We start from the raw sequence: 72,089 nt of genomic DNA, 5'->3' as shown, positions 1-72,089 counted from the left end.
AGAACTCGAGTAAAGAAGAAAGGATATGAAGATCAATATACAGGTTGTGCGTTGCTAGCCTTGCCTCTGACTCCGACGTCTCGCCGGGTGGCCGGCGGCTGCTCTGCTGTTGCAAATACAGAGTTTGGATGGTTGGAGTCATAACTCGGAAGACCAAGGTGTAGGTCGCGGACACGCGGACGTCGCTTGGACTTCGTTTTCAGGCTCGATCGGGATTCGGCAGCAGAAGCATTTAGACCAGCCCAGCAAAGTCCATGGCCGAATACCGAGGGGTACTACACTTTAGACCAAATCTACAAGGTGGTTCCTAGCCCACCCTGTCCACCCTGTAGCTCCGCCAGTGCATATGGCGTACATCTATTTGAGCTTGTTGTAGATGTTAATCTATTTTTTTCTAAAAACATAGTCAAAACTAGAGAAACCTGATTTAGAATAAAACTAAAATAAACTAGTATAATTTAGAAACGGGTCAAGTATGAGCTAGACACGATCTGGTGCAGTATTAATATTGCCTAGCGCCTAGACAGAGCTAAGCATCGCCTTTTTCAAGAGAGGCTTAGTACAGTACGGTACAGCAGCGCAGGAACCCTATCCCTGCGAACTACGAAGTCAGAGCTCCAAAATTCTGGTTCTGGCAGTGTGAGATTCTTCGATGGGATCATGGGAACAAACAAGCGCAGGAAAGCCAAATTAAATGGCCATCTGAGGCATCACGCATCGAATTTTCCAATCAAGCTTGTCGTTTGTATCAGGAATAAAAAGGTCCAGGCTACAGGCCTATTATTGGAGCATCGTCTCCGAGACTCCGACGGATTATTCAATGGTTTAGATATAGGTCATCATTTGGTTACCTATGCGCCCAACTGATTAAGCGACAAAAGCGCATCGGATTGAGCAGCACGAAGTGATATTCCTCGCCCTCGCCTGATGGTGACTGGAGGACGATGCAGGTTGAGTGGTGGTTGCGAGCTGTGACACAATAACCCCAGTCGTCAGATGGGAGATGGCTTGAGCATTTTGAAAGGAGAAAAGGTCGTTCGCATTTGCATCACAGTTCGCATTTGTGATTTCTTTTTGTGGTGAAAGCTGACCAAACACCTTTCTCAAAAAAAAGAAAGAAAGAAAGCTGATCAAACACCAGGTTAGGTCAGGTTTGGTTCGAACAAAAAAAAATAATTGAGTCAAAATCTTTGGTCCAAGCCCGACTTACACACGGATGGATCGAGTTGGGTTTAGCTATTATCAGGTTTTCTCACTTTAGGTCATTTTTTCGAATTGGATCGGCTCACGGGTCGCAAATTATGGCCTAGATCACACTAGCGAGTCGGGTAGGTTTTATTGGACACATCGGGTTAGGTGGCCCATTAGCAGGTCTAGGCGAAAGTGTTGAGCATGAGTAACCAAACTGATAAGGGCCTTGAGGGAGCTAGTTTTCTCAGAGCCACTAAAGATTATAGCTAGGACATTCTTATGCCATTAAATCTTAATTTTTTTAGTTCAACATTCCATCCCTTCCACGCTACTTCCATTGGTCAGCTGTTAAGGTGGTTAAGAAAAGATGATTTTGCGTCTTCACTATGCATTAGAATAAAATTTGGCCAAATTCCCCTAGCTAGCTATTGTGTAGCATATTTAGACGAATATATAAGTGGTTTAGTGTTTTCTATACATTTATTAAGGTTAACATTTAGGTTGAGATTTTCATAGATTGCTTAGTGGATGGCCACACACATATTGGCGAACAAAAATCAATGGTGTTGCAGTCTTCTGTTAGAAAATTAGGCATTTTCATGGCCAATTTAATCCAGAAATATAACATCAACAGGTTCGTGACGACATATATGTACATGTGTATATCTCTAACGAACGCTACAGCATACAGACATGACATACAGATGGATACAGTAAGAACGCATAGTGCGGTAATCACAGAGATAAGAATGTACCCAGCGGAGGGTCCCATGCTGAGGGCATCGGAGGCTCCATTCGCACTAGTCGACATAGTGCGTTGTTCGAAGTCGTGGACCACAGTCGATGTAGGACGGTGTTCACAGTGCAGTCCCACGAACGGATCACCAGGAAGAAAACAGACGGGTTCTGCGAGAAAGAAGATGTGGAACGAGCAGTCGTGGAATCGCTCCCCAAAAACCTAATCGCCGCACACCCCGTGCAAGGTCGCAGGCGAACGAGGGTTCCAGAGGCACCTGCTCTCCCGCTTCTCCGTGCGCGCAGAGGTACAGGACGGGGAAGCCAAAGGGCTGCTGAGATGTGGTCTCTCTTGGAAAGCGAAGCGAAAGATCTGGACTGACGGAGGACTACGGATTTATGGCTATGACGGGAAGAGAGAAAGGCAGAGAAGAATCCCAGGAGACGGAGAGCGGAAGAAACGGTAACTAGCGCAATCAGTTCGCCTCCACCATAAAGGAGAGAAACTTTCGTGATTATGTGGATTAAGTGGCAAAATCTGGCCACGCCCGCCCGCTCGCTCGCCGCTCACCTCACCTCGCCGCTCACCTCGCCTCGCCACGCCACGCCCATGGCCTTGGCCTTGGCCCGTCCTGGCCCGGCCGACGGCGACAGTGGCGGCTGAAAGGTCCTAATATGGCTAGAGGGGGGTGAATAGCCTATTTAAAAATCTACAAATTAACTAGAGCAATTTGATTAGTATGACAAATAGCGTAATGCAAACTTGCTCTAGCTCTACAAGGGTTGCAAGCCACCTATCCAACAATTCTAGTTGCAATGATTATTTAGGCACACAAACTTGCTACTCCAAAGAGCTCAACTAGATGAATGTAAATAATAAAGCAAGCTCTCAATTCTAATTACACTAAAGAGCTTGTATCAACTAGTTTGCAAGAATGTAAACAAGTAAGTAGGGTGATTATACCGCCGTGTAGGGAATGAACCAATCACAAGATAAAGATCAAGCCAATCACCGGGAGAATATAAATGACAAGAGACAACCAATTTTTCTCCCGAGGTTCACGTGCTTGCCAACACGCTAGTCCCCGTTGTGTCGACCAACACTTGGTGGTTCGGCGGCTAAGAGGTGTTTCACAAACCTCGTCCACACGATAGGACACCGCAAGAACCGACCCACAAGTGAGGTAACTCAATGACACGAGCAGTTTACTAGAGTTACCTTTCGACACTCCGCCGGGAAAGGTACAACTCCCCTCACAATCATCGAAGGCGGCCACGAACAATCACCAACTCGTGCCGATCCTTCACCGCTGCTCCAACCATCTAGGTGGTGGCAACCACCAAGAGAAACAAGCGAAATCCACAGCGCAACACGAATACCAAGTGCCTCTAGATGCAATCACTCAAGCAATGCACTTGGATTCTCTCCCAATCTCACAATGATGATGGATCAATGATGGAGATGAGTGGGAGGACTTTGGCTAAGCTCACAAGGTTGCTATGTCAATGAAAATGTGCAAGAGTTGTCCCTTGAGCCGGCCATGGGGCTATAAATAGAGCCCCCATCAAATAGAGCCGTTGTACCCCTTCATTGGGCAAAACACGCTCTGACCGGACGCTCCGGTCATACCGACCGGACGCTGGCCCTCAGCGTCCGGTCGCCCGATGGACGCCACGCGTCACCAGCTTCAAACGCTGTTCGTCAGATTTCAACGGCTACAAAGCTGACCGGACGCTCCGGTCAAAACTGACCGGACGCTGAAGCCCCAGCGTCCGATCATTTCCAGTAAGCTCCCCGAGGCATGTTTTTTTGACCGGACGCGTCCGGTCCACCTTGACCGGACGCAGATCAGCGTCCGGTGCTCAACCCTAGCGACTGTGCCGTCTGACAGCTCGACCGGACGCAGCCTTTCAGCGTTCAGTCGCTGAGTGACCCAGCGTCCGGTCAGTAGACCGACGCCAGCATCATTTCGACCAACTCCATTTCAACTCTAACTTCTTCACCCTTGCTCAAATATGCCAACCACCAAGAATTTTGCATCCGGCGCAATAGAAAATAGACATTTCATTTTCCCGAAAGCGCCGAATCCCGCCGAGCAAGCTCGGCGGGAGGGAGAGAGGGACCCAAACCCATCTCAACCCTACAAACACCTTGTGCACATGTGTTAGCATATTTTCACAAATATTATCAAGGGTGTTAGCACTCCACTAGATCCTAAATGCATATGCAATGAGTTAGAGCATCTAGTGGCACTTTGATAACCGCATTCCGATACGAGTTTCACTCCTCTTAATAGTACGGCTATCTATCCTAAATGTGATCACACTCACTAAGTGTCTTGATCACTAAAACAAAATGGCTCCTACATTTTATACCTTTGCCTTGAGCCTTTTGTTTTTCTCTTTCTTCTTTTCCAAGTTCAAGCATTTGATCATCACCTTGCTATCACCATTGTCATGATCTTCGTCATTGCTTCATCACTTGGAGTAGTGCTACTTATCTCATAATCACTTTGATAAACTAGGTTAGCACTTAGGGTTTCATCAATTAACCAAAACCAAACTAGAGCTTTCAGCGGCGCGCGCGCGTGTCACTCCTTTGTCGTTTTCTCAGCTTCTCAATTAAGATGGATAATTTTCAACCATATAAGGTGAGTAAATGTTCAGTCAAAATCCCATACGGTGTTAAACCATACAACACTTAATGTTACGTATCATAGAGTTTTATTTGATTTATTAAATATTATACGGGCCAAGCCCATAATATATCCAATAAATTCCCGCCAAACTCTACGGTTTATAACAAAGTAGTCTCAGAACTATATTTGTTTTATATACCAGTATTTCGATGGAGACTGTTAAGTTGAACATCCATCTAGAGCAATAGTTTCACCCAGTCACAAATGACCAATGGACTAAGCCTTGAATTGATAGTTTTGTGTGAGGTGAATGTCACTAAAGTCCTTAGCTGATACTAGGCTGCAAAAGGCATCTCCTCTATTTGAAGCATATAAGTCATACTCCAGTGTCTTTCATGAGTATTTAGAGATCACCCAAATCTCATAGACTGTGACCAGCAGTCTGACTCATATAGGTGTGTTCATCAAAAGATGTTCTATAGGACAACTTTGCTTTAGCAAGCCACTTGGAACACATTAAGGTAAAAATCAACCTGCCTTACAGAAAGGAAATATATGCATCAGAAATAAGTTTTACTAAGGATCTTTCCTCACAATTTACTACTAGCTTGTTTTATCATCCTACTTCACGGGATCTCTGATCACATAGAACAGGTTATCATTATAGTAAATTTTATGTGGGTCTCAAACACATCTCTCTCGATGCACTTTCTATCACATTGCATGACAGACCCTTAGTGAATTGATCTGCCTGATTGTTAGACGTGTGAACATAGTCCAACGCTATTACTCTAGAGTTTCTTAATTTTCTGATAGATTTTAGTCGTCTCTTAACATGCATTGTAGACTTCATGTTATCCTTAGAACTGTTAAGCTTCGTAATCACAGTCTGGTTATCGCAGTTCATAGAAATAGCCGGTATGGGTTTTTTCAACAACCGGTAAATCCATAAGGAGATCATGAAGCCACTCGGCCTCAGAGCCAGCGGTGTCTAATGCTGTGAGTTCTGCTTCCATTGTAGACTTTGTTAAGATAGTCTGCCTGTAAGACTTTTAGGAAACAACACCACCTCCAAGCAAAACACACATATCCACTTGTGACATAAAGCTCATCAGCATCAGAGATCCAATTGGCATCTCAATAGCCTTCCAACACCTTTTGGTGTCCGGTATAACGAATACCATAGCTCATAGTGCCCTTTAGATAGCGCATCACTCTCTCAAGAGCACGTCAGTGATCATCTCCTGGGTTTGACACAAACCGGCTCAGCTTGCGCACAACAAATGAGATGTTAGGCCTTGTTGCACTAGCAAGATACATGAGCGAACCAATGATCTGGGAATATCTCAACTGATCCCTTGCTATTCTTTGATTTTTCCTTAATAGCACACTTGGGTCATAAGGTGTAAGAGCAGGTGCACAATCACTAAACCCAAAGCGACTCAGCACCTTTTCCATATAGTGGGATTATAATAGAGTTACCCCACCATCACCTTCTCTCAGAAACTTGATATTAAGAATAACATCAGCCTCTCTCAAATCTTTCATCTCAAAATTATTAAATAAAAATTCCTTCACCTCCTCAATCACTTTGAGGCTGGATCCAAAGATCAGTATGTCATCAACATATAAGCATAAAATAACTCCTTTACCCCTACCATACCAATAGTACACACATTTATCAGCTTAATTTACAACAAAGCCAGCAGATGTTAGAGTTCTGTCGAACTTCTCATGCCACTGCTTAGGAGCTTGTTTTAGACCATATAATGACTTTAATAATTTACGCACCTTGCCTTCTTGACCATTTGCTACAAACCCATCCGGCTGATCCATATAGATCTCCTCTAATTCTCCGTTTAGAAAAGCTGTCTTAACGTCCATTTGATGAACGATAAGACCATAAGAGGCTACCAGGGAAAGCAAAACTCGAATTATGGTCAATCGGGCAACCGGTGAATAAGTATCAAAGAAATCCTCACCTTCCTTTTGAGTATAACCCTTGGCCACAAGTCTTGCCTTGTACCTCTCGATAGTACCATCAGGCCTAACCTTTTTCTTGAACACCTATTTGCACCCTATAGGCTTGCACCCATAAGGACAATCAATAATTTCCCAAGTTCCATTAGACATAACAGAATCCATCTCACTCCGTACTGCTTCCTTCTATAAGTCAGCATCGGGAGAGAAATATGCCTCTTCAATGGTCGTTGGTGTGTCATCCACAAGGTACACAATATAGTCATCACTAAAAGATTTTGCAGTCCTCTGTCTCTTACTTTTTCTAGTGACTATAGTGTCATCCTCCTCAGGATTTTGCATATAGAGTTCCTCAATTTGTTCTATCGGAGTAAAATTTTCATGCTCATGGGGAATTATAAATTCATAACTAGTCGTGCTAGGTGTATTTTTCATGGGAAACTCATTCTCAAAAAATGTAGCGTCGCTAGATTCTATGATTGTATCAACAGCCATCTCAGGAACACTAGAATTTATAATTAAAAATCTATAACCCACGCTATGAATAGCATAACCAAGAAAACACAATCAACAGTCTTTGGTCCAAGCTTTTGTTTTTTGTTTATTGGCATATTCACCTTTACCAAACAACCCCAAGTTTGTAGGTAAGAGAGATTTAATCTCTTCTTCTTCCATTCCTCGAATGGTGTAATTTCTTTGTTCTTTGTGGGCACTCTATTCAGGACATGACACGCTGTCAATATAGCCTCACCCCATCATTCCTTAGATAGTCATGCAGTCTCTAACATGGCATTAACCAAATTAGTTAGAGTGTGGTTCTTTCTCTCTGCAATCCTATTAGACTGTGGTGAGTATGGTGGCGTCCTCTCATGAATAATTCCATGCATTGCGCAAAATTCAGAAAATTCATTTGAGAAATATTCTCTCCCGCGATTGGACCGCAAACGTTTGATTTTTTTCTCAAGTTGATTTTCTACCTCAGTTTTATAGACTTTAAAATAATGCAATGCTTCATCTTTAATTTTCAATAAATACACAGCAAAATCTAGTACAATCATCTATAAATGTCATGAAGTATCGTCTACCATCTTTAGTCAATTTGCCATTCATTTTGTATAAATCAAAATGAACGAGTTCTAATGGTGCCAAGTTCCTCGCCTCAGCATTCTTGTGAGGCTTGCACGGTTGCTTTGATTGCACACACACCTGGCACTTAAAATCTTTAACTAAGTTAAATTTTGGGATTAAATTTAGATTTCCAAGCCGGATGAGACAGCCAAAATTAATGTGATAAAGTCATGAATGCCATATATTCGACTCATCTAAAACATTAACATTGTTCACTACTTTATTACACACATCATGAAGCAAAGATAAGCGGAACAAGCCTCCGCAATCATAACCTTTTCCAATAAATATTCCATGTCTCGACACGACACACTTATTGAACTCAAGCACAATTTTAAAGCCATCGCGACACATTTGAGAACCACTAACAAGATTCTTTTTGATGGAGGGGACATGCTGCATGTTCTTTAATAGCACCGTATTTCCCAAAGTAAACTTCAGAACGACCGTATGAAAGCTCTAGTTTGGTTTTGGTTAATTAATGAAACTCTAAGTGCTAACCTAGTTTATCCAAGTGATGAAGCAATGGTGAAGATCATGATGATGGTGATGTCATGGTGATGATCAAATGCTTGAACTTGGAAAAGAAGAAAGAGAAAAACAAAAGGCTCAAGGCTAAGGTATAAATAGTAGGAATCATTTTGTTTTAGTGATCGAGACACTTAGTGAGTGCGATCACATTTAGGATCGATAGCCGTACTATTAAGAGGGGTGAAACTCGTATCAAAATGCGGTTATCAAAGTGCCACTAGATGCTCTAACTCATTGCATATGCATTTAGGATCTAGTGGAGTGCTAACATCCTTGAAAATGTTTGTGAAAATATGCTAACACACATGTGCACAAGGTGATACACTTGATGGTTGGCACATTTGAGCAAGGGTAAGAAACTTCACCGGTGGAGTGTCTGCCCGTAGAGTGCGGATAGTCCGACGGTGCCATCGACGCCCTATATAGGAAAGATGGATGTCACCGTAAGTGACCGAACACTGGTCTCGGTTGGACCGGCGCGTCCGGTCAATAGCAGCAGAGGGCGCGCTACTTTGGTCTCATGACCAGATGCTGGCACAAACACTGACCGGATGCTCAGGGCCTGAGTCCGATCAGTCTGACGTATGATGACGTTGTATGACCGGACGCTGGGTGTGTCCGGTCGAGCATGACCGGACGTGTCCGATCATGAAAAGTTGTCTCTGGATGCTTACTGGAAATGACTGGATGCTGGGGTTCAGCGTCCGGTCACTTTGAGCTGCTGCATCCGGTCATCACTTGACCGTTGAGATCGGGCGATCAATATTTGAAGAGAGGGGACATGTGGCACGCATCGCGTGACCGAACGCTGAGGTCCAGCGTCCGGTCATTTTGACCAGAGCGTCCGGTCACCCCATGTTGTGCCCAGTGAAGGGGTACAACAGTTCTATTTCGAGGGGGCTTCTATTTAAGTCCCATGGCTGGCTCAAGCTCACTCTCTTGGCCATTTGCATTGACATAGCAACCTTGTGAGCTTAGCAAAAGCCCTCACACTCATCTCCATCATTGATCCATCATCATTGTGAGATTGGGAGAGAATCCAAATGCATTATTTAAGTGATTGCATCTAGAGGCACTTGGTATTTGTGTTTCGCTATGGGATTCACTTGTTTCTCTTGGTGGTTGCCACCACCTAGACGGCTTGGAGCAGCGGAGGAGGATTGACACGAGTTGGTGATTGTTCATGGCCATCTCCAGCGATTGTGAGGGGATTTGTACCTTCCCCGGTGGAGTGTCGAAAGGTAACTCTAGTAGATTGCTTGTGTCATTGAGTTACCTCATTTGTGGGTAGGTTCTTGCGGTGTCCAATTGTGTGGACGAGGTTCGTGCAACACATCTTAGTCGCCGAACCACCAAGTATTGGTCGACACAACGGGGACGTAGTGTGTTGGCAAGCACGTGAACCTCGAGAGAAAATTGGTTGTCTCTTGCCCTTTGGTATTCTCCTAGTGATTAATAAAGTATTCATCTTGTGATTGGTTCACTCCTCTACGCGGCGGTATAATCACCTCACTTACTCATTTATATTTCCGCAAACTAGCTATAACAAGCTCTTTAGTGTGGCTAGAATTAAGAGCTTGCTTTGTGGATTAAGTTCATCTAGTGGAGCTCTTTAGTGTAGCAATTGTAAGAGCTCTTAGTGAGTAGTGACCTTATAAATTGTGTGCCTAGTGATCATAACAACTAGAATTATTGGATAGGTGGCTTGTAACCCTTGTAGAGCTAGAGCAAGTTTGCATTTCGTTATTTGTTATACTAATCAAATTGCTCTAGTCGGTTTGTAGATTTTTAAATAGGCTATTCACCCCCCTCTAGTCATATTAGGACCTTTCATCGTACCAACACCAAGAACACACGCATGCGAACCATTTCTCATCAGTAAGGCTCCAGTCCTGCCGGCCTGATAGGAAGTAAACAAAGAAACATCAGCACACACATAAATATTAGCACCACTGTCCATCCACCACTCAGGTGAAAGACAAACTGAAAGAACAAAATGTAAAGAACCACCATACCCAGATGTTCCTCCTCCAGTCTCACTAATCACCACATTTGTTGATTTCTTTTCTTGCTTATATTTGCGGTCTGGGCACGCACTTGTCCAATGCTCATCACTCCCGCAAACAAAGCAACCTTCACCTTTCTTATTATTTTTCTTCTTAAACTGAGCAGTCTGCTTAGGCTTTGTATTGTTGTTCTCTTGCATGTTCTTCTTCTTTTTATTACGGGATGCAAATGAGTTTTTCTTCTGCACCATATTGGTAGCGGAAGACTCCTTTTCCACGGTTGTCTTTTGCTCTCGTCCTCTCCTCAACATTAAGAGATCTAATAAGCTCAGCCATGCTATACTCTTGTCTCTTGTGTTTTAGAGAAGTAGCAAAATTCCTCCAAGAAGGTGGTAGCTTAGCGAATATACTGCTGGTCACAAACTTGTCAGGCAATAGGCATGGAAAGTGTTCTAGTTCCTTTGCTAGCGCCTGTATCTTATGAGCCTGTTCCACTACAGAACAGTTTTCAACCATTTTGTAGTTATACAACTGCTCCATAAGGTACAACTCACTGCCAGCATCAGAAACTTTAAACTTTGCCTCAAAAGCATCCCATAACTCTTTGCCTGATGTGCAAGATATGTAGTTTTTCTCATACTTAGGATGAAGTGCACTAATCACGGCGCCTTGAAACAGGTTATCAGCAGCCAAGAACTTTTGCTCCTCCTCAGAAGTAAACTGTTCAGGCTTCCCCTTTGCGGCGTGATAACAGTTCATCGTAGTCAACCATAATACTATCTTGGCACATCATATCATGAAATTCTTGCCATCAAAATTATTTAGCTTCAAAGCAGCACTAAAACCAATTCGTGATGACATATATGTGCATGTGTATATTTCTAACGAATGCTACAGTATGCAGACATAACATACAGATGGATACAGTAAGAACGCATAGTGCGGTAATCACAGAGATAAGATTGTACCCAGCTGAGGGTCCCATGCCGAGGGCATCGGAGGCTCCATTCGCACTAGTCGACATAGTGCGTTGTTCGGAGTCGTGGACCACAGTCGATGCATGACGATGTTCGCAGTGCAATCCCATGAACGGATCACCAGGAAGAAGACAGATGGGTTCCGCGAGGAAGAAGATGTGGAACGAGCAGTCGCGGAATCGCTCCCCAAAACCTAATCACTGCACACCCCGTGCAAGGTCGCGGCGGATGAGGGTTCCGGAGGCACCTGCTCTCCCGCTTCTCCGTGTGCGCAGAGGTACGGGACAGGGAAGCCAAAGGGCTGCTGAGATGTGGTCTCTCTTGAAAAGCGAAGCGAAAGATTTGGACTGACGGAGGACTGTGGATTTATGGCTGCGACGGGGAATCACAGGAGACGGAGAGCGGAAGAGACGGTAACTGGCATAATCAGTTCGCCTCCACCATAAAGGAGAGAACGCCCATGGCCTCGGCCTCGGCCTCGGCCGCGCCCACGCCCACGGCCCGGCCCCGCCAGCGGCGGCGCGCGCGTGTGGCAGTACTTTGTCCTTTTCTTAGCTTCTCAATTAAGATGGATAATTTTCAACCATATAAGTTGAGTAAACATTCAGTCAAAATCTCATACGGTGTTAAACCATACAACGCTTAATGTTACGTACCATAGAGTTTTATTTGATTTACTAAATATTATACGGGCCAAGCCCATAATATATCCAACATCTTCCAGATGTGCCTGAGCGCAGGGACGGATCTAGCGAGGGAGGAGCCCTACTAAAGCTCCTTCAAGAATTTTTGCTATGACTACTTTGAGAAGGAGGGTCTAGATGTTGAAGATGATGACTTTAGCCCCCCTGAACTTTTATCCTGGATCCGTCCCTGCCTGAGCGTGCTCTCGCCTAGCCACCCCACCATGCCCTCGCCGCAAGAAGCATTGTCGCGCGTGCTTTGGCGATGCGAACGTGCTTGCCTAGCTCGACCTCACCTGAATGCCGGTGTGTGCTAACGTTGCCCCTGAAGCGCCTCCTCTGCGTCACCAAGCTTTACCTTGTGTGAGCTACCCGCCATGGATTCAGTGGGTGTGAGCGAGAGTAAACATGGTAGTGATTGAGCTCGTGGGGAGGATAAGTTTACAATGGATATTTCATTCGTCTAAATAGGGGGGAATGCTATTTCAAAATATGACAGTGCCTCTCCCTATGTCCTGTAAAAAAACTAAACTGAATCTAACACAAGAAAGGCATTAAGGTACAAAATTAAAATTTAAGTAAAGTACTTCATCTATTTTAAATTATAAGACATTTTGTATTTTCTATATACGTAGCTTTTATTATACACTTAGATATACACTATATCTAGATACATTGTAAAAGCAATGTATTTAAAAACTCAAAACGTCTTATACTTTGGAATGGATGGTGTAATATATATACAAGTGAATTGGTTTTTAGCAGCGTACAAGAAAGCCCTGTAAAAAATTTAGTAGCACCGAGAAAATTGACTTTGCTATTCTACTTAGAAGAACAAGCCAAGCACCACGCCCTTCGTATGCTAATCCCTTTTTCGTTTTTGGCATTGGCGGGGCACTTGTCATGCTAACGTGGCGATTCCTCTGTCTGCGTCATTGTTAAACTTCAGGCGTATTTTGAGTAATACTTACAACATTAAAACTGTGCAGAAAAAGAAAACGAAGAATCCATAATTGTTCAGCACAGAAAAGCAAAGGGAACGAAGAATCTCAAATTGTTTCAGCAATAGAAAACATTTTGCATTACCAAATAGCAAAATTTAAATTTAAATATTAAAACAAACTGCGGTGAACGTGGATCAAACAAGTGACCTTCAGGACGCTCTCCCAACTGAGCTATACCCGCGCTAATGGCAAAAATATTGTATAGCATGAAAGCACTATATTACATGACAGATGGAGTACGACATTAAAACTGTGCAGCCGAATGTCATGATGTTATGCAGAAAAAGAAAACGAAGAATCCGGAATTGTTCAGCAACAGAAAAGCAAGGCAAACGAAGAATCTGAAATCGGCAACAGAAAACATTTTGCTTTTCCAAATAGCAAAATTCAAATTTATAAATATTAAAACAAACTGCGGTGAACGTGGATCGAACACGTGACCTTCAGATCTTCTACGGTAACTAAACAGAATGCAACACAAGAAAAGCACCGAAGGCAGTGTATATGGCCTCTGAGTGAGGCCTTGGCCCAAGTGTATTGTTGCAAGTGCAGTGGAATAAAGGAAAGGAAAACCCTTCCCATTTTCGGCCCAGCCACAGGCACATTTGGTGTGAAGTGAACTCTCGTCCGCATGCCAGGAACGGGAAGGCGCCCTTCCCGCCTTAGGTACAACGACGCCACGACGGTCGGCCAATGAACGAGACCGCGGTTGGCGTGCGCGCGGCTGCCGGCCCCGCCGCTAGCGAAGCCCTTGTTTTAGACCTGTCCACACCGCGGCCAGCTCCCCGTCGGCCCGGCCTCCACAGTTTGAGGTTGCCGTCTTGCAAACTCTAGTGGCAGATCCATATCCGGCGAGACGAGACGGCCGGCACGACGCACGATCGATATGTCAGGTACTGTAATAAGAACAGCTCCAGTGTGCGCGCTCGCTAAGGAGCTGCAAGGAGGAGACTGATGTGGGAGATCTGCATTTCAACGGAGCAAAGCCGCAAAGGTGAGAATTGCTAGAACCGGCTTGTTTAGAACCGGTGCAAGAATAATAATAAAAAAAGACCTAAAAGCTCAGATGCAATTTAAAAAATTACCGAGTTTCTATACCAAGTCGAGAACCAATAATAAGGAACCTAAATAAAGAAGGGAAAAACAGGAGGTTGGGGCTTTATGGCCGAAGATCACTAATAAGGCCATGCTATCTTGGCTGGTGCAGCACAAAGATTGGCTCTGTCCATAATGATGCCTTCGCAGAGGCCCAAGTGTACATGAAAGCTCTCATGGCAGCGTCATACAGTCCACCAGACCAATTCATTCTAGAGAATGCATGCACTGAAGTCTAACTCATTTGACTAGCCTGTTTGGACGATGAGTGTTGTTCAGGGGGGCCAAATTAAGAGTTAATAAGTCTGAATTTTATTTCAGTCAATGCTTTTCAGGTCTTGTAACTCCTGTGCTCACGATCTAGCTCGTATGGGCTCAGGTTGGGAGGATCAAACATACATGTGGCTTCAACCGTTACCGCTTCCATCTCATGTAGTACAAAGCTATTTCGCCAAACCATTGATGAATTAACAGAATACGATAAAAAAAGTTTAATGAGCTAGCCCGATGGATATTTACAGTGAGCTTTATGTTTTGGATAGTGGCTTATCAAGTCGGCCCACTAAGATCTACATGGCTAATTATGAAGTTTATTTATAGGAGGCACTATCGCACGGACATCCGGCCCTAGCAGCGTGTCCGGACACAGCTCCACACCCGTATGATACGATCAACATGAGCCCATCTAATACGAGCGACTCGCCCTAGCCTTTCCACAGTGTGCGGTTTGTCTTCTCAAAGCGCGCCCGTCCACAAGCGCGGTGCGTGCCGCCCCCCGGCCTGCCCCGTCCGCAGCCCCCGACACGCCGCGCGCCCCGTCTCCCAACCCCAGCACGCCCCTTCCACAGGCCCTCCGGCTCGCCGCGCCCCATCCCTAACGCTCGGGTCGTGCTCCCATGACTCTCTGAACGTATCTTGTGACGTGAAAAAACTTGAATGCAACATACGTTTGAAGGAGATGAAACATTTGGAAGATACACATGCAACATATGTGTGAAACATATGCAACATCCAGATTAAACACTTGCAACTTGCAACATGAAAACACTTACTGCAACATAAGACTAAAACAACTGGAACATTTGAACATACTGTTGCAGCATATTTGTGAAACATATGCAACATTCCGATTATGTTGCTTACAACATACGTCTGGAACAAATAAAATAATTTGAACAAACACTTGAAACATGTCTCTGAAACACTTGCAACATGTGCAAACATTCCGGATTTACTTTTCCAACATCCATATAAAACAATTGCAACATACATGTGAAGCGTTTGAAACACATGAAGGATGCATTTTACAATATAGGGGAGGGGAGGCCTAGGACGGTCAATTCCGGCCATCGGTGTGGGAGCCGCACTCATAGGTGCCCTAGGCTCGGCCGGGGACGATCCAAGGCGCCCCGACATGTGCGCCCAGTAGCCATCAGCAGGGGCGGCGGTAGCGACTTAGCGAGGCATCCCGGCGGTGTTGGGGGTTCAAGAAGAGGCCGGGGAGGCGCTCTGCTATCAGCGGACATGAGATAGAGAACGAGAGATGTGGAGAGCAGAGGCAGCGCGCGGGATGGCGACGCAACAAGGGATGGCCGCGGTGGGCGGGCCGTGCAATGTCGCGGGTGAGGCGCGCGTCGTAGGCGGGAGCGAGCAACACGGATGAAAACGGCGAGGCGAAGTGTGGCGCATGGCGTCCGGACGGACCGACGCCCGCGCGGGAGCATTATCGTTATTTATATCTTGGAGCTTGTTTAGCCGATGCAAACAGCCCCACCCTGTTCGCTTGTTGGTTTTAGCCGGGCTTATTCAACTAGCCAACATTGTTTTTCTCTCACAACAAACTAGCACTAGTCAACTCAAACCAGCCCAGAAACCAACCAGCGAACATGCTGAGCTTGTGACGTGCCAACTGTCAAGACTTGCACCCCGTAAGTTCACCTCGCTGGCTTGTTTGGTGGTAGTGGAGACATGATCTCTGGTCTGTATCTCAAGATAGGATCAAACCGGAAATACTGATCCAATATTCTTTTTTTTTTAAAAAAAAGTTGCCGGCACATGCTAGCACATACTGCATATATATCCGGGTAACAAGATACATTCGGCTCCCTTTAATTTAAACTACCTTAACTTTTGTTTGTATATTATCTCTAAAGAAGTACAAACCATATGTAGTATGTGCTAGCATACTACATTTGTGTATGTGCATAATTCTGTACGGATCCATAGCCTCAAGAGTTCAGAAATCCAATCGCCTTGCCCCCTTTAGCTTTTCTCTGAGCTAATACAGCCCCTTCTCGGTCCTTGTTTTTGCACCGATTTGCTTATGGAAATCAAGTTGGCCAAGTGCCATGTTGCTGTCGATGTTTCACCACCGATAACCTGCCACGGGGGTACCCGAGGCAGTTTGTTCGAGCTTCAGCGTATGCAGAACTCGACGGTAAACGCAAGAGACAGTCGATTTATCCTTGTTCGGACCCTCGATCGTGATCGAGTAATAGCCCTACGTCCAGTCGGCGTTAGCCTTTATGTTGGATTGATTGTCAGGTGTTCTCTCTAACTCCCTAGGAACCCCACCCTCCTTTATATAGTCAGGAGGCTAGAGTCCTAATCGATTTATAATGTAGAGTCATAGTAGGAGTACAGGGTACTACTACTACTAGGATTACATGGGAGGAATCCTAATCAAACTAGATCTCCTCTCTTCCTTGCGGTGTATCCCGTGGGTCCCGCATCGACAAGCCCCCGAGCACTTCATGGTTGAACTCCGGAAGCCTTGTCTTGTTCCTCCAGGTCTTGCCGAGCAGGAACAAGCATCGTCCGAGTACTTTCTTGAGTGAAACCATGTAGCGCTTCATGGGATCTTCGAGTGGTGTGTGTTTTTTGAAGAAAAAGTACTCCCATCTTGGTGTAGCCCCCGAGCCTCTTGCTATTTGGAACAAGGAGCTGGAGGGTCTTATCTTGAAATTGCTCTGATTCTTCGTCGAAGGGCTCCTGAGTATATACCCGGGTTCTTTATCAAAAAGAACTCGGATATAGCTCGGTCCGGGTTCTTTTTGTCGTGAGGCCTTGAAGTGATCTGTCTTGAAGAAGTCTTCTTGGTGACGTGCGTTTTTTTCGAAGAAAAAAGTGCACTCACTGAGTGTAGCCCCTGAGTCTCTTGCTATTTGGAACAAAAAGTTAGAGGGTCTTGAATCTTATGTTGTGTGAAAACTCCTGTCTTGAAGAAGTCTTCTGAGTGATGTGCGCTTTTTGGAAGAAAAAGTGCACTCACTGAGTGTAGCCCCCGAGCCTCTTGCTATTTGAAACAAAAAGTTGGATGATCTTGAATCTGAGTTGTTCAAAGAACTGAAAACCTCTTCTGAGGATATGTAGGATCTTGTAGACATTCTCAAGGTGTATCCAAGTAACCCGCGAACTGCAATAGGTTATTCATATATCATTGCAAGTCAACACAGTTGCGCCACCGAGTACTTTCCATAATTAGCTTGCGTGCTTGATGTCTTCTTGCATGCTGCTGTATGTCATGCATTTTCCTTTGTTTCGCTTGAGTAATGAAAGTACATATAAATATGCACGTGCATCCTCATATTTGTGATCATCTTGCTGACGCAAAATCTTCTCGTTCGACCATGATCCGATCCGAGTAAGGCAACCTAGATAATCCGTCAAAAGGCTTCGAGTGAGCAGTCCCCTCACCGGAGACCCCGTATCACCCCACCTTAGAATTTCTAAATCACCGCAACAAGGTCGACCTTAGCTGTCGAGTAGTTAATCACCCCAACTGAATAGTTGATCACCGCGGCCAAGTAGTCGGACGTCCTGGCGACTTGTAGAGCAGCAACCGAGTAAGACAGCGCGGGGCGTGTGCCTCACCCAACGAAGTAGTGGCCAAGTAAGGCAGTCAGCGGTGGGCGAGCTCCTTATTTGATGACGTGGTCCAGAAAATAGTTCCCTGCAAAGTAATCATACGAAAGTATGTAATAATTGATACATAAGATATCAAGTTGGAAGTATGTCACAGTATTATAAAATGCATATTAATTTTTTTTGCGTCTTGCTCTTACTAGGCTATGTAATTTTCTTAGGTAGGTAGCCTATTACGTTTAAACACCTCTCGCACCTTTCCGGCGAGTAGGCTTCACGGATTAAGGCCTCAGCAAGCCGGTAAATTAACAACTGTTAAGAGAAGACATTATAAAATGCATATTAAATTCTTTCGCGTCTTGCTCTTACTATGCTATGTAATTTCCCTAGGTAGGTAGCCTGTTACGTTTAAACACCTCTCGCACCTTTCCGACGAGTAGGCTTCACGGATTAAGGCCTCAGCAACCCAGGTAAATTAACAACCGTTAAGAGAAGACATTATAAAATGCATATTAAATTTTTTCACGTCTTGCTCTTACAAGGCCATGTAATTTCCCTAGGTAGATAGCCTGTTACGTTTAAACACCTCTCGCACCTTTCCGGCGAGTAGGCTTCACGGATTAAGGCCTCAGCAACCCAGGTAAATCAACTGTAGTAGAGCCGCGGAGGCATATGGATAATATCAAACCATGACTTAGCTTGATTGACGGCCGCGTGGTAGAATCAGCGCGCGATCCTGACATTTTGCGCTCAGGAGACCCCAGTGGTTGTAGCCCCCGAGCATCAGCTTGCGAGTACTTGGACATGAGCTGTCGAGTAGTTGGTCACCGCAGCCAAAGTAGTCGGAAACTGTGACGAGTAGTCAGACAACTGGCTTGCTTCCGGCTTGGGTTGCAGCCGGACAACTGGCTTGCCCCTGGCTCGGACAGCTTGACGTAGTCGTACCATGACCCGACTTCTTGAGGGAACTCTGAATGTACTTCGAGTTGTATTCTTGATAGGCCGAGGCCGCGTTCTGGAGCCCTGTCGGAAAAAAAACTCGGACTATTCTCGAAAGAACTCTGAATGCTTTTCGAGTTGAATTCTTGATAGGTTGATGCCGCGTTCTGGAGCCCCGCCAGAAAAGAACTCGGATTATTCTCGAGAGAACTCTGAATGTTCTCCGAGTTGAATTCTTGATAGGTTGAGGCCGCGTTCTGGAGCCCCATCGGAAAAGAACTCGGACTATTCTCGAGAGAACTCTGAATGGTCGCGTTGTGAAGTCCTAACGGAAAAGAACTTGGACCAGCGTGGAAAACGGTTGGTCGTGAAATCCGAGTCGGATCAGACATCACAAGCCGCGCGAGTTTCCCGGCGATTTGATCTGCCGTAGTTGCCGAAATAGCGAGGTCTTCATAGTGATCCGAATCTTCGAGGAGACGGCCTTGAAGCTTGTCGTTGTCGTCCGCCTCGCAGATCCATGAACCGAAGATGAAGGTTGATCCTGTCGAGAAGATCATGTTGACGAGGTCCGTCGAGCTCTCGGATGCAAATTCGCCGAAAGCCCCTACCGGCGCGCCAGCTGTCGATGTTTCACCACCGATAGCCTGTCACGGGGGTACCCGGGGCAGTTTGTTCGGGCTTCAGCGTATGCAGAACTCGACGGTAAACGCAAGAGACAGTCGATTTATCCTGGTTCGGACCCTCGATCGTGATCGAGTAATAGCACTACGTCCAGTCGGCGTTAGCCTTTATGTTGGATTGATTGTCAGGTGTTCTCTCTAACTTCCTAGGAACCCCGCCCTCCTTTATATAGTCGGGAGGCCAGAGTCCTAGTCGGTTTATAATATAGAGTCATAGGATTACATGATAATATTACTATTATGATTACATGGAAGGAATCCTAATCAAACTAGATCTCTTCTCTTCTTTGCGGTGTATCCCGTGAGTCCCACATCGGACAGTCGCTTTGTTGTGTCATAAAGCACGAACACTTAATTTGGATTGCATATCGATGGTTGTGTGTATATATATATAACTGCTCGTATTAGCTTGCTGCAGGTGGGACCTGCGTGGCGCATACAGAGAATGTCGCACGGCGTTTTCTATGCGACACCGTCTCATATAATTTTTTCCTCACTGCTTCCGCCTTCAGTGCCAACTAAGCATGCATAGATTTGCTCTCCGACTAATTCGATCCAAGTGGTTGGCATATTGTAATCATACACATGCATAGACACAGCACTCAGCACATCACTACAGCGCATGCAACAACAGAGTTACAGAGACTTAGCTTTTGGATGTGGATGTCTGGACTGCTGCTTCCGGTGGCCTTCGCCGCATAAAAGAACTTGAGATTCATATGCATCATTATCATTAGTATATTGTTCACAAATCCCATCTCGCACTTCGTTTCCTCCTGTCCGGAGCAAAAGACCACTGCAGTGTGCAGATAGGTTCGTACGAATTGGACAGGCACGCACACAGGACTGCTTTTGCTTCGTCAGATGACTTCCAAGCAAAAGGAAAAGGCAGGAATCTTGGAGTACATGGCTTTACAATCATACCAATCAGCAAAGGCCTACGTAGAAATCAACATGTACACGGAAATCATGTTTTTTTTTGGTATAAGAAGAATAAAAAAATAATGTCGTCGGGTGTTTGGAAGAGAAGGTGAGACGAAAAGGCCTGATCAAAGCTTGGAGATAGGTTATCTCAAAGCATACGTGCCCACCCAAGCACCAGCGAACACGATTAGCTAGATACTTCGTTCCGACAAGAAAGCTAATATCTACACACGAGCTACACCCTTTTTCTGACCCCTCATACTTTGAACAACATCATTGTACTGTTTTTTTTTCAGGATTTGATAATACGCCATGCATCAGGTTCAGCCAAACCTAAAATGTTTTCCAGTAAACAAAAATAAAACAAAAATCCCTATTTTAGAAGGCTTGGGCGCCGCCTCCAAAGATGCAAAGCTCTTCGTCTTGTTCATAATACAAAATAGATTCTGGACTCCATCGCCATGCGGCAAGAGGATGGCCACATGCTACCTTATACCAGTTGTGTCCCAAGGAGCCTGAAATGGCTCACCATCTTCTATCTACTTGTAGGTTCTCCAAAGGGCATATGGGGACAAATTGCATAGTGGACATTTTGCCTGTAAATTCATCCTAGAACCTAGTCACATACCACAACAGTGCTCAACTGGTGGACCTCTTTGGCATGGAAAGAGAGGTGCTAAAGAAGGCCATCTGTTTTCTCATTCGTCTAATGGAAGCAACATAATAGATACCTATTTAAGTTGACTCAATCTCTGGTCAATTTACTGTTAATCATTTATTGCACTAGCATTTATTATTGGTCTTGGAACTGATATGATTTTAGGTTGGTTCAAGTCCAATTAAATCCAACAAAATATACGTACCTTATTATCATTGACATGAGCTCCACACAACAAATTGTATGTCCTGTTGCAATGCACGTGTATAATTGATACTCCCTCCGTTCTAAATATAAGACATTTTGACTTTTTTATATACGTTACTTTTATTATATATCTAGACATAGTGTATATATAAGTGCATAGTAAAAGGCCATGTATCTAGAAAAGCTAAAACGTATTATATATAATCTGAAATGGTGGCGTAGCAACTAAAAACCAGAAAAGAAAAGAAATCCCAAGAAAAGAAAAGAAATCCCTTGCATATCAGACAATGGCATCCCACACATTGGCCCATCGTCCTTCCTTTACCTCTGCTTCAGTCGCATTGAAAGAGTAAGTTTTGGAGAATAGCAAGAATAAGTCTTGTTGGTCATTTACCATGCATGTGTACACATTACTAGAAACTTTGTGCACAGCATGCGCGTCTACCATCTAAATTGGGGATCTTGGTTGAATGTTGGATAATAACACTTGTAACTATTACTCTAATTGTAAGCACCCTCCTTGCAACAGTGACATTAAAAATTGTTAATAATGGGGAACATCAATAGAGAAAAAAGAGAAGAGGGCATTCTGATCTACCATCCATACACATTGAAAGCATAGAATATAGGAGGTAGATAAATGAACAAAGGTAAGAGCAGAATGATTTCAATCTTTTATGAAGCATAGCAAAATCAGCAAGCAAAAACACCACACATAATAAGTTGTAAGCTTCTATATTGTCTCATATAAAACATTTCTTTATCAAAAATTCGTAATTGGTTATGCATATTCTATACTTGAAAACCTAACTAAGAAGGACCACAACCAAATTTAAGAGAGCATATTGTCATAATACTAAAGTAAGAAAGTTTAAACCAAATTTGTGAGAATACATACTTGCTAAGATGAGAACGAGCCATCCTTCTCATGGACACCTCATTTGGAAATTGGAAGGTGTAATAATGAAGTACTGTTATTTTCTTAGGGTGTGTTTAATTTTTTTTTGGAAACGAGGGTGTGTTTAATTTGTTTGTTAATGGAGCTTGCATCGTATATCCCGACTGAGAGGTTGCAGGCCAATTTCAGAAAAAGAAGTGTTTTGTGAGGTTGTATGAGTGGATGAAAAAAACTGAGATACTGTTTGGTTACCTGTATGAGTGGACACAACCTGCCTTGCTTGTGAGATTGATGTCCCATGCAATTGCATCTATTTGTGCAAGTGCTACTGCACATGTAGCCGACCAAATATACTGCTCAGACAATTTTATATAGCTCCACTCATGCAGGCTGGATGGAGCAGTGCAACCAAACAGACCCTCGTGGGTTGTATTTCAAAAGCCTACGAGAGGGATGTCTAGGATATTAATCAACTATGTGAAATTTCTGAAAAGGGATGACAATGCTTATTGATCCACGACGACTAAAATATAGCAAACATGCTTACAAATTAAGGACACATTATGCTTTCCCAATATAACAATAAAGAATATAATAGTGCCCAAGTCATAATAGACACTAAAATAGGTGAATATTACATTGGGAGTAGAATGGTCAGAGCAAGACACAAATGGGTAAAGGTTATATCAAAGTAGGACTATCACCCCTAAAGAACCAATTGATCCATTTTAAATTTTATATTGGCCCTTTTATTCATTGTTTGTAGGAAATCATGTGATTATGCTTATTGATGGGAAACTATGTTGTGATCAAGGGATCATATAGATCAGAGCATTGCATCTCCGATCAAAACGTTTAGTAGTCAAGACCTCAAGATACTCAAGTATACCAACCCAATCTATTAATCATATAGTGCAAAGAAATCAACATAACTGCATGAAAACCATTTTAATTTTAAATTAGAGAGAAATGAAATTGATTTTTTGGAAGGCAATGTGAAAAGGACTAAACAAAGCAAGGAGATATGTTATCTCAAAGCATATATGCATGCCCCACCCATGTAGCTATGTACAAAGCAAGATAATTATTCCAACAAGAAATCTATATTACATAGGAAATATACCCTTTATTGTTCCCATATACTTTAAGCAATGGTATATTTTTTTCATAACTTGATTTACACCATTCAGGTTCACCCTGACCTAACTGTTCATGGATGATTCTCAAACTGCATTTTTCTTTGATAGAATTAATTACTTAATCTAGCAAATACAAGAAACAAAGTGGACAAAAATCAAATGTATTTTTTTGTGCAAATTGTAGTGCCAACATAGACGTTCACCACACACGTACCTTTATGAATGTGAGCTGACAGATCTCATGGTTGATGGAGTGACCAGGACTGATGAAATATAAGCAAAGTGGACAATCATGATGTTTTAGGAGAGGCAAGAGAGGTGCAAAACCTCTGCCTAGGTTAGATACTGAAAATAAGGCTTCTGTTTATTTCCCCAATACTAACTTGTGTCCACATAAGCTATTTCCCCAATAATAACTTGTGTCCACATAAGCTATTAAGCAATCTTGCAGGTTTAGAATGATGTATATCAATCTTACAGTGCAAAGATCAACACGCAATACATGAAAACCATGTTTGTTTGGGAAAGGTAAATTGATCTTTGAAAGAAAATATGAAAGGGAAAGGACACCCAAAGTGAGAAGTGCTATCTCAAAGCATACGTGCATGACCACCCACACAAGTAGGCACATGGTGAGATACTTCGTTTCGACAAGAAAGACGACATTGACACAACCTTATACCATTTTCAGGACTTCTAACGTAGACCATTCAAATCCATCGGAGCCTAAATGGTATTTAGGCTCCATTCCAAAGTGTAAGTTGTTCTGTCTTTTCTAGGTCCAAAACTTTATCTATACACCTAGATATATATCATGTATATATACATAGAAAAACTATGCATATAGAAAAAAAAACAGAACGACTTATAATTTGGGATGGAGTGAGTATTAACCATTGCCACCACATTGCACTTCCTTGAGGAACTATCTTTAATTTTGCACAATCAATAAAGAAAGAAAGCAAACAAAAAATATTACTACTATCCATTACTTTTGGCAGATGAAGCACAAACAAAATAGAGAATCAGAATGATGAGCCAAGAGACCTGCAAAAGCCTCCACCTAGGGTCGATCCTAGCAAGGGCATGGAAATACCATTTGTAAAAGGTAAAAAAGAATAAAACAATAGCAATAATTTCCTAGAATTATAAACTGTGTCGACCCAAATAAGCAATGATCGACAACATACCAGTGCACATATCTTTAAAAGATCATGTTAGTCAATTATCCGTTCCCTTCAGAATTTGTGGTATACTTTCTGAGCATCAGATTATTGACATTAGTAGCAACCACCTCTTAAGTGGTATCCTATTTTTTATTCATAATACGCACATTATGAATCAATGGAGTAAACCTCGAGAGCACCCAATTCCTAAGCACAAATAAAAAATAACAACAAAAATCTCCTTTCCTTCCCATTTTGTTTGCTCAATAAGATTTGAAGGATTTACAAAACATCACCCGGAGCATAAGTGATGCATCAACCGTCCACCACAATTAAAATTTGAGATGAGAAAATAAAATTGTAAATAAGGCCGAAAGATCCTTTGTTCATGGTGGTCTTGCTTTTGTACCTTTTGGATCATGCTGACCTTGGCTATAGAAAAATAGTGAAAGCAAGCAAACACAAACTAATGGAGGACCCTGCCTGTAAAGAGCAGAAACAAAGCATAGATATAGATTCTTCCTTGCAGATTGTCTGACTAAACTGTGACCACATCGATGATCTATCTGCATCTCCGCCCGAAACAGCACTCGTAGTGGCCAGCAGATTTCACTGGAACGGGCAAATCTTTGCTGCTCCTGATAGATTAATCATATTGTAGTTGGCCCGAGAGCAAGAAACTGCCAAGGACCAATTGATTGACCTAGTGGACAGACTTTAGATTCTTACTTGCCTTTAGTTCACTACTATTACGGACTTGTTATATGGCTGCACTGGATAACTTGTTGGATGTTCCTAGTATACCGCAATGTCTGACTTACAGGTGGGGCCCTGGTTCCTTGTTATGGGTGACTTCCTTCTGGTACAATGATGCATGTATGACCAGAAACATGGGAAAGAACAGTTCAAGTGTCTGCCTCTAAAAAAAGAGATCAGTTGGTGCTTGATCGCAATTGGAACCAAATTAAAGGGTGCTTCGCCAAGACCATGATGATGGCGTGTATCAGCCTCCCATCTTCCAAAAGCTCATACGTTCTTGCTTTCCTGCACGCCCTTCATGCCTTCCTTTTTTTTTATTTCAGAGATATTTCTCTGCTTCATGAATCTTTATATAGTCCTATGGCGTTATGCCAACACAGCATGCATCAAATTCGGAAGTAGATTTTGTTGCTTTTCAAAACCATGAGCCGCCCAACCTTCAAAGCAAATCGAGAGCGATGTAAAACTACCTGCCAGTCTATTGTTGACCAATATCGCTTTAATATGCAATCCGTTGTTTCAAAAAAAGATTTGTATAGTCTGAAAAGCATGGAGTTTCAAAGTTTTCGGTATATGCTGTTCAGGTGAATGTCTCACGCAATTTCTTCCTGGCCTTGCCTTTCACATTGTGCATTTTTTTAAATGGTGAAATATATTTTTCGACCTCCAAGGTGTATATCAATTTATTTTTTAAACCGAGTAATAGACATTATCCCAACTATCGAAACCGGACAAATTTAATCTTTTGACTGGTTTCAAAGGTGATATTCTATTATCCAAAAATAATTAAAAATTGGTTTGATCTTTAAAATGTATAATTAATTTATTTTAAATCAGAAGAAATATGAAACTAGTTCTAAGTTTCTTATAAAATTATTATTTATCTGTTGGTGCTCTATTTAGAATCATTTAGATAAAATTTTTAACTAAAGCACGACTACAAGCAATGCAAAATAGGAACAAAATAAACTTGTTCCAAATAACTACATACGTATCATAAACTAGTAGATACAATGTTTAGAAAAAATTGGTTCTAGTTTCATATTTGATTTAAATAACTTAATTCTATTTTTTTATAGATCAAACAATATTTTTTTTATTTTTATAACATTGAAAGCCACCTATGAAATCAGCTAGAGGACCAAACTTGTTCTATTTTGACAATTGAAGGGTGTTTGTTGCCCCATTTCATAATTTAAGATTGAAAATTAGACTGACATGCAATTTGGAGACAAAGAAATATACTTTTATCATTTTAAAATGCCTTACAAGGTATGTAGAAGGGTCTAGTAGCTCTGTGCTTCCTACAGTTGCATGCCGCATGCTTTGAACTTTTATTTGTCAACATTGTCATCCACGAGCTCCACAAGCGCATAACCACATGATCAAGTCACAAGTATACACACATGGTAACCACACACCAAGAACAAACTCACTCGGAATTCACACCTAGAAAGGCAATTATGATAAATTGATAATTTAATTACGAGACAAAATAATAGGTGGATCACTAGCTACGAGTTCTAACACTACCCAATGCTGCACAACTATGTGACTATGTCCATGAGGCCGCCCACATCTTTATCGCTCTTCTATTGTACACATGAAGCGGGGTAGGGCACTCACCTTGTCCACTTCTATGCCTCCGATTAAACTTGAGGGTTTCTCAAGCGGCCACCATGGTCTTCGGCTACATGAAACAGATTAACGACAGTATCGTGAGTACAAGGGTACTTAGAGGGTTTATTCTAACATAAATATATTTGGGATGCAAAGGAGAAACTTTATGGGTTATTTGTCTAAACTGCATAAAAACATGGCATATATATCTTAAGGCTGACATGCTATGCTCTACTTGATAATTATATACTAGTCAAAGATTAAGTAAACATTATAAAGTTGAAGAACCATATGAACTGATCCATATTTGTCTCTCTACTCTAAAGCTAGACGTCGTAACAATGGTGATCATCCCACGAATGATCACCAAAGTAAAAACTCTGGTACCCATACAGGAAGCAAGATCAAACCTCCATACATGTGCCTAGATAAAGGTTGATTCATCTTCCTAACCTTTCTCAAGTGTGGCCAAACTACCCATGAATGAATGGTAAGCTGAAGCACTAACCCTCCTAGCTACCCCCACACTCCACCTTGCACCGAACTCATATGGTTATCCAGTCTATACAAGATACTAGGGTTACCACGCCCATAATATGGCATGTGGTCTATACAAGGTTACTCCATCTCACTACAACAGATGTCATGGTCCTTAGACACTCAAGCAAGCTATACCACTCAAGATCATCCCGCACTCGCGGTGGTCCTGCCCCTCGCCGAGCTATCCTAATCAAGTTTAAGTCTTGTTGTCGACGGATGTACCGGCTACCAATAGAAAAATTATAATGTTAAATTTTAGAATAAATTTAGAAAAATATGAGCTACCGTGTCAAGGACTCAAACTCAAGTAAATATGTTTCACCATAAGGTATTAAGGTACCTAATCAGCTAAGCTCACTTAGTTCAGTTTACAAAGTCAAATTAGCTAGTATTCCCTCCATTCCATAGGACACCACTAATTGGTGAATGTCCATTATAATTAAATCAAGCGAACGATTCTCCAACAGCTGCGGTCTTTCCTTTTCAAGAAAATAATCATTCTCACCTGCTTTCTTTTAGGGATGGTCTCCTTCACTTTTTGGGCGGAGGGCGCTCATGTCTCTTTCTCTTTTCATGTGCTCTGGCACGTGCGCAGCAGTTTCCTTTTCGTGCTCCAAGCGCACCCATATTTTCTTTTTCTTTTTTTTGAAAAGCGCACGCATAACTTACACTAACTGAGTTAACAACATAATTTCGAGGAATAAGTTAAGTGTGCTAAGTTATACAACATTACTTTTTCTTCTTTCACGAGCTGACTCCGCGCGCAATTTAAATTTTGAGAACAACTACGAGAATAACATTCTCTTTATGTTTTATCAGTATTTTTTTTTGTTTTAGAAACTAATATTTTGGGAACATGGAAAAAGGGTAAAAAAAAGGGTGGGGAGCAAAATAAAAGTAACTTTTACACCCTATGCTACACAACAAATTTCATAAGAAAACTTGCATAACAAGATACATAATAACTTTCATAATTTGTGTATCTATGACAGTTAGCATCTCTGTAACTATGATATTCGGCATATCTCTGTGTCTTCGATTAGAAGATCTACAAAATATTCAATATTTAAAATAATAAATAAAAAAATAAAGTTGACAACAAGAAACACATAAGTTAATAGCAAAACTAAGATGATTATCTAACATAGTGTGATAAACATGAAACTAAGTACAGTAAATTAATCAAGTTAGGTAGCATACATATAAAAACACAAGTTAGATACATAATAAATTTAGCATGCAACACAACTGATAGCATAAATTTGAAAAAAAAAAGTTATACAACACAACTTCGAAAGAAAAGGTTATCCAACACAACTTCAAAAGAAAAAGTTATGCAACACAACTTGTACATAAAAAGTTATACAATACACCTGATGTACATAAGTATTCACAACAACTTATACATATATGTTAGTTCATAAAACTTATGTAGATAAGTTACACTTACAACACAAGTTATGCGGAATATTATGTAGTGAACGTGTCCTACTTATGAACTAGTATATGAGAAGTACATATGGAACTATAAGTATGGATTATGTTATATAGAAAACTTATACTTGTCCTAATTGTGAGACAAATTGTGACCATAACTTATGAAAATAACTCATGGCATAACTTGAGAAGATATAAGTTATTCACCACAACTTATGCACATAAGTTAGTCCGTAAAACTTATGTAGATAAGTTATACTGCACAACTTATATTAGTAAGTTATACAACATAAGTTATGCGTGTTATTATCTAATTGATATTCAGCATCTCTGCAAAGTAAGCACAGGTAGCCTTAATTTGAATTGATTTCATTTCCTCAAAGCATAGAAACAAATCAATTCATTTATGAAAACCGTAGAATAGCACGAAAAGAAACTAGAAATACACATAACATGAAAAATGAAGAATTATTTGGCAAAAATCAACACATCAACCTATCAGGTCAAATGTATCAATTGTCACCATCATAATTAATGGTTCATTTAGTACCAAGCCTGATAGAGCATCCAACCACCAACACAAACCATACTCAAAGAAATACACATTCATCAGTTTGTTTGAATCATAATCAAATTGTTTAAGTGGGGAAAACAGAAAGAATTTTATAATGACAGATGACGATGCATGTTCCCACTACTTGAAGCAGTTAGAAGGAGCCCTGCAGTAATACCAATCCATACAAAAGCAACTTAGCTAACAAGCTACCAAACTGTTAATTTTTTTTTTAAAAAGCACCAACCACAAGTTTGAACCAACGAATATCACAACTGGAAAGGAAAACGAATTACCAATGCTCACATGAAATAAATAATCTACACACATAGGCATCTAGATAACAAAGACGAAATCGATCGCAAGCCTACGACTAACTAGCTCTCCAACCCCAACCAACCAAACATCACCTGATCTGCATGAGATTTTTCCAAAATGGATGTCGTGGGGCACCGGGGCCACAGATCTAGGTTGCTGCCTACTCACCTGCATGTTGCACTTGACGAGGTTGAGCAACGTGAGTACGTGACGGCCATGTAGGTGAACCCGCATGTGGCGATTTCTCCAGCGGTGCATGCGGCATTGATGGCCGGCGAGTACATCTCGATCTTCTCCTAGTGCGCCTATGGCCCCTGCTTTAGCTATGGCAGGCCCCAAGGACGGAGCGGGAGACGCGCGATGGCAGCACCTATGGCGATGAAGGAGCGCATCAAGGAGCAGGCGTAGAGGAAGCTCAGAACATGAGCTGCTCACCGTGCTGACGGAGAGGTCTCCGCCGGATCCACGTGCGAGAGAGGGGGGGCAAGCCACCTCCAGACACCTACTGTCGCACAAGTGGCCGAGATCTGTCGTCTCTGGGGGAGCCCGTAGTCAGAGACTGAGATTCGTCGGCTCTATGGGTCGGGGCCGTCCGGGAGAGCGAGAGCTGCCACCTCTGGTCACTGGTGGCCGGACGCAAGGCCGAGATCGGCTGCCTCCTAGCGCCGATGGCTGGTCGGGCAGGCGAGATTTGACGCCTCCGTGCGCCGGTGCCCAGACTGCATTGGGAGAGAGAATGAAAGTGCGAGAAAACGAAGTCACGGGAAGGGAAGGGGGCACATAGAAAAGTGAAAGCCGGGTAGATGGAAGGTGGGCTCCATAAGTAATTGCACCTGTCGGATCGTTCGCTAGATTGAAAACGAGTGAACGCTCGTTAAAATAAAATTGGGCATTCCATAAAAGGTTGTAGTTTAGTTCTAGTTTTAACCTAAATTAAACATTTTTTATTTTTGACCACAAATTCCTACGTGACCGCTGGCTTTTTCGTGATGTTGCCTTAGCTTATTTTGTTTCTTCTTTTTCCACATGTTCTCTATCCCTGAAACGGACGGTAAAGCTCTCTAGTATTTGCCATTAACTACTTTGGAGGGCACTTTAAAAGGGAGCAACAAGAGAAGGAAATATGTCAAAATCAAATATTCCACCATGGCCGAATCGAACGGATGCGGTTTAAAATTTAGTTAATCTGTAGTACACCAGCAATTGTCTCTAAAACAAATCTAGCAAGGTCATGCTTCACGTGTGCTTAGTGCTGTGAGAGCGGCATGAGCCCATGATACAGGAATATATTATAGATACAGCAGTCACGGAGATTTTTCTCTATCCTGATTGTAAACTTGCTATTTCATCAGCACAAATATTAAGGTTGGTTTAGATCCAGTATGATTATAACAATCACTTAAAATAATCTAATTATGATATAAAAGGCTAGATTATAAGGTGGATTCTTATAATCAAACACCATATTTACATAATCTTATAATTAAACACCATTGTACTCCCTCCATCCCAATTATAAGTTATTCTAATTTTTTTTGAGAGTCAAAGCATATATGTTTGACCAAAATTATAAAATAAAATAATAACATTTACAATACCAACTAAGTATATTACATTCTTTATTAATTATATTTTTATAGCATACCTATTTAATGCCATGAATTTTATATTTTTTATATAATTTTAGTTAAACTTGATATGTTTTGACTCTCTAAAAAAATTAAAATAACTTGTAATTTAGGACAGAGGGCGTACGTTATTTTCTGGCGTGTCAACAATGCATGTGAGCAATGCAAGAACACAATAATATACTCAAGTTGACTACCCTATAGGCTATACTATAGTACATACCTTTTTTTTTTGAAACATACTATATAGTACATACTTCAAACACTGAATTCAAGCGTGCAAAACGGTGAGAAAAGTAGCTTTTCCGATGGATGGGTTTTAATACTTACTGACCTGTGTACCACTTCACTCGTAAGCTAATGTCTTTGCATCAAAAGAATATTCCAGCTCCGTCCAGAAAAATTATAGCTGATGTAGTGTCCCTGGCAGAAGGCAAAGGGGAGCTAGCAACGGTTGCTTTCGACGCACATCATGTGTTGAAACTTGGAGCTAGCTCGCTAGGATGAGCTACAATGAGACAAGTAATATCGATTAGTGGGTTGGTTAAAGATGCAAATGTGGTTAAAGTAATTTCTTTGTCAGGTGAACGGAAAGCGCTTCCATTAGGATCCTGCTGCGATAGCTTTTCAGTGCCAGCCTTTTGTGATTAGCCTACTAGATCGCAGCAGCATCATTACGCTGCGATTTGCAAATGACAAATTGACAATCCTAGCTCATACTATTACAGGGAGCACATCATGGCCTTTAAATCTTCCGTGCCTCATTCATGGTTACGCAGCGCTTGCAAATCTTTTTTTTTTTACAATTACACAGCACAATGCACGCATACTCCACTACGGGAGAGACAAAATTCCCCGAGTGTCGCTGGCTTTCCCGAGTGCCAAAAATCGGGCACTCGGGAAAAAGAATCTTCCCCGAGTGTTGCACTCGGGGAAGAGAGGCTTTCCCGAGTGCCGTAGAGATCCTGGCACTCGGTAAAGAGGGATTTTTAAAAAAAAAAACAAATTTCTTCCCCGAGTGCCTGAGCTGTGGCACTCGGGGAAGAGTATTTAAAAAAAATTCAAAAATCTTTCCCGAGTGTTGCACTCGGGGAAGAAAATAATAAAAAAAAACGACGTCGGCCGTCGGCCAACGACGTCAAGTCTTCCCCGAGTGCCAACATGGCACTCGGCAAAGCCTTCCCCGAGTGCACGATTTTTAACACTCGGGGAAGGCGACTTTCCCGTGAGAGGATTAGCCGAAGGCTCTTCCCCGAGTGTTGCACTCGGGGAAGGCTTCCCCGAGTGCAACTGGGCCTTCCCCGAGTGCAACTGGCACTCGGGGAAGCCAGCAGTTCCTGTAGTGCTCACCTCTAACGTTTAGAAAACTTAATTAGTTTAAAATAAATTAATTAGATTGTTCACTCGTATATATATTATAAAAAAAATGGATGCAGTATTTACAAAGCGCGTTGCTAAGATCAAATGAACTTAGGCTAGGGAACCTTCCCCTCCCGTTGACATTTAAAAAAAGCGCATTGGTTGTCATTTTCTAAGACTATTTTACTACCACAAAACGGAATATCCTTGAGAGTCCAAAACCCTAAAAAAAACCATAAAACCCGTCAAGGAAATTATTCTTGATGGCCAACCGTCAAGGATGGCTGCCAAGGGTAGAGAGGAAGGGAAATTCAAATTACCTTGAAGGCCGACCGCTATAAATGATTTCCTTGAGGGTTTGGTCACCAAGGAAACAAAGATCAGATTTTGAAAAACATCAAGGAAATGTAACACCTTCCCCCTCCCCCAAAGGATATATGCTATCTTGAGTGCCGATGACACCCAAGGAAATATAGCACCCCCAAGGATATATATTTTCTTGAGTGCCGATGAAGTGTTGATGACATCTAAGGTATATATACCAACCGCTAAGGATATATATTTTCTTGAGAGCCGATAACCCTAAGGATATATGTTGATGATCCCCAAGGATATGTATAGCAAAAAAGAAAGAAAAAAACACATGTTTATTGTAGCTGGGAATCGAACTCGTAAAAACCTAAGGTTTCGTGTGAAACTCACTTACACTACACCATAAAGTCATTTCTAACTAAGTGAATGTTTCTTTCTTTTTCTATTCAACTTTAGTGGATCTTGTAATGAGTATTAGAGACCCGAAACAATTTCAAATGAAAAAAGTTTGAACTGAAAAGTTTTATATCTTGTCGAGTACTGCAACTTTTGTTTAGGTTGTCTCCATTTAAGGTCGTTTGAAAATTCAAACATTTGAATTTCAAAACTCTGAGAACTTAAAACATAGTTTGTGGACTTTAAATAATTTCAAATGAAGTCCTCCACTACAAAGTTGTATATCTCTTCGGGCTCTACAACTTTAATATAAATTTGCCTTCATACGACGTTAGTATGTTGCATGCTAGCTTTGAAACTAACTAGACCTCTCGTGCTAAGTGCTAATATGCATTCTCTATTGCATAACAACACAAAATTGTACCTTTTGTTGGATTAATGTACCAAAAAATGTATTTCATTTTACAAACATGTCAATGGAGGATTTGTGTTTATAAAATGCAATGTCTAACTAAAAAATGTAATGAGTCCACTATATTGATGGTTAAGAGGAATGACTATAAACAAAACATTTTTTCCTTGGCAGCTACAATAATTTACTTGAGGGTTTGCACCCAAGGAAATGTGAATTACCTTGGTGGTTTTGAATAGCACCCAAGGAAATGAGAAAATAACTTGGTGGTTTGTAAAAACACTCAAGGAAACGTGGAATTACCTTCGCAGTTCAGACTAGTACTCAAGAAAATATGGAATTACCTTGACGGTTTGGATTAGCACTCAAGAATATACATTTACTTTGAGGTTTTATACGATCCCACAGTAATGATATATCCTTGGGGCTTCAATTTTGTCCCTCAAGGAAATTGTTGGCCCTAAGGATATTCCATTTTCTGGTAGTATTTGTCCTAAGGGAGCAACAATGTTATTACTATATACTGTTTTTATAGTTTTAACTAAATATATGCCATTATAACTATTACGCTTCTAAGATATACCTTTATTATTTGTCATATTGTAACCATACATGTCATTATAATTTATAATTTATGTACCTGAGATACGTCACTTTGCAGACTTCCAACGACCATGAGTTCATGTACAGGCCACTATACACGCATAATCCATCCCGTTTCACCCTTTGGTAAGCATCCTCGTGTCTCGGTATGCTCCCTGTGCCTCCAATTCAGCTTGGCAGGGCCAGATTGTGCCTTCCCCATACTCGACGGGTTCGCGCTTCTCACTTTCTCTGAGTTGGTATCGACGCTAGCGACTAGGATGATGAGTCAGCAACCGACGAGCGGTGCAGGCATGGGCATAGAGCCGTGGACGAGGTAGGGGTGGTGGGAGGTGGAGCTTGAGTGTGGCTTGTTAGTAAAGATGGCAACGGGGCCCTGATACCCAATACCCGATACCCGACGGGTATTTAATCTATTAGGGAATGGGGATGGGATCATATCTTTACCCGTGGGCATCTAAATGGACAAGAATCCATCCCCGACGGGTATAGCGGGTACGGGAACGTTCCCTGTTTACCTGTCCCCGTTACCCGTTGGGGAACCCTACTATTTGAGCTGCCATGCGAGTATTAGGCCCAAAGAAGCTCAACATAGGTATTTTGGCCCAAATCTGAACAATCATATATATAGTTTGTGTGTTCTAGGAACCCTAGTTCAATTTTTTCTCACCATCTCCGCCAGCAGCACAAGCACACCTGCCTCACGAGCGCTCGTGCCCCTCGCTTCCTCAGTTATCTCTTTACCACCTTTGCTCGTCCTCCTCGCAACCTCGCTCCTTCTCCTCGGCATCTCCGAGACTCCGACACTTATACCCGGGTGAAGAAGAAACGTCTCCGATTGCAAAGCTGCGACCCCAAGTGTCCTTGTTTATCGGGTATGCAGTACCCGTCGGGTATCTATTACCCGACCGATGCCCGACGGGTACGGGGATGGGAAAGAATCTATACCCGAGACAGTAAACGGGGGCGGGGACGGGATGAATTCTCCGTAGCAGGTAAGAGAACGTTCTGGCGATACTCGACGGGTACATCCTCGTTGCCATCCTTACTTGTTAGCCTCCACGAGGATAGGGGCAGGGGGACAGCTGGGCCTTGGAGGGTGCATTAGCCTCCATGTGGATGAGCCTGAGCTTGTGAGATAGAGGGGGCTGGGGACCAGAAAAGGAGTGAGATGATAAGAGTGACAAATAGGCCCTGACAGTGTCACGTGGGACCTACGTGTCAGGGAGTGGAGAGAGATGGGACTAGCAAGGGTATTTTCGTCCATACAAAAATACAGTAGCCCAAGAGTGAGTCAAACTACATAAAAACGTATAGCATGGCAAATCTTTGGTAGACGAAGAATTATAGTTGTATGTTTTCAAATAGACGAATAATAGTGGGTTTTCTCCAAATCATGACATTTACAATCAATGGCATCAATTCAATTAATCACCACAAGGAATCTGATCAATTGAATTGCTCGGCTTGACTGACAATATTAATGTATGATCTTATTATGTACTCAAGTTACCGTTGGTATTTGTAGGCTCCTCTTTTTTGTGCTGGAAATAAAATTGTCGTGTACTCTATGTGCTACATGACAGATGAATTGTCATGGAAATAAAATGCGTGCACGCCTCTCTTTCCAAAATATGCTACATGACAGATGAATTGGTGATGGTGGACAAGCTCCTAACTGGCAGCAGTTTAAATCTGGCACGGTAACTATACCTGTGTAGCGTTAACAAATGTAGGTAGGATTGAAAGGATACCCGCCTTTAATTGTCTTGTTTACTTGACCACTCAAATTTAAAAGCATTTTCACTTGGGTAAGCAACAGAAAGATGCAGCCCTGCTTTTGCTGCTTTAATTTACACATCACAGACCAAAACCATGCATATACTTCCTCGGATCATAAATATCACTCCGTCTAGATTTATGCTAAGTCATGATTTTTTTACTTTGATAAGCAATGTTTATAGAAACCAAAGTTACTCCCTCCGTCCTTTTTTGCGTATCATATTAGGTTTGTCCTAAGTCAAATATTTTTTTCCCAAATACGCAGAAGAACTACGTATCATTGTATTAATAATAGAGAGTCCTAAGCCAAAAATTATAATGTCCCAAGTCAAACATTATTATTTTTAACCATACATTTCTAAAAATCCTTATATTTTTAGAACCTATGAATTACATATTATGAAAGTATTTTTTATAGTGAATCTAAAAACATAAATCTTATGGCATGATTTTTTTAAAAAAAAATCCATGGTCAAAGATACAAATGTTTGACTTAGTACAAACATAATATGACATGCAAATAAAAACAGAAGGAGTATATATTATGAAGTCATTCTCATAATAAAATCTAATGAGGTCAATCATGTTTTCAAAATTTATTGATGGGCAAATTTAACAAAGTTTGGCTTGGAAAAACCTTGTGATCGAAGGAAGTACCGTTATATTTATATATATAGGTCCAATTGGCCTGAAAAAGGCTATTGCATGACTCAAGATAGGGCATTTAAAAGCGTAGCCCAGCAATGTAAATCAAAAGGAAAAGGAAAACACTTGTAATATTAAACTGACAGACAACCACCACATCACCAAAGATCCAATAGCATCTACAATTGATGGATTTACTATTATACAAAAAGAAAAGATAATGAGGAGCCAATGGGCATGTAAGTTGCAGGCTTGCAGCCACCTTTGTCCTCCACACCACACATGCTGAATTCCAACTCATTACTCTGTTGCAATGTGATGTGTGCATGCTCCCTCATCATGCAACCCCCAAATAATAAAAGGGAGGAAATTACCGAAACACGCGCGCGAGTTGGTGCACACTCAGCTCAGGTATCAGCTATATAAAGCCCTGGTGCCAAAGCACACAGCAAAACGATCGAGCTGGGATCGGTAGCTCGCCCACAACTCCACAAGCATTGCTCCGGCGGCCATCTCCCTGTCATCAGGCTCCAGCTTGCGATAGAGAGGCGAGGAGGAGGAGGAGGAGGAGATGAGTGGCCCTGCCCCAGCTGGCGCCGGCGCCGGCGGCGAGCGGCCGATGAGCATCCGCGGCATGTTCCGGTTCGCGGACCGGGTGGACGTCCTGCTCATGGCCCTGGGCACGCTGGGGGCCATCGGCGACGGGTGCTCCACCAACCTGCTGCTCATCTTCGCCAGCGACGTGATGAACGCGCTCGGGTACGGGGGCGCCCAGGCCAGCGACGGCGGCGGCGGCGCTAAGAGCGCGCAGTTCATGCACGAGGTGGAGAAGGTTCGTCGTGTGCCGTGCATTACCTGTGTACCGGCGACAAGTGTCGTCAACTCCGAACCGTGCTCAACATCATCTGTGTGCATTTTTCAGTAACTTTATTATTTGTTCACCTTCTTTTGGCTCCTTTTCCGGTGATGATGCAGTCGTGCCTGAATTTCGTCTACCTGGCGTTCGTGGTCCTGGCGGTGGCGTTCATGGGTAACTTCAGCTCGCCACACCTAGCCCTATTATTCATGCACATCACTCACCGTACACATGCTGTTTCTCAGAACCTGCTTGCTTGCAATGAAGAACTTTCCCCCTTGTTTTAACAGGAACTAATAAAATGTTTTGTAAGTACTTATCATTTTTAATGGCAATTTTGCGTTCAAAAGGAGACATCATCTCTGGTCAGTTCTCTTTCTATATCTTAATCTATGTTCCCCTACTCGGTTGCCCCATCTGTATGATGAGAGCCAAAAGAAGACATCTTTTTAGCGCTACATACAGATTTGTTTAAAAACTAATAAAGAACTGATGTCCATACTGGAAAGTCTGATTTTTCTGGTCTGGACCTTATAGAATTAAATTGTTTCCTACCTATGCAACTTTCTGCAAGTTCTTCTTACATTTTTTTCCCAAACGAGAGCCTAAGTAAGTGGCTGGTTCTACATCTCACGCATCTGTTTCCTGGTTGCAGAAGGGTACTGCTGGAGCCGGACGAGCGAACGGCAGGTGCTGCGGATCCGGTACCTGTACCTGCAGGCCATCCTGCGGCAGGAAGCAGGCTTCTTCGACTCGCAGGAGGCCACCACCTCGGAGATCATAAACAGCATCTCCAAGGACGCCTCCCACATCCAGGAGGTCCTCAGCGAGAAGGTGCAGTACTGCAGGCGCACCACCAACCCCAACCCTTCTCATTCCTTCACTTCTTCACTCGTCATCGTCAGAATTCAATCATCAACAAAAAGAAACTCAGTCGTAAGAAAGACCAAAAAAAAAGACGAGACTACGCTGCATATTCCCTTTGCAAATGACCAAAACCATCCACTCCATTTGCAAATGACTGCCTTTTTTTAGGACGATCGAGGACATGTGCGAACCTGTTCGCTTACCTGTTATAGACCGTCAGCGAATTTCAAACAGTTTGACCCGGAATGGCAGGCCATGTGATCGGAAATGACCTCTGGCCTCGGCACCGTCATCTGCCTTGGCCCTTGGAGTCTAGTACAATCAGGCTGCCGTCTTATTTTATCCGTCAAGCATCATCACTAATACACACCATATGGCAAACGATGGAGACGCTAGAAGCTAGATCCATATGGCATATTATTCATTTGATTTTGTCATGGTCCTCATGGACCTGGATTCCTGGAAGGCAGGCAGGAGCAGGACCGTAACAAGGAACATGCGGGGTGCTGCTTACATACGGTTTAAATCACACAATGAAATTGCATTAGGTACTCCATAAAGTATAATCCCTCGTCCCAAAATAGATGACACTTTTTTTTTGCGAATTAAAATACATGACACTTTACCTATGAGAATCTAGACAATAGCTTCAGTATCATCTATTTTAGGACAAAGGGAGTAATGAGTAATCCTAAACATATATTATCGAGCAAAAAGACCAATAAACAACCCACCTTGGTACCGGTGTTAGCTGGATGCATCACCAGCAGGCTGAAGATGCAAATGGGGCTAGGAAAGTTTGTTTTTTTTAAAAAAAGAAATAAAGAAATAAAAATCACCCAACCTAGGCGGAAATAAGTTGCTTCATAATGAAAATAATACAAATCCGTCTCAGCAAGGACATAAACTACTCCCCTAAAAAAAGGACATAAACTACTTGGATGATCGAGACGTACACCCACACTCTTTAGTCTTTCCTTGCTTGAAAAAAAAAATAAACAAACTGAAATAATTTATCCAGCTTCCAGAAAAAAATGAATGTGCGAAAATAAAAGGGCAGGGCAGAAATCCACAACATAATATAATTCAGTGTTGGTTTCATCATTCAATGAGAAACAACAGCATGTTTGGCTGATTTTCATAAAATCTGGAACAGGTCCCTCTATTTCTGATGCACTCTACGGTCTTCGTCTCCGGACTAGTCTTCGCCACTTATTTCTGCTGGAGGCTGGCTCTGGTTTCTTTTCCTCTGGTCCTGCTTCTCATAATCCCGGGGCTCATCTACGGCAAGTACCTTCTCTACCTATCGCGCCAGTCACGCCATGAGTACGCCAAGGCGAATTCCCTGGTCGAGCAAGCTCTGGGCTCTATCAAGACCGTTTACTCCTTCACAGCCGAGAAAAGGATCATCCAGAGGTACACAGCGATCCTTGACAAGACGATCAAGCTGGGGATCAAACAAGGCATTGCAAAGGGTCTTGCTGTTGGGTTCACCGGCCTTTCTTTTGCCATTTGGGCCTTTCTCGCATGGTATGGCGGCAGATTGGTGATGTTCCATCATGTAAGTGGTGGAAGGATATATGCTGCTGGGATTTCATTCGTCTTGGGTGGCCTGTATGTTTCTTGTACTCTTTATGCTTTACTGGCTTCATGACTCCGTTTGATCATGTAGAAATAGAAGCTTAACTAACAATTTTTTACTGAATGTTGCAGATCCCTTGGAATGGCACTCCCTGAGCTGAAACATTTCACCGAGGCATCTGTTGCTGCAACAAGAATCCTTGATCGTATAAACCGTGTTCCCCAGATTAATGCTGATGACCCAAAAGGCCTTATTTTGGACCAAATTCGGGGAGAGCTCGAATTTGAATCTGTCTGTTTCGTGTACCCATCAAGACCAAATATGCCAGTCCTCAAAAACTTCAACCTCCAGATTCCTGCTGGGCAAACTATTGCTTTGGTTGGGTCCAGTGGCAGCGGCAAGTCAACAGCAATAGCTTTAGTGCAGCGCTTCTATGATGCCAGTGAAGGAACTGTCAAAATTGATGGTTTTGACATCAAAGAACTCCAGCTCAAATGGATCAGGAGCAAAATGGGACTAGTCAGCCAAGATCATGCACTGTTTGGTACTTCAATAAAAGAGAACATCTTGTTTGGCAAACCAGAAGCGACCATGGATGAGGTCTATGCAGCAGCCATGACAGCAAATGCTCACAACTTCATAAGGGGGCTTCCAGAGGAATATGAGACTAAGGTACGCGCATCAAAAGAGAAAAGGAGCACGTTGGTCCCGAGATCTCTGGCACGGGTGAGCCGACCGCTCATCGTCGTTGCTGACCACACACACTACGGCTGGAGTAGAAGAAGGGAGGGAGAATAGAGCGCGCACACACATAGCATAAGCATCAGCGTTGGCCGAAGCTTTGCAGAGGAGATGGCAAAACTGAACTCGCTCACATTACTGAGTTGCAGTGGGAAGCTATATATACAACTCTACCCATCTAATCCTAGTACACAGACATGTCAGGCTGTCATACTGCTACAGTGCTAGATGTGACAGTGGGGCTGACTTTGACGTCTGCCCCAGTTGTGGCTACAGTGCGGCAGGAAAGCCTTTCGGCGCCTGCCCCTGCCGCAGCTACAGTGCAACAACAGGGAGCCCTTTCGGCGCCTGCCCCTGCCGCGTGTTCAGAGATGGGAGAGCAGCAAATTACTTTACAATTCTTCCCCTTAATCCTATTGCTAACCCTAGAACCTCCACCATGCCGATCATCTTCTTCAGCTCTGTGAACCGAAGACGGCCGAGCGGTTTGATGAGGACGTCCACGAGTTGCCGACCAGTTTCGACGAACTCGATAACGATCTGTCCTCCATCAACACGGTCCCTAAGGAAGTAGAACTTATGTCGATGTGCTTGCTCCGATCGTGGAGAACCGAATTCTTCGAGAGGGCGATGGTGGGCTGGTTGTCCACCATCAGTGCTGGCGGGTGAGCTTTCACACCGGTTAGCTCGCCTAGCAGCCGATGCAACCACACAGCTTGGCACGCTGCTGTGGCCACCGCCACATACTTTGCCTCGCACGTGGACAGCGCCACCACCTTCTATATTAGCGATAGCCATGAGATTGGAGCTGAGCCGAGGAAGACGAGCACGCCAGAGGTGCTCCGCCGTCCGTCGATGTCCCCCGCTATGTTTGCATCGCTGAACATAGTGAGCCCACTGTCGACGAAATATGGTCGGCAGTCCACCGAGGGGGGTGCCCGTGGTGGTAGATTGTCGGTAGACGGTGCGGGTAATCAGGAACCAGATGGTGACACAAGGCGCAGAGACAGCGATTTAGACAGGTTCGGGCCGTCTGATCGACGTAATACCCTACGTCCTGTGTCTTTGGTGTATTGTATTGAGATGTATACAGATTAACCTGTCCTCTAGGGGACCCTTGCCCCTCCTTATATACTCCGAAGGGACAAGGTTACAAGTAAAGTATTCTATTTGGTACTATTACAATGTCTTGCGGTGCATGCCAAGCAGCGCCGTGCACGTCTTGATCTCACGGGTCGGGCCACCTCGGATGGTGCGGCCCATGTACCATCTTGTGGTACCCGGGGGTATATCCCCCACAACTAGTCCCCGAGCGCCATGTATTCTGATGCGACACGCCGTTTCAACCTTCTCCGAACAGTGAGGCTTGAGTTCTTGACATCTCCGACCACCGTTGTCGCCGGAGAAGTAGGTTGTCCGAAGAATGTATGGTGCTCTTAAGAAGAAAAAGATTTCCGTCCCGGGAAGTGTGCCCACTTGTATTTCTGAAAAGAAATGTAAGTGCGTCTTGAAGCGTAGCATCCTTGATCATCAGAGGCGTAGTGGTCGAAAAACAAGCACATTCACCGCAAGGTGAAGTGTGCCCACTTAGTCCCCGAGCCTGGTAGTAGGTGACGTAGGCACGTGGTGCCAGGGTCTAAAAAGAATTCCCAGTTAAGTTGTTTATACTCAATCGTCGTATAGGCGATACGAGATGTACCGGCAGGTGCATCGTACCGATATAGTCCCCGAGCTTGCTGGAAGGCGAGGTATGAGCCTTGTAGCAAGGTCTAAACGAGAAAGAATATCCCAACTGTATGCGAGTCGCCAGTCGCATGTAGTTGAAACGCAAAGTCCCTGAGCTGTGGTCGGAGAGTGGTCGAGGCAGTCCCCGAGCACAGGTCGAGGAGCGAGCGACGAAGTCCCCGAGCCGTGGTCGGAGAGTGGTCGAGGCAGTCCCCGAGCACAGGTCGAGGAGCGAGCGACGAAGTCCCCGAGCCGTGGTCGGAGAGTGATCGACGCAGTCCCCGAGCACAGGTCGAGGAGCGAGCGACGAAGTCCCCGAGCCGTGGTCGGAGAGTGGTCGAGGCAGTCCCCGAGCACAGGTCGAGGAGCGAGCGACGAAGTCCCCGAATCGTGGTCGGAGAGTGGTCGAGGCAGTCCCCGAGCACAGGTCGAGGAGCGAGCGACGAAGTCCCCGAGCCGTGGTCGGAGAGTGATCGACGCAGTCCCCAAGCACAGGTCGAGGAGCGAGCGACGAAGTCCCCGAGCTGTGGTCGGAGAGTGATCGAGGCAGTCCTCGAGCACAGGTCGAGGAGCGAGCGACGAAGTTCCCGAGCCGTGGTCGGAGAGTGATCGAGGCAGCCCCCGAGCGTAGGTCAAGAAGCGAGCGATGAAGTCCCCGAGCATAGCTCAAAATTACTGCAATATAAACATGTAGAAAGGTAGTACATGATGTACAAAATAATAAATTATGGAGAAAAATCAGCGGTGAAGAAATAGCGTATGACGCTCAGCAGTCATTTGCAAATGAAGCATGATGTGATAAAGCAGTTGGTGCTTTGTAAACATCAGTGTTAATGTGAAGTTTGTGTTTATACTTAATATAAATCGTCCGACCAGTTAGTATGTAGCTGAGCCTCTAGCCCTAGCTAGCCCGTTAACCATAACGCGGGGCGCGGAGCCCGTACACGTGTAGGAAGAACAAAGCGTCGCTAAGGAGCCGCTGCCGACCACCCATAACGCAGAGGGCGGACGCTCGTGCACGTGTAGGGAGGAGCCGGAGACAGGGCCGTCTCTGGAGGCATCGAGCGTCAACATGACTGGTCGAGGATTTGCATTAAGTATAGCTGTATGTTATATTTAAGATGGTATACATGGACAAACGTTATTTGAAGAATAATCATGACGAGGACGTTGTGGAGAAACGTCGTAATGAAAATTATATTAAATATAAATATTAGAAGTGTACTTATCTTTAGATAGAAATCTGGCCGGCGGCGATAAAGTTGTCCGGTCCTCGAGCTTTCCGACTTGTCGTCACGACGATGGTCGCGGTTGTCGTAGCGCCGTTCTTCGCGGCGATCTTCATTGCGACGTGGTCTGGTGATCGAGGTGGTCGGAGCTCGGTGGAGCCGCTCGGGACATGGTCGACGTGGTCTGTGGTCGGAGTTCGGCGGAGCTGCTTGGGACATGGTCGACGTGGTCTGGTGGTCGAGGTGGTCGGAGTTCGGCGGAGCTGCTCGGGACGTGGTCGACGTGGTCTGGTGGTCGAGGTGGTCGGAGCTCGGCGGAGGCCATCGAGCGGTGACGACGAGTCGACGGCGAGAGACGTCGGCGAAGGATGTCGGCGAAGGCCGCCGAGCAGTGACGACGAGTCGACGGCGAGGGACGTCGGCGAACGATGTCAGCGAAGGCCGCCGAGCGGTGATGACGAGTCGACGGCGAGAGACGTCGGCGAAGGATGTCGGCGAAGGCCGCCGAGCAGTGACGACGAGTCGACGGCGAGGGACGTCGGCGAACGATGTCAGCGAAGGCCGCCGAGCGGTGATGACGAGTCGACGGCGAGAGACGTCGGCGAAGGCCTTCGAGCGGTGACGACGAGTCGACGGCGAGGGACATCGGCGAAGGCCGTCGAGCGGTGACGACGAGTCGACGGCGAGGGACATCGGCGAAGGCTGATGAGGGCAGCGACGGCGAGTGGTCGGCGAGGGCTGACGAGAGCAGCAACGACGAGTCGTCGACGAGGGCCAACCAGAGCAGCGGCGGCTAGTCGTCGACGAGGGCTGACAAGAGCATCGACGTTGAGTTGTTGGTGAAGACGACCTCGGAGGTGGTTCCGAGATCGGATCTGCTGTCGCAGGGGCTGGTGTAGCAGCGATGAATCGTCGTCGTGGACCGGGATGGATCTCCACGAGATTGACGATGAGAACGCGTTGTTGATTTGAGGTCCATCTGGCTCGCCATGGATCAAGCGCACACCCCCTACCTGGCGCGCCACTGTCGACGAAATATGGTCGGCAGTCCACCGAGGGGGGTGCCCGTGGTGGTAGATTGTCGGTAGACGGTGCGGGTAATCAGGAACCAGATGGTGACACAAGGCGCAGAGACAGCGATTTAGACAGGTTCGGGCCGTCTGATCGACGTAATACCCTACGTCCTGTGTCTTTGGTATGTTGTATTGAGATGTATACAGATTAACCTGTCCTCTAGGGGACCCTTGCCCCTCCTTATATACTCCGAAGGGACAAGGTTACAAGTAAAGTATCCTATTTGGTACTATTACAATGTCTTGCGGTGCATGCCAAGCAGCGCCGTGCATGTCTTGATCTCATGGGTCGGGCCACCTCGGATGGTGCGGCCCATGTACCATCTTGTGGTACCCGGGGGTATATCCCCCACACTGAACATAGTGAGCTGCAGCCCACTTCCGCCAGTCTTGGGGAAGACGATCACCTAATCCACAGTCCCCTTAACATAGCGCAGCAGCCGTTTCGCCGTGGCCCAGTGATCCTCTCGGAGATCCTCCATGAAGCGGCTGACGTAGCCCACGGCGAATGCAATGTCCGGCCTGGTGTGGACTAAGTAGCGCAAACCGCTGACGATGCTCCGATAGAGTGTTGCATCTACCTTCGTCGTGGTACTGGCCTTCGTCAGCTTCAGCCGCTCCTCCATCGGAGTCACACATGACTTGCACTCAGCCATGCCATTCCGCTCCAATAGCTGTGAGACATACGCGCTCTGACCGAGCGTGAGCGCCTCCTTTCCCTGTCTCACCTCGATGCCGAGATAGTAGGAGATCGCGCCGAGATCGCTCATTCGAAAATGAGCTGCCATCTCACGCTTGAAGCTATCGATGTCCTCCGCATGCGCGCCGGTGATGATCAAGTCGTCCATATACACGCCGACGATGAGCTCCTCCTTCCCCATCGCCACGTGTAGAGCGCGTGCTCGGTTGTGCACCGTGTGAACCCAAGCTCGCCCAGTGTGGCATCAAGTTTGGCGTTCCACGCTCGTGGGGCCTATCGCAGCCCGTAGAGCGCCTTGCGTAGTCGGAGTACCCTGTGCTCCGCTCCCTTGACGGCAAAACCCAGAGGTTGCCTAACGAAGACCGTCTCCGCCAGCTCACCGTTGAGGAATGCTGATTTTACATCCAGGTAATGAACGCACCAGTCCTTCGCTGCTGCCAAAGCCAGCAACAGTCGGATAGATTCCATGCGCGCTACCGGCGCAAAGACTTCCTCGAACTCGATGCCCTTGCGCTGGATAAAGTCTCGAGCGACGAGGCGCGCCTTGTGCTTGACAATGGTACCGCGCTCGGCCCACTTGACCTTGTACACCCACTTTAGGCTGATCGGACGGCATCCTGGAGGTGGATTGATGAGCTCCCAAGTCTCGTTTTTCTCGATCGCCTTCATCTTCTCCAGCATCGCCCATCACCAATTTACATCGCGTTCGGCCAGCGTGAATGTGGGTGGTTCCTCTGCACTGACGAGAAGCAGCTTTGGGTAATTAAGCAGCCAACTCGCCAGGCCTGATGACCCTGTGCCACCGACGATGTCATCCAGCCTATGGAACCGCACCTCCTCACCGTCGTGGAAAGCATCCACGAACTTCATGATGTCGCTTGGAGGTGAGGCCAACTCGATCGGAGTTGATGGAGTCCCCTGTTCTGCCAGAGTGGTTGGCACCACTGCAGGAGTGCTCGGCACCAGTCTTAGAGTGGTCGGCACCACTGCAAGACCTCTCGGCTCTGCTATGGGAGCGTTCGGCACCCATCCTGGAGTGGTCGGCACCACTGTAGGACCGCTCGGCACCACTCCTGGTGTACTCGGTACCCCTCCTGGAGTGCTCGGCACCACCCTAGGAGTCCTTGACTCTGTTGTTGGAGTGGTCAGCACCTCCTCTCTAGTGTCTCCACCATCGTGGATGACCAAGTGCTCGACGACGAAGGTGCTGGTGAAGCCACCAACTTCCCCCATGCTCGGACTGTCCTAGTCCTAGGTCGCCTTCTCGTTGAACATAATGTCGCGCGAGACAACCACCTTGCCTTCGCGTGGGTCGTAGAGTCGGTACGCCTTGGTACCTTCCTTGTAGCCTAGGAGCACCATCGGTGTGCTCCTGTCCTCTAGCTTGGTGAGGGCCGGCTTCATCTTCCTGACGTGGCCGATGTAGCCAAATGTCCGGAGGAAGGACACGCTCGGCTTACGCCCATACCAAGCTTCGAACGGCGTCACGCCCTTCAGAGCCTTTGTGGGCGCACGATTGAGGATGAACACCACCATGGTCACCGCCTCACCCCATAACCTTACTGGCATGCTCTTGGCCTTCATCATGGATCAAGCCATGCTGACCACCGTCTGGTTCCGCCGCTCCACCATGCTATTCTGCTGTGGCGAGTACGGCACGGTGTGGTGTCGCACCACACCCTGACCCACGTAGTACGCAGCGAACTCCACCGAAGTGAATTCGCCACCGCGATCAGTCCACAGCACGCGCAGCTTCTTGCCGCTCTACGCCTCCGCGCACGCCTTGAACTTCTTGATCGCCTCCGCTGCCTCATCCTTGCTCATCAAGAGTTGCAACCACATATAGCGACTGCAATCATCCACGAACAGGAGGAAGTATCGCCGACCACCGTTTGTGGCTAGCGTGATTGGTCCGTAGAGATCGCCATGGACGAGCTCGAGAGCATCCGCCACGCGATACTTGGCCTCCTTTGAGAACGACAACCTCCTCTGCTTCTCGGTCAGGCAGCTGTCACATAGCTCGCCTGCGTGCTTGATGTGGGGCAGCCCTTGGATCATCTTCTCCAGCCGATCGAGCACATCGAAGCTGAGATGGCCGAACCGGGCATGCCACAGCCATGGCTCCTCGGCGTGCCATGCTGCCAGGCACACCGGCTGCTCCACCTTCAAGTCGAGCAGGTACAATTGATTATGTGAGCATTTTACCTTCGCAAGAAGACACTGCTCCTGATCCCGAATCTTTAGGATCCCGTTCTCGATCAGTACCTTGCATCCGCGCTCGTCCAGCTACCCGATGCTGACGATGCTTGAATGCAGCTATGGGATATAGTACACATCCGTCAGTGCGCGGTGCTCACCGTTCTGGTACTTGAAGATGATGGTGTCGCGCCCTTGGATTGCCACCCTTGAGCCGTCACCGAACTTCACCGTGCCGGTCACATTGCCGTTGAGCTCGGAGAAGGCTTCCTTGGAGCCCGTCATGTGGTTGCTGGCGCCGGAGTCTAGGTACCACCGCTGCTCCTGCTCGTCGCCCACACATCCGAGGTGGACTTGGGCACACGGTTCATCGAGGTTAACAACCTTTAGAGCCTTGTCGTTCCCTTCCACCGCCATCACCTCTCCCTTCTCCTTTGCCTCAATGTCGTGCAGTGCACAGAATGTCGCCATCAGGAGAGTGGCCTCATCATCCTCATCAACCTACGCTAAATGAGCCTCAGCCTTCTTCTCTGCTTGCGATTTGGGCACTCCTTTGCCCAATGGCCCATCTTTCCGCAGCGCTGGCAGACATTGGGGTCGATCTTCTTCTTCTCCGAAGAAGCCTTGCCGCGGCGCTTGCCATTGTCACCGCGGCTAGAGGAGGCTTCCCTAGACTTTTTCATCCCGACAGCCCACTCCTCTGTCAGCAGCAGCTTGCCGTTGTCCATTGTTGTTGTGGCCTGCTCCATGCGCTCGTCCGTTGCCGTAGATGGCCTGTCACATCCTCAATGGTGAGGGTGGACAAGTCCAGCATTGTCTGTATGGAGAGAGCGATCTGGATGTACTTCACCGGCACGTAGTGGAGGTACTTGGAGACTGCCTCTTCTTCGTCGATGGTGACGCCATGGCTCCTCAGCTTGCTAATGAGCGACTGCAGACGGAGGGAGAAGTCCTCCACCGACTCACCATCCTTAAACTTGAGGGTGGCATACTCCTGCTTCAGCAGCTTGGTCGTCGCCTTCTTTGCGCGGTCAGAGCCGACGCACATCGCTGCAATGGCCTCCCACACCTCCTTAGCAGAGTTCTTTGCCTCCAATGGCTCCCTGTACTCCACTAGTACAGTAGCGAGGATAGCCTCCAACGCTGACATGTCGTCTTCTTCGTTGTCGGTGCCCTTGTCAATGGCATTCCAGAGCCATCGGGCTCTGAGCTTGACCTTCATGGTCACCGCCCACTCGCCATAGTTGGTGTGAGTCAGCGTCGGCCAACAGGTGCCGCTGACCTCCCGCACCATGCGCACGACGACCTCCTGTCGTGGCTAGGCAGCGACAGCAGCGCCGCTGTTGTCGCCCATCTCCAAACCGTCCGTCGTCGCCAGCGGTTAGTCCGGTGACGGCGCTTGTACGGCTCTGATAGCACTTGTTGGTCCCGAGATCTCTGACACAGGTGAGCCGACCGCTCACCGTCGTTGCCGACCACACACTACGGCTGGAGGTAGAAAAAGAGAGGGAGAACAGAGCGCGCACACACACACAGTACAAGCCCTAGCGTTGGCCGGAGCTCTGCAGAGAAGATGGCAAAACTGAACTCGCTCATTTTACTGAGTTACAATGGGAAGCTATATATATAACTCAGTAACTAGGTGTAATAGCAGGGCTGACTTTGACGTCTGCCCCTGTTGTGGCTACAGTGCGGCAGGGGAGCCTTTCGACACCTGCTCCTACCACGGCTACAGTGCAGCAGTAGGGAGCCCTTTCGGCGCCTATCCCTGCCGCGTGTTCAGAGATGGGAGAGCAGCAGATTACTTTACATAGCATTCAGCCACCTTAATTGCATGTCTCATACTTTATGTTCCATTCTTGCAGATTGGTGAGCGTGGAGCATTGTTATCAGGTGGCCAAAAGCAGCGTATTGCCATTGCAAGGGCAATAATTAAGAACCCTGCTGTACTCTTGCTCGATGAAGCCACAAGTGCACTTGATTCAGAATCAGAAAAGTTGGTACAGCATGCACTTGATCAAGCATCTATGGGACGAACAACACTGGTAAATTGCCACTGCTTCCACTCTTCATATTTTATAACCCTTATATCAGAACTTCTTGAATTACTTAGCACTGCATCTTTTTGAAGAGAAAATCATTTGACATTGAATGCCTGATTGTTCATTAACAATGGACAGGTAGTAGCTCATAAGCTCTCAACCGTGAAGAACGCTGATCAGATTGCAGTAGTTGATGGGGGTACAATAGCTGAAATTGGTACACATGATGAACTGATCAGCAAGGGTGGCCCGTACTCGAGACTTGTGAAATTGCAGAAGATGGTAAGCTACATCGATCAAGAAAATGAACAATTTAGGGCTTCCTCAGTGGCCAGGACAAGTACGAGCCGTCACAGCATGTCCAGAGCAAGTCCAATGCCACTAACACCAGCTATCTTAACGGAAAATAATTCTGATGTTCCTCCACCTGCACCATCTTTCTCCAGGCTTCTTGCAATGAACGCACCTGAGTGGAAGCAGGCGGTCGTAGGCAGTTTGTCTGCATTGGTATATGGTTCCTTGCAGCCCATCTATGCCATAACCATCGGAGGAATGATTGCTGCATTCTTTGTTCAGGACCAAAATGAGATGAATGCAATTATCAGACGCTATGCCTTGATCTTCTGTTCACTGTCCTTGGTATCCATTGTTGTTAATCTATTGCAACACTACAATTTTGCATACATGGGGGAGCATCTTGTTAGGCGCATCCGGGTCCAAGTACTTGAGAAGATCTTAACCTTTGAAGCAGCATGGTTTGATGAAGAAACTAATTCAAGCGGTGCATTGTGCTCTCGGCTAAGCAATGAGGCTTCTCTTGTCAAAACCCTTGTTGCAGATAGAATATCCTTACTGCTTCAAACAGCTTCCGGAATTATAATTGCAGTGACAATGGGCCTGATGGTAGCTTGGAAACTTTCTCTTGTCATGATAGCTGTACAGCCATCTACAATGATATGCTATTATGCAAAAAAAATGGTTCTCTCAAATGTGTCAAGGGACTTGGCAAAGGCTCAGCATCAAAGCACCCAGATAGCCATAGAAGCTGTTTACAACCACAGGATGGTAACCTCCTTTGGATGCTCATCGAAGGTTCTTCAGCTATTCGAGCATGCACAAGAGGAACCCTTGAAAAAAGCAAGGAAGAAATCATGGGTAGCAGGGATCACCACAGGGTTGTCACCTTGCCTCTCGTTCTTGTCATGGGCACTGGACTTCTGGTATGGAGGGAAGCTGGCACAGTCTGGGGAGATATCAGCGGGTGATGTTTTCAAAACCTTTTTCGTGCTGGTGAGCACAGGAAAGCTGATTGCTGATGCTGGTAGCATGACATCTGACCTGGCAAAGGGAGCAAATGCAGTTGCTTCAGTATTTGAGGTGCTAGATAGGAAATCCATCTCTCCAAAAAATTCACAGGTAACAAACTCATTCATAAGCATCATACAGAATACATATCGGCAAAGCAGTTATGCGAGTATAGAATGATTTTACAACGCTGTCTTGCTATAAGTGAGAATAATATACATCTATTTTGCAGGAGGAGAAGGAAGATCAGAAGAAGAAAATAGAAGGTAGAATAGAATTCAAGAAGGTAGATTTTGCATATCCAACAAGACCAGAATGCCTTATCCTACAGGATTTTAGCTTGGACGTGAAAGCAGGAACAAGTGTTGGCCTGGTTGGGCGAAGCGGTTGTGGTAAATCAACTATCATAGGTTTGATCCAGAGGTTCTATGATGTTGATAGGGGGTCCGTAAGAATTGATGGTATGGATGTGAGGGAGATGAATATTCTCTGGTTCCGAGGATTTACAGCTCTTGTTAGTCAGGAGCCTGCAATGTTTTCAGGCAGTGTCAGGGACAACATTGCTTTTGGTAAACCAGAAGCTGATGAAGATGAGATCGTGGAAGCTGCAAAAGCTGCAAACGCACATGAGTTCATCTCGTAAGTCTTTTTACTTGTTTCTATTCCAAAATTATATAGATATTGCAAGCATGCCTTTTATTTCAACTCGCATTGTCCAACACAAGGAACTAAGTTGATTATTTTTCAGATCTTTGAAGGATGGATACGATACTGATTGCGGAGAGCATGGTATACAGCTCTCAGGGGGGCAGAAGCAAAGAATCGCAATTGCAAGGGCAATAATCCGGAATCCAGAAATACTACTACTTGATGAAGCAACAAGTGCGCTTGATGCACAGTCAGAGCAAGTGGTGCAGGAAGCTCTTGATCGGATACTGTCAGGGAGGACCACAATTGTGGTGGCACATCGACTAAACACAATCAAGAATGTAGACTCGATTGCTTTCCTGGGAGAGGGTAAAGTGGTGGAGCGTGGCTCTTACCCGCAGCTCATGAGCAAGAAGGGGGCATTCTACAACCTTGCAACTCTTCAGAAGTAACTGATTGTATGTCATGTAAACTATTATATCTAATGAAACTCCTGCAGTAATTGATATGATAGCACAGAAGCAGCACTCCTAAGCTAGTTTTCAAGCAACTCTTTCAATAATCAGTTAATATATATCTGACACAATCCTCGTCTTTCAAAGTTTCTAGTGGGCTAAGACAGGCAAAAAGATATAAAGAAATGATAATATGGCCTGGCTAAAAAAAGTATGATAATTTTCCGCAAAAAAAAAGTATGATAAGGAAAAGCAAGCATTATGAATTTATGATGCATGAATCATCATGTTTTGTCCTCTGATAACATATGTGAGCTTCAACATAATGAAAAAGAATGTTCATGAAAGGACTTACCATGAAGTGCCCATAGCCAGAAAATAAATAATTGTAAGCAAACGCTTACAACTTCTTTACTCTTTCTTGAAGTTGATATTTAGAAGATTTCCCTTGGAGAGTTCAATCTCCTTACTCATATTATCCATCTCTACCTTAACCAATGCTCCTACGTCAATTGATCCAGATTCAGTAGAGGCTAGCTGCTCTTTTAAGTAACCAAGAGTCTGCTCATGGCTCTTCAGAGCCATCTTAACCCTAACCTTTTCCATTATAGACTTCTGATATACAGTCTCATGCTCAGCGACTTGATGTGCCAATTTTTGCATTTCATCATCCTTAGTCATACAGGCCTGCTGCAGGTCCTTGATACCGTCCTTAATGGCATGCAACTTTTTCTTGTGTTCTTCAAATGTCGAGAAAAAAATGCTAGCGTCAGTCGTTGCTTTCTTGTAATCTGATTCCAAGGAAGTGTATGTAAGTTCTAGTTCTTTAAGCTGCAACTTCAGGAGATCCTGCAGCTTTGCAGAGAACTCTTCCTTCCTCATCTCAGTATTGAAATTCTGTCTCCCCTTGACCTTTTTAGCATACTCCAACATTGCATTTACTATCTTATGGGCATCCTTGTCCTGAAGGCATAAATCCCATTTAATAATTTCTATCCGCACAGTGGCTTCAATTACATCTGCACTAAGCACATCTGAAGGGTCATCCCGTATGATTTTCTGGATGCGTGCAATGGTGTTCACGAAGTTATCTCTTTGAATGTCAAGTAAAACTTTCTCAAGGGGACTGGCATGTTCTGAGGGCTTCCATGTAAATGATAGCTCATTTATTCTTGAATATGCTGTCAACCTAGAGTTGGTTGGCAATGGCTCTACGCAATATGTACTCATGAATGACTCAGAATTTCCCATAGCATCTCTTCTCAAATGTTCTTTACAGTTTTCTCCATCATTGACTTGATCCAACATTTTGCCAGTATCTCCTTGATCATGTTCATGCTCTTTACTTAAGCCAACCTCACACTGTGGGGAATCCGGTATCCTGAGGTCCTGAGATAAGGAACCTAGAAAGGCAAAAGTTGATATAACTGAAGTTTGAGATGTTATAAAAAAAGTTCTAACAAAGAGCAACCAAAAGTTTTTTTTTTTAACACAAGAGCAACCAAAAGATCACCTGTTGCTTCTTCATGGACTGCTTTCAAGGCATTATCTAGTTTCTCATGAAGCGAACATGATTTATGTGCTCTATCCTTCACCTGATTTCTTGCATCTGGTGGTGTTTTAAGCACTTTGGCTCTTCCTTTGCACACTTTTTTGTTGTTGTTACAAGTATTGTTGGTGCGTGCCAATCGTGGTGATCTTCTGGTGTGTGCCAATCGTGGTGATCTTCTTGGTGTTTGAGTTTGCAGTGAGTTTCCCTGCAACTTAACTATTCTCTTCTGTCGATGAGGCAAGTCACAAGGTTTATATTCATCAACTAGCCTCCGTTTCACTGGTGCCACTATCAGGTCATGTTGTAGTGGTTGATTAGACAAATTAGGTCCCTCAATATTGTTCTTCTTGATCCCCTCATAATCATAATCTTGAGGGAAGAAGCGTTGTAGTTGTCCCTTTACAAAGTCAACTGAAGACAAAAAGGATAGCCGTGTTAGCAATGCAAAAATGAAAGACCATGAAGTAATTAAAAAAAAAAACTTACACTGCAAAACAAATTTCTGCTTCAGAGATTGTTCCAGAATCTGTGGTTTGTCCCTACAAACATTAAAATATTCTGCAGCCGACTCAACTTTCCATTTATACAAACAGAGTATAGCACAGAATAAGTCTACTGTCAATTTGTCAACACGCAAAGTTCTCATTACTTCCGCTACTGCTTTAGCTTTATCGTCCTCCATGGTCTCACTCTGTGACAAGTATGTCTCCAAGTAATCTTTGGAGCAAACTACTTCATGTGAGTCAAGGAAATCAATTGTGCCCTGGGATGAAATGAGTTCATCCCCTTGAGTGTTTCGTTGCATGGTATCTGTCTAGAAGTTGTATACAAAACTATCAGTTAAACAGACAGGATTAGAAGTAAGGCACTATCAACATTTGAAAATGAATGCTCCCTGTTTTGAACCAAAAAGGTACTCCATTTGTTTCATTCCATCAGGCATATTTGTCTATCTGATGGAAATCATAAAAGATACAGATACATGCCATACTAGTTTTTTTTTAAATGTTCAATTCTATTGCCTACAGAGTTAAGCATGACCAAATACAAAAACTTTCATCTCTTTGTTAACTTTCTTGATATTTGTCACTGGTTGGATTATGCTGTATGAAAACAAACATGGAGTATGATGAAAAACTGAAGCTAGGGCAGCAGTCTAAAGTGATTGGAAATAATTCTTTTGAACGATAGGCTTCTCTAGCCAACAGCAATTTCATGAAGATCATCATGCGTAATATGACTCCAAATTTACAGTAGACTTACAAAATATGCAAAACTAACTTATCTAAGACCATGTTAACAATAATGTGACTCGATGTGAACTAGAGAGTTGGAAGAATGAATATACTCAAAGAACCCATATGAATTGATGTAATTATTTCCTCAATACTAGACTAGTTGCATTCCTACAAGAGAGTGATCCAGTATATCAACCTGAGAGTGAGTATGCATAAGACTCTTAACTTTCTCTGTTAATCCATCGCCACTATGCCCTCCCTTCCTAGAAGGGATGATAGGACACGGGAGTTCTTCTACATTCTTCGTAGCTTGGGCGCTACTCCCTGAAGACCAACCTGACTTCTCAACAGCATTCACACCAAAAAACGAGACCATGAAATGCATTCTCCCATAGTACTTGAAGATAAGGAATTCACCCTTCCCCAAACAGTTGTCCTCCACAAACTTTGGCCATCCAGTGGTCAGAAACACGCGGCCGTCAATTTCCTCCAGCTCAACAGGCCAAATATTCCCTTGAGCATTCGTAAGGACGACTTTAGGAGATGCAACCACTGTAGTGCCAGACTTTCTGTGTCTCCCCTCTGGAAAATGACAGAGGAAGCCTTGAGGTATCTCCTACATGCAGAAACAAGGTTAGGACGACGAGCTAGTTCCACTAGAGTAGTTAACCGAAAAGCGAAAATGGCACTTTATGATGATGTCAAAGATTAGTCATTAGAGACGGAAATGCAGTGGTTTTAACAATTGACAAACCAGTAGGGTACCATTTTTAGGGCCGCATGAAAGCATCATGAAGGCAAGTCTTTAACTAGTCCTATAGTAATACCAGACATCATGATTGCCACCTGGCATTACCAACCTGTTGCCCTTTTTAGTTCTGATCTTCTGAATTTAAGATTTTCTTTTTACATGAAACATGCATGAATCCCATCTGTTAGAAGAAAAATCGGAAAACCCACAGGCATGCACATGCAGATAATCCTCTGCTCGTCCATCAGCAGCAATCCACAAAGGAACGGATGCAATGCCAGGGTTTCGGCCGGATCAAAGACCGCAGTTGTCCGCTAAGCACACGGCACGAACCCTCTCCGACCAGGCCTACGAATGCGAACACCGATACAGACGGAGGGGGACACGCGGCGGGAAGAGGAGGAGGGAGGGCTACTTACGATTCGGCGCGCGAAGTCGACAACGAGGACCTTGAAGAACCGAGGCCTCCTCGGCTTTTCCATGAGCAGAGACCAAACAGCGCAGACAACCAGGACTGGGAAACCAGGCGTCGCAGTTGCAGGTGGGAGGAGAAGCAGGCGATGGAAATGGAACTGGTTCCGCCGTGCAGCTGGCTTGTTGTCTTGCTGATTTGTTTGTTTGGTCGCTGGTGGGTAAAAAGCTACTAAAGCCGGAGAGTGAATGAGCGAGCGAAATTTTTTTTTTTTTTTTTGATGCCACGAGCGAATTGTTGGCACATGAGCGTCGCGTCTTTTCTGGTCGAAAAGCTTCTTTTTGTTGGCACGACTTGTCACGCGCACCTGTGGGCTGTGGCCTGCAGGTGGCGAACGACGCGCGTCCGCCAGACCAGCCGGCCACGGTGCTCCTATTTTCAGGTGAATATAAGCGAGAAACTGTTTGTTTGCCGAGGCCCGGCCAGGCCGCAGGATGCAACAACAGCTGGGCTTCGCGCGCGCGGGCGGCCTCTGCCGCGGCAACCGAGATAGGCTCCGCGCGGGCTGTCGCAGTGGGCCTTCGCGCCGGAAAAAAAAATTGAATGGATACAGTATCAATCAGCCTCCCATGCATACACACTCTTATCAGGCGCCGCGTGTCCATCCAGAGAAAATCAACTGACTGTCAATTTATACAAGATTAAGTACGACTGTCTCGCTAACACATTGTCACACACACTTTTAATTATATAAACCCGGTATTCCGTCGAGTATCACGAAGGACCTCGGTAAATCTACATCACAACCAAGACCGTACTAGGTTAAACAAATACACATCACATACACAGAGTTTGCAGCGGAAATAATATTACAATTCTGTTCATAAATAATTAATACAAACTGAGTTTAAATCCGATTAGAGAAAATAACATAGCTTTGAAATGATTATAATAACATAAGTTAAATTACATTGCTAGCTTAATTGACATCCTCAAACAAAAGCATATAGATAAGAAATAAATATAGAGTCGTCGAGGTCACCGGCACATAGCTATCACTTTTAGCAGGACGAGACCTTCACCTGCAACAGGGTGAGATAAAACTCTGAGTACTCGAATTTTACTCAGCTAGACTTATCCGACATGAGAGAAATAAAAAGACTCTCAAAGATATACAAGGCTTATCTGGTGGAGCTGGTTGGATAGCATAACTTTACAAAAGAGCATTACTAGCATAAGTCCTTACTTTTAATATTTTAGTCAATATTTTAGCATCAAGTTTAGTGAAGCTATTTAAGGATAAGTTTGCACCTGTTCTATATCAATCACTGGATTAATAAGCATCACAATAGTAACCATATCCAGTTTATCATATAATCAGCATAACCATCATGTTCCATCAACTATTACTACGAATGTTGGACAGTGACCAAGTTTCTCACTGTCCGAGAGAGACGATGATTCGAATTAATTACAACCAACTGGGCAGAAATCCATAACACAAACCTAGACATACCGCGTGAAGGCAGCCTTAGATCACCTTTGATATAATTCGGGAACAATTGTGGGTTTGATCTGAGTCGCACACTTAGGGACCAACTGGAAGTCAGGATGTTCAAACAACGGTCTGCCCAAGGTCCGTCTGTGTCCCCGCACATACATCCTCCCCTCCAGTGTGCACGCCATACGTAACAACTCTCAACCCGAATTGAGCTATTCGGCTTCACGGTCGAAACAACTTATCCAGCCAGCTAAGTGAAAGGCGGTATTCAATCTCGAGCAAGGTCCAACAACGGTACGGTCCTTAATCAACACAGATAGGATCAACATAAGTTAACCTATCACCATCAACATATAAGATCCCGCCTGGTCTTCATTTATATATCACCACATGATTATTTTCCACGATAGCAAATATAGCCAACTGTGATCAAGTATCTACGTATATCTCGCAGGTGACAGAAAATCACCCGACTTCTACCGGTCTAAGCATAGCTAAGCATTGATCGACCTACTCATACTAGTAAGGGTGTAAGTATATATATATATATATTGTGGACAAGGTAGGTCAAGGTATGCAGCAACGGTTTCATCCAACTCCTATCAACCTAATGCACAACACAAAAGTATAACTCGAGTGCATTTATAAAAGAGAGGGTGGGAGACTTAGAATGTTCTAGGGCTTGCCTGGCATCCAAGACTAGGGGGTGTTTGGATTCACCTCCTAAACTTTAGTCGCTGTCCCATCGAATGTTTGGACACAAGCATGGAGTAATAAATATAAACTAATTATGAAACTAAATTCACAAATTGAGACTGTTTTGCGAGATGAATTTTTAAGCCTAATTAGTCCATGATTTGACAATGTGGTGCTACAGTAAATATGTGCTAATGACGGATTAATTAGGCTTAATAAATTCGTCTCGTGGATTACTGGCGGATTCTGTAATTTATTTTTTTATTAGTATTCGAACACCACATGTGATACCTCTTAAACTTTAGTCACTGGATCCAAACACCTCCTAGGTCAGTGTTTGTTAAATGACACTCGCTTGGCCAGCATCTCCTGTTTGGCATGTACTCCTAGGGTCCTTCCATCTTCTGGATCCATCCACCAACACCATCTTTGGATTTGGCTCCAACATCACATCCTACCATCCTTCACGTGGTACATATAGCGTACCTAGATGAGATGCACAATGCAGATGTATGAATGCAAAGAATGGCAACATGAGATGCATTGCATAAAAGCATTTAAGACAAGCACAAGGTTACACAAGAAGGCATAAACACCTAGAGTTGTTTAACTAAACATCACATAATCTATTATAGAAATATAGCAAGCACATCATGTGTGGGTTAACTTTCGTTCAGCTATTACAAGCATTCATCAGTCAAAGGTTAATTAAGCTTAGCATCATATTTGTCGGTGTCGGGTACCATAGAACGGGGTACCCCGAGCGTACACCAAAAGAGTCACTTAAACCCCATCAACAACGAAGCCAGAGGGTAAGCCATGGGTTCACCCCCGGCCCCGTCCGAGCCCACCGGCTCTCCGCCTCGCCTGAAGCCTCATACGGGAGGTCTCGACGCCCTGACGAATCTCCGCCTCGCGCGAGGCCTCTCGCGGGAGGTCTCGGCAAGGAGCCCAATCTCCATCCCGCCCGAGGCCCCGCGCACACAGCCTCGAACGAGACAGTGATTCTCCGTATCGCTCGAGGCCGGCTTGTTAATAGCCCGTCGCTCCTGCCTTGACCAGTCTTCCCAACAGCGTGTCACATCCCATTAATGCACCAACCACTCCCGCAATCTCAGTCGGACGACGGCTCGACACCACGGAGTGGCCGACAGGACAAGGAGTCGCATCAACGCCATACCGGCTGGGATAAGGCACAGCGGGGATTACCGGCCACTATGTTCTAGCGCTGTGCCCACGATCAGTGCCTGAACTACACTGTGCCCCGTAACCCCCGCCCCGAAGACAACGCAGCATGGGAAGTCTGGTCCGAGTCATCATCGCCTCTGAATCAGCGTACAAGGTCGACCGCTCCCTTCGAGCCTCGGCACCCTACATCAGGGCCTCGGGTATCTCGAGATTCACGTCTGCCAAGACCCCCCACCACGGTTTGGCCTCGGCACCAACCGAGCCACGGCTTCACGCGTCGACAATCTACAGCGACCCGCACGTCGATCGCTGCGCTCGCTTCGAGGTAGCCCTGGAGCTCCCATGACGCACAGGATCAGATGTGACCAGCACGTCGCCCCAGTGCTTCAAGGACGGACCACTCCGATGACCACGCCACCATAGGAATGGGCTATAGGGCTTGGACACGTCGCCTCCGTTCGCACGATGCCGTATAGTTAGCACACATACTATCCTTGTCCCTCCTTTGACTATAAAAGGAAAGGACCTAGGCCATTTCTAGGGGATGAACACATGCGCACACAAAACAACACCCTGTAACACGCACATTCCCCCGCTGCCTGAGAGCAATGTCTCAAGCAGCCCGCATCACTCCACGCTGAGACCTAGGACTAGCTCCCTCTCTCACCCAGCTTGTAATCCCCTACAACAAGCACTTCGGTGCAAGGAATATAAGATCGATCTCTCAGCCTGAACCAGTATAAGCCTTGTCTCTCTTTGCATCACCATCCGGGATCGGGAACACGCAGTACAAATTTACTAGTTGGTTGAGGACCCCCGGTCCAAAACACCGACAGTTGGCGTGCCAGGTAGGGGCCTCTGTGTGTCAGTTTCATCATCCCAACAAGTTCCGGATGGCAGACCCCGCACGACCGCTGCGTCTCGACACGGTGATCTAGTTTGGGAGCCTAGAGTTCATGTCTCTAGGGCATGAGTACGACATGGTACTCCTCACACCCCGAGCACCACCGACCAACGACGATGTCACGCACTGGCACCCTAGGCGCAGGCAGCGCCCGGGTGGCTGCTCTCGCCGCGCTCACCAGGCATGACGCGAGCAAGATCACCCCGACGCTACGCGAACCCAAGGCGACTCACCGCTCTCCGCCGGTATCCTACGACCAGCTGTTGGTGCAAGGTCCTTAGTTGGGGACCTGTCTAGCCTAAGCCTAGACAAGGAAAAAACACCGGTGGCACCCGGCGACGCCCCATCATCAAGCTCCGCTCCACCACTCCCTGAGGAGCCAACTCCGGTGGAGCAGAGCTCGACGACGGCACCATCCCCATACCCCTTTGGGTTGAGAAATGCTACCGCCTCTTATGCTGACGCCTACACTTCCATTCACGTGGATCCCTCAAGACGCCGCCAGCGCTTCGCTCTCGACTTTGACACCACCGCGTCGACCCACACCCACGCTGACTCCTTAGAGGAGGACGAGGCATGGGCCAGAGCAGATTTCTCTAACCTCCATGACCGTGAAACCATGCACCGCTTCTTGGCCGCGAGTGACTATTGCTTTGGCTACTCCAATTCTGATGATGAAGGTACTCACGATCCCACTCGTGAGTGCTTCTACATCGGACTTGGGATGCCAAGCACGGGCGATGAGGACGAGGGGGTGGGCAACCGTACTCTGCTTCATCAGGGAACAGGTGATGTCATGCCCTCACGCGTTGTCCCACCGGCAGCATGGAATGAGAACCTTGCCCTCGAACAATTTTGACGCCCGGACCTGGAGTAGCTCCGTGAGCTTCAGGCCAAGGTCGAGCAAGATCGACTCCTTCTACAACAGCTCCGAAACACTCTTGAGCTGGAGCAGCAGGGCCGCAGTGATGGCGGAGGAGCCCGGCGGTGGGCCCACAATGTGCACCACCGCATCAACAACGATGAAGGGGACGATCGTCCCCCAATCTTCAATCGTGCTAGCTAGAATGTCGTGGCTGCAGCGATGTTAGTGCACGCGATGCTCGAGCCCTCTACCATGGAAGGGCGACGGGTTCACGGCGAGCTCCAGGATCTCCTCGAGACCGCCGCGGTGCAGTAGGCCGAGAGCTCCGCCTCCTAGCGGCGTGGAGCCACCTCGGATCTCCCCTTGACACCGCATCGGCAGGATAGGAAGGCCTCGGTTCGTCCTGAGCCCGCTTGGGCGCTAATAGCCCATGGGGTCCCCTTGCGGCTCGACCGCCTCGGCAACCAATGCGAGGTGCAGGCAGACCATGAGGTGGTCAGCAGGCGACGACGCCACAACAATGAAGGGCCCGCCCGGGGCTACCATCCACACCGAGGTGGCCATTATGACAGTGAGGAGGATCACAGTCCTTCTCCTGGTCCTCGGGTCTTTAGCAGGGCCATCCGCAGTGCTCAGTTTCTAGCCCAGTTTCGACAACCAGCCAACCTCATGAAGTATAGCGGCGAGACCAATCCCGAACTCTGGCTTGCCGATTACCGTCTGGCTTGTCAGCTAGGTGGCGCAGATGATGACCTACTCATCATCCGCAACCTCCCCTTACTCTTGTCAGACTCAGCGCAAGCCTGGCTCGAGCACCTCCCTCCCTCATAGATCCACGACTGGTGCGACTTGGTTGGGATCTTCGTCGGGAATTTCCAGGGCACATACGTGCGCCCTGAAAACTCCTGGGACCTTAAGAGCTATCGCTAGAAACCAAACGTCGCCGCTTCTCTAAACAGTGCATCGAGTTGCCCAGCGTCGGCGACTCAGAAATTGTCCAAGCTTTCCTCTCTGGCACCACCTGCCGAGACTTGGTTTGAGAGTTAGGCCGAAACGTGCCACGCTCGGCTGCCGCACTCCTTGACATCGCCACCACCTTCGCCTTGGGTAAGGAGGCTGTTGGGGCCATCTTCCCCAAGAAGGAAGCCAAGGGGAAGCGAAGGGACGAGGCCCCCGAGGCCTCGCTTCCCCACCTCCCCAAAAGAAAGAAAAAGGGTCGCCAGGGGAAGCAGGCCGTCCTCGAAGCCGATCTGGTCGCGGCCGCAGAACGCAAGAATCCCCAAGACCCCAGGGGCCCCAGGCCCTTCAACGACATGCTTAAGAAACCCTGCCCTTACCACCAGGGCCTGGTAAAGCACGCCCTCGAGGATTGCTCCATGCTACGGCGTTACTATGCTAGGCTCAGGCTCCCCGACGATGAAGCCAAGCAGAAAGGCGCTGGCGACCGAGACGATGACAAGGACGACGGGTTCCCCGAGGTGCACAACGCCTTCATGATCTTTAGCGGACCCTCGGCGTGCCTTACGGTGCACCAGCGAAAGAGGGAACGCCGAGAGGTCTTCTCAGTCAAGGTGGCCACTCCTCGATACCTCGACTGGTCTCGGGAGGCGATCACCTTTGATCGAGAGGACCACCCCAACCATGTCCCAAATCCCGGGTAGTACCCGCTCGTTGTCGACCCAATCGTGGGCAACACCTGGCTCACCAAGGTGTTGATGGACGAAGGCAGTGGCCTCAACATCCTCTATGCCAGCACCCTGGAGCTCCTAGAGATCGACTGGTCGAGGCTCTGGGGCGACGCCGCACCTTTCCATGGCATCGTGCCAGGGAAACGCACATGACCCCTTAGACGCATCGACCTCCCCGTTTGCTTCGGCACCCCCTCCAACTACCGCAAGGAGGTCCTTACCTTCGAGGTGGTCAGATTCAGGGGAACCTACCACGCCATCCTTGGGCGGCTATATTACGCCAAGTTCATGGTAGTCCCCAACTACACCTACCTCAAGCTCAAGATGTCAGGTCCCAACGGCGTCATCATGATTGAGTCAACGTACGAACATGCATACGACTACGATGTCGAGTGCATCGAGTACGCCGAGGCTCTCGTAGAGGCCAAGACCCTCATTGCCAACCTTGACCGACTCAGTGGCAAGGCACCTAACTCCAAGCGTCGTGTGGGAGCATTCGAGCCCGCAGAGGCCATCAAGCTCATCCTGGTTGATCCAGCCTGCCCCGACGACCGGGCGCTAAGGATCAGCGCCACCCTCGACATCAAATAGGAAGCCGTGCTCGTCGACTTTCTCCGCGCGAATCCCGACATGTTCGCATGGAGTCCCTTAGACATGTTGGGCATACCGAGGGAGGTCGCCGAGCATGCCTTGGACATCTGGGCCGGCTCCAGACCGGTGAAGCAATGCTTACGCCGATTCGATGAGGAGAAGTGTAGGACCATCAGCGAAGAGGTGTAGAAACTCTTAGCGGCTGGGTTCATTAAGGAAGTATCCCACCCAGAGTGGTTGGCTAACCCTATGTTAGTCAAGAAGAAAAATGGGAAATGGAGGATGTGTGTAGACTACACCGATTTGAATAAAGCCTGTCCAAAAGTCGCCTTCCCATTACCTCGAATCGATCAGATCGTTGACTCCACTGTGGGGTGTGAGACCCTGTCTTTCCTCGATGCGTATTCTAGCTATCATCAAATCAAGATGAAAGAGTCCGACCAGCTCGCGACTTCTTTTATCACACCATTCGGCATGTACTGCTACGTGACTATGCCTTTTGGCCTTAGAAACATGAGAGCCACATACCAGCGGTGCATGACCTAGGTCTTTGGCGAGCACATTGGGCGAACTATCGAGGCCTATGTGGATGACATCGTGGTCAAGTCTAGAAAGGCCGGGGATCTTGTCGATGGCCTAGAGATAGCCTTCAAATGCCTCAGAGAAAAGGGCATCAAGCTCAACCCTGAGAAGTGTATGTTCGGGGTTCCCCGAGGCATGCTCTTAGGGTTTATAGTCTCGGAACGCGGCATCGAGGCTAACCCAGAGAAGGTATCAGCCATAACCAGCATGGGACCAATCTGAGACCTCAAGGGAGTGCAGAGGGTCATGGGATGCCTTGCGGCCCTAAGCCGCTTCATCTCGTGCCTCGGCAAAAAAGGCTTGCCTCTGTACCGACTCTTGAGAAAATCTGAATGCTTTTCTTAGACCCCCGAGGCCGAAGAAGCCCTCGATAGGCTCAAAGCACTGCTCACCAATCCTCCTATCCTGGTACCACCGGCTAGGGATGAGGCCCTCTTACTCTACGTCGCCGCAACGACCCAAGTGGTCAGCGCTGCCATAGTAGTAGAGAGGCAGGAAGAGGGGCATACTCTACCCATCCAATGACCTGTTTACTTCATCAGCGAAGTGCTCTCCGAGACCAAAACACACTACCCCCACATCCAGAAGGTGGTCCACACCGTAGTCCTGGCCCGGCGCAAGCTGCGTCACTACTTTGAGTCCCACCCAGTGATCGTGGTATCGTCTTTCCCCTTGGGAGAGATAGTCCATAACCGGGAAGCCTCAGGTAGGATAGCCAAGTGGGCCGTCGAGCTTATGGGGGAAGCCTTGACTTTTGCACCTTGGAAAGCGATTAAGTCTCAGGTCTTGGCCGATTTTGTGGCTGAGTGGACCAACACCCAATTGCCACCTGCTTGAGTCCAGACAGAATGCTAGATCATGTACTTCGATGGGTCTCTAACGAAGACTGGGGCAGGCGCGGGTCTGCTCTTCATCTCACCCCTCAGAGTACACATGCGCTACATGGTGCGGCTCCACTTTGCCGCCTCCAACAACATGGCCAAGTATGAGGCCCTCGTCAATGGCTTGCAGGTCACCATCGAACTTGAGGTACGGCATCTCGACGTCCGGGGTGACTCATAGCTCGTCGTCGATCAAGTCATGAAGGAGTCAAACTGCCTCGACCCCAAAATGGAGGCGTACTACAAGTTGGTACGCCGCCTAGAAGACAAGTTCGACGGTCTTGAACTCAACCACATCGCGCGGAAGTACAATGAGGCCACCGACGAACTAGCAAAGATGGCCTCGGCATGGGCTCTGGTCCCCCCAAACGTCTTTGCCAGGGACCTCCACAAACCTTCCATTGACTACGCCTTGGTAGCAGAGGAGGGCCCACCAGTTGAACCCGTGATGGGGCTCGACGCCCCCTTTGCCACCGAGACCCCTTCAGCCGAGCCCGAGGTCATGGAAATCGACGTAGAGCCTTCCTAGACCAACTAGGACATGGACTGGCGAGTCCCTTTCCTTGATTGGCTCGTTCAAGAAAAGCTTCCTAGTGACATGACCAAAGCCCGATGGCTTGCGCGGCGAGCCAAGACTTACATCCTCTGTAATGGCGAATTGTACAGGCGAAGTCCTTCCGGTGTCCTCCAACGATGCATCACCACCGAGGCAAGCCGAGCCCTGCTTTGGGACTTGCACGCAGGGGCCTACGGGCACCATGCGGCGCCTCGGACGCTTGTCAGAAACGCTTTCCGCCAAGGGTTCTACTGTCCGATGGCGGTTGCTGATGCCACCAAGCTAGTACGCTCCTGCGAGGGATGCCAGTACTATGCACGGCTGACACATCTCCCGGCCTAGGCCCTCCAAACCATTCCCATTACATGGTCGTTTGCCGTATGGGGGCTCGACATGGTCGGGCCTCTACAAAAGGCCCCCGGGGGCTACACCCATCTACTAGTAGCAATCGATAAGTTCTCCAAATGGATCGAGGCTCGTCCGATCAATCGAATCAAATTCGAGCAAGCAGTGCTGTTCTTCACTGACATCATCTACAGGTTTGGGGTCCCTAACACCATCATCACCGACAATGGGACATAGTTCACCAGCAAAAAATTCTTGACGTTCTACGACGACCACCATATTCGTGTGGCCTAGTCAGTCATAGGACACCCAAGGACCAACGGCCAAGTAGAACGTGCCAACGGCATGATCCTGTAAGGCCTCAAGCCGAGAATTTACAACCGGTTGAAGAAGTTTGGCAAGAAATGGCTTGCCGAACTCCCATCAGTCATCTGGAGCCTGAGGAACACTCCAAGCCGAGCCACGGGGTTCATGCCCTTCTTCCTGGTCTATGGAGCTGAGGCCATCCTCCCTACTGACTTGGAATATGGTTCCCCGAGGCTACAGGCCTACAACGAGCAAAGCAACCGCACCACCCGCGAGGACGCCCTCGACCAACTGGAGGAAGCCTGAGATGTCACGCTGCTGCACTCGGCCAAATACCAGCAAGCCCTACGGTGCTTTCAAGCCCAGCGCATCCAAAGCCGAGACTTAAAGGTGGGTGACCTGGTGTTGAGGCTGACACAGAGCAACAAGGGCCGCCACAAGCTGACCCCACCATGGGAAGGGCCGTATATCGTCGCCCAAGTGCTGAAGCCCACGACCTACAAGCTAGCCAACGAGAAGGGCGAAATCTTTACCAACGCTTGGAACATAGAACAGCTACGTCGTTTTTACCCTTAAATTTCCAAGCATTGTATATATTGTTTCTCGGAATACAATTGAAAAACGTTCTTTAGTTGTTCTAATTTTTTGAGAAACCCCCCCGAGCCCATCGTGGGTCTCGGCAATATGATGACACTATAAGGGAGACTCGGCTCTGCCTTCGCAGAACCGAGCCTCCCTTGGGGGCTAGATGGGGGATTCCCCCTAAGTCCCACGCACCATTTTTTAGTCGTCTTTCGAAAAAATTCATACGCCAAACCCTCTAGCACGCTCTGACGAATCGGTTGCGAAAAACCCAAGGACCAAAAGCCCGTCTTAGGGCCAGAAGGTCGGTAGAGTTGCGAGATGGCCTAAGCCTCCGGGCTATGGCGCTCCCTCACCACCTTTCGCCCAGGGGACGGCTTAGGCTCCAAGGAAGTTTTTTTTGCAAAGAAATCTAATAAGAGACAACAAGAGGGCAGAGGCTCAGAAATACAAGACAAACAATTAAGAAACACGAGTACTTTAAAAGAAAGGCCTCGATGGTCACAAGCGTTATGATACAAAGTTAATTCCTACTCTATTTACATGGTCGCTTGGGCCTAGGTCAAGGCTTAGGACCTTCGGCATCGGTAGACGGTGGGGGAGGGACCACCTCCTCTTCAAACAACATTGCCAGCGCCATGCTAGGGCCTTCCACCGCCTCCAACAGCTTTGTCACCACCTTGTCGCCCTCCTCATCATCATCGTGCAAGATGTAGCCATCGCTGATGGCTTGGAGGTCAACACCGACATAGTGCAAGGCGATGACGGCCAGTGCACGCTTGACGCCCGTATGCAGCGCTCCTTAGAGCCGCTCACGCACTTGACCGCTCAGTGCAATCAGACGGCTCCCAAGGGAGCTACCTGACTGAACCCCCTCAACCACCAAGGCCTCGTAGGCGGCACGGGCGGCACCCTTTAGTGCATTGTGCTCCCTAATCTCAGTCTCGAGCACCGTCTGCACCGCGACGAAAGCCTCAGCTGCCCGGGTGACCTCCGCCTTTGACTCTACACCACAAGAAATGGAATGGGGTTGAGCGAGAGGAAAAACAAGCCAAATAAGGATGGAAACCTATGGAACTCACCCTTGGCCTTCTGCTCCCAGCGTCGGGCCTCAACCCGGGAGGCCTCGGCTTTCTCCTTCCAGCGTAGGGCTTTGGCCCAAGAAACGACAGCCTCCTCCTTCAGGTGCTGGGCCTGGACCCGAGAAGCCTCGGCCACCCTGGAAGCTTCACTCCCTAGCTCTGCGTCACACCAGGGAGTTAGGGAGCGAACATAAGAAAAAGTGAATAAAACAAGGGGAATAGGACTCACCCTCGGCCTTTCCCCTCCAAACCACAGCCTCGGTTCGTGAGGCCTCGGCCATCGCAAGGGCCTCATCCAAGGCACCTTTCGTCAGCTGGTGCATGCTTTGCTCCGCCCCTAGCTATCCAGCAAGGACCTTGCCCAAGGCCATGGCCTCTCTAGCCCAGGACTTGAAGGCATCCCGCTCACCGGCCATGCGAGTAAGCTCCTCCTCCAACTCCTTGACCTGCACCGCCAGAGGGGCGACCTGCTCCTGGGCCATGACTACCTCGACCTTCACATTGGCACAACGAAGGTGGAGCTCCTCCACCTCTACGCTCCGCGCCGACAGGAGCTTGTTGGCGCTGGCAAGAAGGCCTTTCTGCCACTGAAGCTAGTCCTAGACGTCCCTCTCCTGGCAGAGAAAGACCGACTTCCCAAGGGACCGGGTCTTGAGCTCCTGGGGGAAACATAATAGGGGTTAATCCCTACAAAGAAAACTCAGAAAAAGACCACTATATGAGAAAAGAAAGCACGAACCTAGGCGACTCTGGGCAGATCATTAGCCACCACAGACAGCACCGTCCGTAGTGACTGCTCCGCCAGCTGGCGGTACTGCTCGAATGTGTCCTAGCGACCGCCCTTGGCCGCATCCTCGAGGGCAAACAGAGGCTCCGCCTCAGGATCATCCCGGCTTTGCCACAGGACACACGGGTGATTCCACCCACGGGGCTCAGGTCGTACCCACGCGAGGGCCGAGCTTCCCTCACCCAGGGTCAGAACTAGCTATTCCACGGCCCCGGCCACCTTGGTGTCCGCCATCTCCTACGCTCGGGAAGTATCATCAGAGGAGATCGGAAGGACCTCAACCTCTCGGGCACTCTCCCGCAATGACGGTAGGCCTTGAACCAAGGGTGCCACCGAGGCCTCCGCCGCCTTCGTCTCCACTTCCTGGACCAACGGCCTCGCCGCGATCATGTCAGCCTCGGTGGTCTTGAGGGCTCCAGCCTCCGCCATCGTGGCCTTAGTGGTCCCAGGGGCTCTGGCCCCCACCATCATGGCCTCGGTGGTCGCGGGGGCTCCGGTGCCCGCCGCAGCGGCCTCAATGGTCCTAGGCGCCGCGACCTCCATCGCCTCGGCATGTGAAACCCCAGGGAACTCGATCCCGGTGGCCTCGGTAGCCAAGGGAACCTCGGCCGCATCTGACCCATGGGCCTCGCCATCGTGAGGTGGAGGCGCTCCCTCCCCCGCCTATGTTAGGGCCACCTCGGCAGCCCCTCCTTGGGTGGCCGGCTCCTTCGGGTCAGCCCTCGCCGATGTCGCACCATGTTGTAGGGCGGCTTGCGCCTCCGCCACCCAGTGGGCGGTGGAGCCAGGGTTAACATTGAGCGCTTTTAGGGGCGCCAAGGTAGGCACCTCCGTAGGTCGCTTCTGGCTAAGGACAAAACGTTTACAGGGTCAGCATAAGATAAAAGAACGAACAGAAAGCATTGTGGCTCCACCAAAAATACACCTACCTCGAGCGGGGCGGCAACCGCTTCGGCACGGCGACCCTTGTCTACAAAGGCGGTGGCGGCGGTAGAGGCATGGCCTCCGTGTTCATCGGTGCCGGTTGGTCCTCGATGGACCCCGGTGCCCCCTCGGTCCTCTGCGGGGGTAGTTGCATCGCCTCCGCCGCCACATGCTCCACCACTGCCACCGAGCCCACCGGGCTGACGGCACGCTTGCCCAATGCCCGCGCCTCGGGCATGTCGGCCTCAGCCCCGAAGCGAGCAATTGCTGACCCCGAGACAGCTCCTCCTCCCCCCTGGGAGCGCCGGGCTGCTTGCCGATGCCCTAGGCACTGTCTCCCCTACGTCAGGGAGATGGTCCAGGGGACCTCGCCCCATCTTGCCCTCGTCATCCCCGTCTGAGGCATCTGTCGATAGCGACGGTGATGGGGACTCCTCCAATGGGAGGCCGTCCTTCCTCTGCTGCCAATGACGCTCATCTAGCTTCTCGCACGCAAGGATCTGCTTCGTGCACTTCACCGCCTTAGCATCCTTCCGCTTCTTCTACGCCTCGGTGTGCGCCCGGTTGATCGCCCACTGCCTCGTGACCTCTAGGACGGGTGGCGGAGAGGCACGCACGTCCCTCATCCCCTGCAGGAATGGTGAATGCGCATAAGGGAACGAGAAATAATGAGAAATGGAGGAGGCTCAGGGGTTGCAGCAGCGCATGACTTACCAGCGAGAGGAACCCCTGTGATGGGCACATCGCAATGGGGGTCAGGTTACCGCCCCTCAGCTTTGCCTCCACCGTCTCTCCCACCCCATGAAGAATTTCCTTATCAAAAAGGGCAGAGGAGGACATCCGGATGCCCTTGTTTGGCTCACCCGGCCTCATCTCGAATAGGCGCTGCCGCCGAGCCATCAGCGGCAGCACCCTCCGGCAGTGGAAGGTGGCCACAACCATGGCCACAGTAAGGCCATGGCCCTGTAGCCTCTCTAGCCCCTCTAGAAGCGGCTACAGCTTGGGCTAATCCTCCCTCGGGACACCGTACTTCCACCTCTCCGGGTAGCTCCCCACAATCCACCCAGTGTAGGGTGGAAGTCTGCCGTCGTCGTTGCGGAGATAGAACCAGCTCATGTACCATCATCGATTGGATGACGCGAGCTGGGCCGGGATGTAGAGGTGCTGGCGATCCTGGCGCACTTGGAGAGTGCAGCTACCAGCCCTCACCGCCTTCCTCATGCCCGACGTGCCCATCGGCTTGGTGGTATGCCCCGCCCGGAAGAGATGGAGCCACAACTCCCAATGGGGAGCTATCCCCAAATACCCCTCGTAGACAGCGACGAAGATGGCCGCCTGCACGATGGAATTGGGGTTGAAGTTGTGGAGCTCCATGCCATAGTAGTGCGGGAGTGCCCGCATGAATCGGTCCGCCAGAACACTGAGGCCATGCTCATGAAAGGAGACGAAGTTCATGACATAACCGTCGTGAGGCCTCGGCTCTAGCTCACCCGATAGAGCGATCCACTCCGGCCTGTTGGGGTCAGTCACCGAACGAAGGAGTCTGCCGTCGATGAGCGACTAAAGCATCTCCACGGTGATGTTAGATGGATCCCAAGGGTCCACCTCGATGACAACGATGTCGCCAGCCATGAGTGTGGTGGAGGGTTCGAACACGGCGGTGAGTCTACCTCTCTGTCTCTCTCCCTCTTGGCTCACCCTTCTCCCTTCTTCTTCCCAATGCCCGCTGCTCTAGCGATGGCTCAATGGGGGCAGAGTTAACACTGGCAAGGTAAGGTGGGGAGGGGCGAGACCCGTTGCGTATTTATGCAGGGTAAAGGTGAAACGGACAGGCAATGAAATCGGGGAAGTTTCCCCCAGATCCGGTGCGGTTAACCCTGATCCGATTTTACCGCCCACATGCCCACCTTTTCCTCATTAATTGTGGGAGCAGTTACGTCCCATCCGCTGACACCACATCGCGCCCAACCATGGCAGCAGCGGGTGTCATTCCATCTCCCTAGAAAATCACCTCAAAAGGCACGCCATCCGTTGTCGAGCCGATGGGGGAGACATCCCCCACCCTATTCCTTTTAGGTGAAGGAACCGGGTACCGAGCCTATTTATGGTCTAGGGGTTCGAAGGCTGGGCCCCTAAGGGTTTCGACAACCGCCCCAGGGCAATAGAGTCAGGGATGACCACGGGCGAGCCCACATGGGGCTGAGGCCCAAGCAAGCGAAATGCTTGGGATGCCCTAAGTCGTGTTCGAGACCGGCAGGGAGGTCTCCGAATGGGATCCCACCGTAGGGAGGCACCAAGCTACCGAGGCCCAGCAAATGGCCTCGGCACCCACTAGAGAAACCCTCTGGTACTCTTGGAGTGCATCTATGGACCACTAGCCAACCCCTAGAGAATGAGGCATGGGCCTCCACTCGAACTCACCCGATAA

At 46.9% G+C, this 72,089-nt stretch overlaps 2 protein-coding genes across 3 annotated transcripts; one reads left to right on the top strand and one right to left on the bottom strand.

The window, feature by feature from the left end:
* The first annotated feature begins 37,282 nt into the window (after positions 1–37,282).
* LOC136458904 (putative ABC transporter B family member 8) lies at positions 37,283–52,451 on the top strand. 2 transcript variants are annotated; one of them, XM_066458813.1, is made up of 9 exons: positions 37,283–37,643; positions 37,787–37,841; positions 38,323–38,501; positions 39,691–40,148; positions 40,248–40,788; positions 49,646–49,825; positions 49,961–51,238; positions 51,363–51,766; positions 51,876–52,451. In XM_066458813.1, exons 1-9 carry the CDS (start codon positions 37,383–37,385, stop codon positions 52,225–52,227), a joined length of 3,708 nt encoding a protein of 1,235 aa, XP_066314910.1. In that variant the 5' UTR covers positions 37,283–37,382; the 3' UTR covers positions 52,228–52,451. The 2 variants fall into 2 exon arrangements, with proteins under 2 accessions (XP_066314910.1, XP_066314909.1); XM_066458812.1 differs by having other exon boundaries at positions 51,360–51,766.
* Positions 52,452–52,586: 135 nt separating this feature from the next.
* LOC136458903 (B3 domain-containing protein Os03g0120900-like) lies at positions 52,587–56,321 on the bottom strand. Its single transcript, XM_066458811.1, has 5 exons — positions 56,191–56,321; positions 55,217–55,636; positions 54,269–54,596; positions 53,744–54,193; positions 52,587–53,633 (listed from the first exon to the last, which is right to left on the bottom strand). The coding sequence occupies exons 1-5, from the start codon at positions 56,251–56,253 to the stop codon at positions 52,642–52,644; spliced, it is 2,253 nt and encodes a 750-aa protein (XP_066314908.1). The 5' UTR covers positions 56,254–56,321; the 3' UTR covers positions 52,587–52,641.
* Between the last annotated feature and the right edge of the window lie 15,768 nt (positions 56,322–72,089).

The sequence above is a fragment of the Miscanthus floridulus genome, chromosome 6 (assembly GCF_019320115.1).
Source record: "Miscanthus floridulus cultivar M001 chromosome 6, ASM1932011v1, whole genome shotgun sequence".
Taxonomy (NCBI): Eukaryota; Viridiplantae; Streptophyta; class Magnoliopsida; order Poales; family Poaceae; genus Miscanthus; species Miscanthus floridulus.
Note: the sequence above shows the minus strand (reverse complement) of the source record. Positions and strands in the feature narration are given on the sequence as shown.

Coding starts and splice junctions, on each gene's coding strand:
- LOC136458904 (XM_066458812.1), top strand. CDS start 37,383: ATGAGTGGCCCTGCCCCAGCTGGCGCCGGCGCCGGCGGCGAGCGGCCG. Junction 37,644..37,786: donor TCATGCACGAGGTGGAGAAG/GTTCGTCGTGTG, acceptor GTGATGATGCAG/TCGTGCCTGAATTTCGTCTA. Junction 37,842..38,322: donor CCTGGCGGTGGCGTTCATGG/GTAACTTCAGCT, acceptor TCCTGGTTGCAG/AAGGGTACTGCTGGAGCCGG.
- LOC136458903 (XM_066458811.1), bottom strand. CDS start 56,253: ATGGAAAAGCCGAGGAGGCCTCGGTTCTTCAAGGTCCTCGTTGTCGAC. Junction 55,637..56,190: donor TCGACTTCGCGCGCCGAATC/GTAAGTAGCCCT, acceptor TTCTGCATGTAG/GAGATACCTCAAGGCTTCCT. Junction 53,634..53,743: donor AGTCCATGAAGAAGCAACAG/GTGATCTTTTGG, acceptor TTGCCTTTCTAG/GTTCCTTATCTCAGGACCTC.